The sequence below is a fragment of the Telopea speciosissima genome, chromosome 3 (genome assembly GCF_018873765.1).
Source record: "Telopea speciosissima isolate NSW1024214 ecotype Mountain lineage chromosome 3, Tspe_v1, whole genome shotgun sequence".
Classification (NCBI taxonomy): domain Eukaryota; kingdom Viridiplantae; phylum Streptophyta; class Magnoliopsida; order Proteales; family Proteaceae; genus Telopea; species Telopea speciosissima.
Window position 1 is genome coordinate 70,972,589 of NC_057918.1, and position 72,089 is coordinate 71,044,677.

General features: G+C 39.3%; 3 protein-coding genes and 2 long non-coding RNA genes across 5 annotated transcripts; all 5 read right to left on the minus strand.

Moving 5' to 3' along the window:
* Positions 1–9,698: 9,698 nt before the first annotated feature.
* LOC122656346 lies at positions 9,699–10,741 on the minus strand. The gene is made up of 2 exons (XR_006332090.1): positions 10,455–10,741; positions 9,699–9,778 (listed from the first exon to the last, which is right to left on the minus strand). It is a non-coding gene; the product is annotated as an uncharacterized LOC122656346 (long non-coding RNA).
* A 2,584-nt stretch (positions 10,742–13,325) lies between these two features.
* Positions 13,326–13,949, minus strand: LOC122655993 (small EDRK-rich factor 2-like). Its single transcript, XM_043850405.1, has 3 exons — positions 13,853–13,949; positions 13,524–13,626; positions 13,326–13,430 (listed from the first exon to the last, which is right to left on the minus strand). Exons 1-3 carry the CDS (start codon positions 13,857–13,859, stop codon positions 13,328–13,330), a joined length of 213 nt encoding a protein of 70 aa, XP_043706340.1. The 5' UTR covers positions 13,860–13,949; the 3' UTR covers positions 13,326–13,327.
* A 3,972-nt stretch (positions 13,950–17,921) lies between these two features.
* On the minus strand, positions 17,922–42,994 carry LOC122656951 (rab escort protein 1-like). The gene is made up of 9 exons (XM_043851657.1): positions 42,187–42,994; positions 41,615–41,737; positions 38,812–38,911; positions 36,250–36,288; positions 32,318–32,567; positions 32,163–32,238; positions 29,864–30,062; positions 29,342–29,422; positions 17,922–18,329 (listed from the first exon to the last, which is right to left on the minus strand). Exons 1-9 carry the CDS (start codon positions 42,918–42,920, stop codon positions 18,231–18,233), a joined length of 1,701 nt encoding a protein of 566 aa, XP_043707592.1. The 5' UTR covers positions 42,921–42,994; the 3' UTR covers positions 17,922–18,230.
* Positions 42,995–54,158: 11,164 nt separating this feature from the next.
* LOC122656398 lies at positions 54,159–59,201 on the minus strand. Its single transcript, XR_006332098.1, has 2 exons — positions 59,097–59,201; positions 54,159–54,218 (listed from the first exon to the last, which is right to left on the minus strand). It is a non-coding gene; the product is annotated as an uncharacterized LOC122656398 (long non-coding RNA).
* Positions 59,202–63,477: 4,276 nt separating this feature from the next.
* On the minus strand, positions 63,478–64,423 carry LOC122656397 (gibberellin-regulated protein 12-like). The gene is made up of 3 exons (XM_043850888.1): positions 64,338–64,423; positions 63,999–64,020; positions 63,478–63,678 (listed from the first exon to the last, which is right to left on the minus strand). Exons 1-3 carry the CDS (start codon positions 64,413–64,415, stop codon positions 63,497–63,499), a joined length of 282 nt encoding a protein of 93 aa, XP_043706823.1. The 5' UTR covers positions 64,416–64,423; the 3' UTR covers positions 63,478–63,496.
* Between the last annotated feature and the right edge of the window lie 7,666 nt (positions 64,424–72,089).

The following is a 72,089-nucleotide window of genomic DNA, read 5'->3' on the forward strand; positions in this document are numbered from 1 at the left end:
TAGTTTGGACCAAAACCCAACATATGTCGAAATACATATTGATTCGAAGGTCTCAACAAGCTCTACAAGGGTCAATAGCCTATGACACTGATGTATGTACTTTTAGACCATTCTGACGCATTTCGAAGGTGAAACAACCTATCGAAGAATCACCAGAACACTTTCTAGACTGAGATTAGGCTTCGCCAATAACAGGGGTCTTGTGCACTGATTACGCCCTTTTAGTTTTACACCACATATTCTTCCTATGGTTTTTTCTAAGTATCTCAAAATATAACCACCCATTTCTCAAGCTCATCAGTGTAAGACAAAAAGACCCATTTGAAGATTAAATAGAAAAGCTTATCATCCTCAACTAGTCCTCATGAGCACCATTATCATGATCACCCCCACCAATAATATTTATTTATATATACATATATATAATATTCGAAGATGCACTTTACAGATATATTAATAAAACACGACGATTAATTATTATAAGTCTTGTTAATTAAGATAGTAATACTATTTCGTTCAATTAATTAGTTTATTAGTGACTGGTAAATTAGACAAACTTGATTGGATCAATTATAGACAACGTGGATGAGGAGTCAAATGCGCGCGGCGACAATTGTTAGGTGAATGAAATAAAATATAAATAAATAAAACGGCCGGCGAATGAAAAGTCTCCATGTGTTAAAAGGATTCTGTCTCATGATCAAAGAAATTAAGACCACTTATATTATCCTAAATATATATATTGACGATGTGGAGTTGAAACCCAAGAGTGGAATATGAAGAAGGTTCAAGGTATAGCCTAGAGATATAAATTTGACCAATAAATAAATTAAGCCCCTTAATTAATTAGCAGTGAAGCTTAATTTATTTGTACCTTAGCTAGCATTCATTCATTTTCTCTCCTTGAGTTGTGCATTCCAAGGATAAGTTTATTTAGCTCAACCATGCATGTCTGCTAAAAAAAAAATATATTATATATATATTTTTTTTTATGGGAGAAAGTTCTCTATATGAGAGTGTGGCCTATGCCTGCAATCCCATGAGTCGATCTCTTTTCTCTCCATTTGAAAAGACACTTCTGCCCCCTTATTTTGACGAGAGAGATAGACACATGGGGGTGGAGTTCAATTCCTCTGCACGTACCAACAAGTGAACGTACATGTGAGAGCCAACCACTTGTCCTATTTTTGCCATTATTACAAGCGGAGGAGGGGTTTTTATGGAAACAAAATTAAAATGTGATTGGCTCTGAGATGTACGTTCACCTGTTGGTACGTGCAGATGATCCATTCTCATGGGGGTGCTGGCATAGGACACACTCTCAGACAGAAAACTACTTATATATTATATGAGAGAATGTTCTCTGTGCCGCAGCGTAGGTTGCGCCCAAACACATGGGCCTACCACCCAGGGGGCAAGGTGGTCATTGCACCCACCCACATGTGCCTGGGTGTAGCCTGCACACAAGCACAGAGAACAGTGCCCCATATTATATATATGGAAGAATGTTTTTTGCTTGGGACGCAGGGGCCACACCCATGCACAATAGGGGTCGAAATGACTGCCATGCCTCCCATGTATGGCAGAAATTCCGCCTCCTTTATCATCTTGTATGCTCTCATTGGTTGGCGCACGGCGTGGCCCCTGCATCTTACCCAAAAAACAGCACCCCATGTTATATATATATAATAGAGGCTGAACAGAAAGTTTTTTTTTTTATTTTTTTATTTTTTATAATTTTATATATTTCATTGAGTACGTAGAAAGGTTGTTTTGAATCAGAGAGGAGTAATAGTTAATGGTTGTTAATATTATAATTAACAAGGCATGAAGAAAGGAGAAGAAGGTGAGAAGTGGTAGTAATAGCCTAATAGGGATGCTTAACTACAAAAGTGCATAAAGAAATAGCAAGATGAGTCACTAGAGAGAAGAGAAGAGAAGAGAGCGCATGTGGTTTTTTATTGAACCATATAACATGGATGATGATGAGTTGCGTGGATGGCAAGTTAAAGACAAAAGTTCAACATAGGACCACTACACTACACAAGGGAGATGCTTGCTTTCTTCACAAACTCTCCCTGTAGAGAGAGAGAGAGAGAGGTACCCACAAAAGGATTCGGTGCCCAAGCTAGAGTAGTTATGATCATCTTATGAAGCTAGCTAGGTGTAGGTTCCCTCGAGGCTGCTTCACTACTGTGAGAGATAAGTTGCCTTTATCTTCTTAAGGCACATATCCTGATATGCCAGTGAAGGGCAAGAAATTAATGGACATAGTTCATAGAAAGAAAAAAAAAAAGGTCATCGATATGGTGAGCATGTTGGTTGCTTTTCAGACCACATTTGCTACAACTTGAAAATCTATTTATGCCTTCCTCAGTAATCATCAGGATGTGAAATTGACAAATGTGATGCATTCCACAAACACATGTAGAAAAGCTAGCTAGCTAGCTTGTGTTAAGCCAACAAATTTATTACATAAGATGAGGTGAAAGCTCTCTTTCTTAAACCCTAAGAGAAGAGGTAAGCAAGTGTTTCTCATCAAAATTATTTATACTGAGCTTATCACACTGAGGTCTTCTGTTAGGTACTTGATGGATATGTAAAAGTTTTAGAGCAAATGGAACGTGTTAAATCAAGCTTTTTAACCTATCCCATATTAGTTAGGTTGGCTCAATCTAACGCCCATACTCTAGAATGGGTCCCATTAGGCATATAATAGACCACCATGCTTCCATTATTGAACGATTCAACTACTATTCGTTGCGTTCTCTCCATAGCTATCTTGCATGGATGGTTCGTCCGCCAATTAGATATCTGTAATGCCTTTTTTCATGGCCAGTTGGAAGAGGAGGTTTTCATGTTTCAGCCGCCTGGGTTCACTGACTCTAACCATCCGAACTATGTTTGTCACCTTCATCGCTCCATTTATGGTCTTAAACAGGCACCCCTGACTTGGTTTCGTCGATTATCTGATTTTCTTCTTCTTCTTGGATTTCATGGTACCAAGATTGATACTTCACTTTTTATACGCACTCGGGGTTCCCATGTGTGCTATATTCTGATATAGGTTGACGACATTTTAGTTACTGGCAGCGATCCATCCATGATATCTTCTCTTTTGCAACAACTTTTTGGTGAATTTTCCCTCAAGGATCTTGGGAATTTACACTTTTTCCTTGGTGTCCAGGCTACCACTCAATCCAAGGGACTGCACTTGTCTCAATCTCAGTATATCTTTGACTTATTGCTCTGGACTATCATGATTGACTGCAAACCAATGCGCACTCCCATGGCTGGTACCCAAAAGGCATCGGATGCAGGGGGTGCTCCCCTATCCAACCCTACTGAGTATCGTTCGATTGTGGGTGCTCTGTAGTATGTCACCCTCACTCATCCTGATGTTGCATTTGCTGTCAATCGGGCCTGCCAGTTTATGCATTCACCCATTTCTGAGCACTGGCAGATGGTAAAGCGTATTCTCAGATATCTCAAGCACACCTGCTCTCATGGTCTGCTCATTGAACGCTCTGCTTTTCGCTCTTTGCAAGCCTATTCTGATGCTGATTGGGCAGGTGACAACCTTGATCGAAAATCTACAAGTGGTTTCGCCATTTTTTTTGGCACTAATCTTGTATCTTGGATATCTCGTAAGCAGGAAACGGTGGCACGCTCTTCAACCGAGGCTGAATACAAGGCCTTGGTTGATGCCTTGGCTGAATTAATCTGGCTTGAGTCCTTACTTGGTGAACTTGGCTATCCTCTTTCTGGCACACCAATTCTTTGGTGTGATAACATTGGGGCGACTTACTTATCTGCCAATCTAGTTTTTCACGCCCGCACAAAACATGTCGAAATAGATTTTCACTTTATTCGAGATCGTGTGGCCAAGAAGCAACTTCAAGTCCAGTTTATTTCAACTCAAGACCAACTCGCAGATATTCTTACAAAGGCACTTGGCACAACCCGCTTTCAATTTCTCAAGGACAAGCTGAAGATTCGGGTTCCCGAATCCCCACCTTGAGGGGGTGTTAGGGGTGTTAATAGAGCCCGGCTGGCCCGAACCCACCCTGAGCTCGGCCTGGAGCCGACCCTGATTTTTCAACCCTGAGGGCTGGTTTGGGTTTAGTTATAGTCTGGCCTTGGCAGGGTCGGGTCGGGTCAGGGTTTAGATCCCCGGCTTAGCCCGGCCCGGCCCAACCTGACCCTGTATTTATATATATGGCCTAATAAAAAAATTAAAAAGCAAAAGACAAAAAAAGCCCTAAAGACACATGGGATTACAGACAAAATCAGGGTCAGGGTCAGGGTCAAGACAGGGTCAATTAGGGCCAACTCGACCCTGCTCAACCCTATCAGGGTCAATCAGGGCCGGGTCGGGTCAGGAAAAACCCTGGCAGGGTCGGGACTGGGTTGAGGGTTTCTTGGCCCTGGCAGGGTAGGGTCGGGTCAGGGTTTAGGTTAAGGCCTCTAGGGTTGGGTTAGGGTTTAGGGCAGGCCCGACCCAACCCGACCCATTGACACCCCTAGGGGGTGTATTGAACGATACACACACTCTCTCTCTCATATTCCCCATTTTTCACATGTGATATTGATTTATCATCACATGTGAATTCATTCCTTGGATTGCAAGTTTTGAATCTTTGTATTTTTTGAAATCTAATATTGCACCAAGATTGCATGTAAGCTTACCTTGTATAAGTCCAGTGAGCTGGTCTTCTCATGTAAACTCTATATATTCTCTAATTTGGAGAATCCATTTTAGTGTGAAATAATATCAATATCTTTCAGACTTAATATCCATTGTTGTTGTCCTCGAGGGCTCTCGCTCTCACTTTAGCGGTAGGTAGTTCTTTCCAGGCGGCTCTATTCTGCTTTAGGATTTTTTCCTAGCAACATGTAGTCTTTTCTTGACAGGGCTTTCATTCTACTCCAGATAGTCCTTCTCCTAGGTAGCCCTTTCCGTGACTCGAACTCGTGATGTGGTAACTGGTTTTGATACCAAATGTTAGGTACTTGACTGATACACCAAAAATTCCAGAGCTAATGAAACACATTAAATCAAGCCTTTTAACTTATTTCATACTAGATTGGCCCAATCTAGCGCCCATACACTAGAATGGGCCCCATTAGACAGATAACACCTTTTATGTAGAACTGAGAATGAAACATATATAGTGTAACAAGGACTACTCAATGGTTAAGGGCCTGAACTAACAATGGAACCAGTGATATGAAACGCTTAGAACTAACATTAATAACCAGTCATTGACATTCTCATCCTTTAGATATAAAGTCCCTAAATTCTAGTATGCATTTCTTTCTCATTACTCATACCCGTCTCAATAATCCACATTGTCTCTCGCCATACTTTAATTGGACCATTAATAATTTTGATTAAATAATTTTTTTATAACTAAAATCTTCCTCTCTTATATACTATACTCCCTTTTGCACACCTGCACATGATTAATAAAAAAGATGGGACAAAGAAGCATCTTAATTAGGGAGTATCTACTGATGGTAATGCCGAAGGTGGGGTTTTAGCCATAGAGTGATTTCATTGTTTTTTGAATCTGGAACAATCTAGACTATAATCCTGTACATCTTTTTATTTTAATCTTATATTTTTATTGATTTTTAGCACAAAAAACAAGTAATTAATATATATAGTTTATATCCATGACACTAATTAAATTCAATTGTCTTTACAAATCTGTGAAAGAAAACTAACACAAAAACGTTCATGGAGATTAAGAGCATATAGATAAAATTACAGAAGTGTGACTAGCGTATCTGAATCCACGATTGTGGAAGAACAATCAAGTCCTCTTTCAAATCCGTTCTGAATGATCTCCGTTGCACACGAACTGTGTCAGTTTGGTCTACCCTTTTCCCACAACACTTTAGATTTTCATACGTCGCTCATTTAATGGGCCAGTGATAGCTATTTATAGGAGTGAGAGTAGGAACCAACCCTTCAAGAAATTTAAGGTTTCCTTCTCATTAATGAAACAATAACTTAGGTCTACACATGAAAACTAGACTCATACTATTAAAGTAACCCTTATCAATACCAATAAACCAATTTTATTAAAACTAAAAATAGTACTATGCTAGCCCACCTTATGTCAATCTTACAATCTGTCCTCGCAATTTGCAAATGCTCCATAATTTTCTTCCTTTGAAGACATCCATAGGTGTCAAAAGAGGATCAGAGGGCATATTTAATAATCCAAATGTTATTTTTCGTTTATGTTTTTCGAGGATTTGCAAAAAAGAGGAAGAATGTTATGTACGTGAGTAAGAGAGCTAGGGATAAAAACTTTTACATATGGAGAATGAATTATCAAGCCTATTTACCACAAGAAGGCAAAAACAGCTTACCAATCAAGAAGATTTTAGGTGTTTGTGTAGATTATATCTTCAATTGCTTCTTCTAGAGAAAATAGCTTATGATTTTGGAAAAACTATGGATCATCCAATTGGGTAATTTTTCAAATCAAATTTGACACCAAATGCCCCTACTTCTTCGAAGATACCATTTTAATGGTTTGTTTTGTCATTTGACCAATTTTAATTGGGCTGAAGCTTCACATATGAGGTAGAGGGACCTTGAAGTAACCCTATTCACACATTAATTTGGATGTTATCAAAGCTGCCATATGCTTGATATTTAATGTCTAGAGATCATCTTATTGTTTATGTTAACTTGTTGAAGAGACTTTTTGGCTTTAAATGAAATAATTTTACAATGTGAGTAAATCGGTTAGATGCCTTTTACATTCCTGACACACTTTTTCCTCTTTGAACATATGAGTTTTTCTATTGATAAAATCAATTCCCTGATACCGTCAGAAACACTCAATGGTGTGATCGATGTATACTTTTTTTTTAATGTGTTTATCTATTGGGGGTTGGTCCAATCTCAAAGAGGACATGGTTTGATACATTGTACCAAAAGAATTCCATCTCTATAAAAGATTATATAGATATATGCAATATTAATTTACAATTCTCATTGCGCCATTGTCTAAGAACCCTACACCCGAACAATTGACATTTCTTACATAAAAATAAAAAAAATAAAAAAAATACATAACTTGTACATATTAACAAGATCGATCAAGTTAGTTTTCATGTAAAAAATTCAAAACTATAGAGTGAGCTGCAAGAACCTCATAAATTGTCGAAATTTTATTAATAATTAACCTATATATTTAGGTCTATATATAATATATATCACGCTTTATAAGGTTGAAAAAGGTGTCTATTATTATTTCACTACTTTTTTTTTTCGTAAGTATATTTCACTACTTCATTTAGCATGGAAGTCAAGATCCAACAGTAAAACAAAAATAACTGAATTCACAATCTCTCTCTCTCTCTCTCTCTCTCTCTCACACACACACTAAGCCTAAACCTTTCTGATGGTAAGGGTGATATCATGTGGAGCATGAAAGCCAAGCCTGCTTGACATCATAGCCCACATGCAAGCAATTTGTAATCAAAACCTTCTTTTGATTTGTTTTCTGTATTATTTTAAAAAATTCTTCAAGTAGGAGTATTCAAAAAAATTTCTTAAATATTAAGAGTAAGAAAGGGTTTTCAAAATAGGGAAGACAATGACAAGAAAGAATCCGATCCAAGAAGAAAATGTCTAATTTTATTAAAGGAGAAGAATTTTGTGTCAAAAAACATGACGCCCGTGCTAACACGAAGGTCAATAAGAGCATGCAAAAAAACATCAACAGGGGTGCAATTTCTGTTTTTCTAAGTGGTCATTTTGCATCATAATATGTTTGGGAGTAGGAATTACACTATTTTTTTCTTTTTACTAAATTTGGAAACAAAGTCAACTTAATATATCATGACAAGCAAAGAAGGAATATCATTATGGGACGTCTCTATATAATTAATTCTCAGTTGGAGTCAGTAGAGAACTTTTAGTTCTGCACTTGAAAGCACCTTTGTTCTCGGAAAAGATAAATGTATTATTTATAAAAGACCAAGAAGGGTTTTCTGGTTTCATGGTCTACATAAACAAGTTTTAGTTGTTTGCCTACCTACTTCTATAACGTGGAGATCAGATTGGGTTAAATTTTTGTATAAATTATTATAGACCTAAAAATCCCTTACTCACATGACAAGGTTGAATTCAAAGTGTTGAAAATTAAGAAATGACCCAGGAGTGGTTGGAGTACAAAAAATGTGCATGCACACACCCAAGGCCAAGAGTGCTTGTCATTTATTTGATATGTGGTTTGCCTAACCTAAACTATATCGTGTCCGATAGTCCTATTTTCCATTTGATCAAAAATTTTGACGTGTGTCCTGATTATGGATGCCTCTTAATTAGTTTCCTTTTGGTTAGATTTCAATTTTGATTTCTGAGGATGATTTCAATTTATAAAAATGTTTGATATGATTTATGCACTCTACTTATGGGATATAGGATAAACAATAGAAAGTCGAAATTCTGATCTAGCTGGGGAGCTGTTTCGGGATTTCAATTTCATCTCTCCCTCACTCCCTTCTCTGCAACCCCTACTAGGCCCCCACCTTGCTTGCAACCCCCCCTTCCCACCCTACCCTCTCCACTGCCCTCACCATACTTCCTGCAAACCCACCCCAACCTGTCGCAACCACCTCCTGCCTTGCCTTCACCATACTCTCTACCAACCCCCAACCCCCAACCCCCAACCCGTCATAAACCCCCTTTCCCACCCTTGCTCCCACCCCACCATTGTCACAACCCCTTTGCTCACACCCTGCTCCCTACAAACCCACCCCACTCCTATTGCAACCTCCCTCCCTACCCTCGCCCCACCCCCACCATTGTCACAACTCACAATCACCCTACTGCTGCCCCCACCCTGCTCCCTACAAAACCCACGCGACCCATTGCAAAACCCACCTTCCACCCATCATGTCCGACTCTACTGTAGATTGCAATTCAATTATTCACATCAACCCTAACATGGTGATTGATTAAACTTTCATCCTCCCTTGTAAATGCATGTTAGGTTCAAAGAGCACCGGTCACTTAAAAAGTCCAGAATTAAGATGATATTAAAGTGTTTCTCCACTTCAAACTTGAGAGTTCCTACGAGAACTGAGAAATGCCGAACCTTATGCACAAGATCTATGACTTCCTCGTCTCTGCAATAAGAAGAGTTGTGTGCTTGCTCTGTTGAAGTAACAGAGACGAAAAGACATTGTGAAGTAAGGTTTCTTTTTCCCCTCTCGGATTTGCTGTTTCTCGTTGCAAATATTGAATTTTTTTCCCCTTGTCTGATTTTTTGAACAATATATTTCATTTTCTTCCTCCATTTATGGGAGTAGATAATTTTCACCCAAAAAATAAAATTTATGGGAGTCATAATCTCCCCTTTTTGGCAAGAGTTATATTTTTAAAACTGTAATTTTCTTTTCATTCCGGACTCAAACAATGGTCTGGGTATTGCAGCCTACAAGGGGGAAGCTTGATATGCATTTGTACAATCATTTCGTTATACAACGTTCAATGTCCACCCTCCACCCTGTTCTTTCCACACTATCTGATTAGAAGTTACCATCAGATAGGCTATCTGATTTTGCAAATCTTGTCTTCAATAAATAATGATGAATGGTGATGGATGATGTTTCTGCCTGGTGTATGCATTCTCATCTCTAGTTGTTCGGCGTAAGCTCTGCTACTGTTGTTAGTATCCTCACCCTTCCCTAAGAATGAACAATGCTGAATCTCTGATTTTCTTAATAAAGGTGAAGTAATGAACTCCTTGGGCCATGTATACATCAAATGCCATTCAGAAATTTCAGACATGATCAACTCCCTTGTTTACAAATGCAAATCACTTCTGAGAAACTTGTCACCCAAAATAACCAGGGCCATGACTACACTCAACAAAGCTCCTTGTTCCTCCCTCGCATCTGATTTATTTTTAAACAAAGTTATGTATTAATGAACCAAGTGCTCCTGTTTACCCAAAAAATATAAAAACAAGTGCCCTGCAAAGCAGCAGAGATCATAAATATAAGATAGCAAGCAACATTTACAGCACCTACTCAGCATAAACAGGCCTTCAAAAAGTACTTCAACAGGCCATAGGGTTGTACTGATATTGGCTCCATTAGGGATATTTGATGAGATTGTCTAAATCTCAGACGTGGCAAGGTAAGCATTACTTTATGGTTCACCTGCTTCAGACAGTAACCATAGCATTGTAAATGCTGTAGCCTCCATCTACCAACATCAGCTGGTAGCCAAATGACTGAAAGCTCATGATGATGGGTTTGAGCTCCATCATGGTTAAATATGGAATATTCCATCGTGCCAAAACTGTTCTTTACTGAAGAACCGCCTGCACCCACCCAGTGAAATCTACAAAGCCTAACCCTATGAAAAATTGTGTCCAACAAAGGCATATTGTAATTGATTGAAGAGATATAGGTACCAACGCTTAGGAAACAATAAAGACATCTTGCACCAGATTGAGTATGACCTATCAGCATCTTTTAAGGCATATGGATCACTGAACATCAAAATTGTCCTGAAAAACGAAGAGCAAAAATTAGGAATTCCAACAATAGTTTTGTCTAGTCAAGCCTAATACAGCACTTTGGAAGCAATAATGCCCCAAAGTAATAAAGTTATGTCCCCCCTTCAAGACTTGAATAACTGCAATTCACATGTGATGTCAGCTAGGAGAGTGAAAGAAACTTAAACTTCAGGCAAGTTGAATTCCTAGAAGAGTTGAAGCAACTTCTTCTACATAGCTCATCTTCCTCTCTAATACCACAATTGGCCAAGTTGAATTCCTATTTCTCACTTGCTGACCAAAAATTTATACCTGAGAATCCCTTATCTTGCATCCTCGGAACCCCATCAATCACTCCATCACAAGTCCAAACATGTTTCTTCCCATGTGTGAAGTGTGAACTGACCCACTTAGCTAAACTTGCAATATAGCACTCAGGACCAATTTATCTAGATTAAGATGACCTTCTAATCATCAGTAAGGGGTAAAAAAGGGAGACAATTTCCAAATTCCTAGGGTTGTAGTGAAGAAGTTGAGAGTCACACATTTGCCAAGCTTTTAAGGCATCTGGATCACTTGAACATCAAAATTGTCCTGAAAAACAAAGAGCAAAAATTAGGAGTTTCAACAATAATATAGTCTGGTCGAGCCTAATACAGCACTTTGGGAGCAATAACGACCCAAAGTTACAAATTTATATACCCCCTTCAAGACTAGAACAACTACAATTCACATGCGATGTCAGCTAGGAGAGTGAAAGAAACTTAAACTACAGGCAAGTTGAATTCCTGGAAGAGTGGAAGCAACTTATATTACATAGCTCATCTTCGTCTCTAATACCTCAATTGCCCAAGTTAAATTCCTATCATCTTCGTCTCTAATACCTCAATTGCCCAAGTTAAATTCCTATTTCTCACTTGCTGGGAAAAAATGTAGGCCCTGATGATTCTTCTCTTCATCCCTGCTGAGAACACCCTTTATAACATGTTTAAGACACTGAAACGTGTAAAGGATGATGAGATCTCCAGTCCCCACACTACCAAATCCCTTATCTTACATCCTCTGAATCGCATCAATTGCTCCATCACAAATCCAAACATATTTCTTCCCATTTGTGAACTGACCCACTTAGCTAAACTTGCAAAATATCACTTGGGCTCTAAATTATCTAGATCAATGACTTCGTATTCATCAGTAAGGGCTCAAAAAGGGAAAAAATTTAAAAAATTCCAAGGGTTGTAATGAAGAAGTTGGGAGTCCACAATTTCCAAATATACCATATAACCGCAAGAACAAATAACAACTGACGGCCTGCAATTAAATCGAATATTATAGGAGTAATGCAGGATCGGTAAAAAAATTGGTTCTATTTTAATATCTATGAGGTATGAAATTTTAATTCTTTGGGTTTTATTTGTAATGGGAAAAGTGAGGGTCTAAAGAAATGCACAAAAATAAATATTTTACATAGTGGTTGGGCTCATTAGAGATTAGCTTAGTATTTATCTATAATAGTTGTAATAGGAATCTTTATTCGTTAGCTGTTAAGAGTAGACTCCAGTTTAGATTTAATTAATGTTTTGGGGTGTTACTAAGATAAGAATCCTAGAAGTAGTATCTTAGTTTACTTATTTTGGGAAACTAGATATTAGGAGGCTTTTACTATTTTTTTATTTTATTTTTGGATCTTTAAATAGATATAATCACCCCTCCCTTATGTATGGAGTATAATACAGAATTGGTTTTGAGTTGGAAACCAATAGAAGTATTACTCTTTCTCTCTATTAGAGTATGATATGATTTGTATTTCTTAGTATTTGATTTGTACAATGTAGAGTATAAATAGTTACATGAGAGAGGCAGCCCTAGTTGGCTTACCAAGATTAGGAGATAGAGTTTACAAGAATATAGAGATATGATTGAGATAGGATCCTTAAGTACAAGGTAACTGAATATTGAGTGCTAATAGATATGGACACTCAATATCGATCAATACTCTCCAATATCCCGTCTTCTCCTTTTTTCTTTTTTTTTTCTCTTTCTTCATGTTATTGCTCATGGTACTAGTCACAATCTCAAAACAGCCCTCCTCACTGGCTTCTAAAATCAACAAACCAGCAAGCCTTTTCAATCCTGATTTATTAGGAAAATATTTCAGATCTGGGCCTGTGTTGCAACCAATCAATTTATTGATTTCTAATCTAGGAATAGAGTTTGCTGGCTGCAACAAGGAGAATAGACACAACAACTAGTTCACATTATTGATAATACTCAGCTGTTTGAAATGCACCATCCATCCAGACTGTTAATGAATACACATACAGTGAGTTTATGTTAGAAATTTCAAATTGAGTCTGTCTACAAATCAGCAGTTTGACAGATTCAGTAGGTTGATAATTTCTTTCTTCCAAGGGAAACAAGATCTACAAGCTTCTAGGAATTAAAATCGGATCAGCCAAATCAGCCAATTTGGATAGGAATACGCTGATCCCAATTCCAGCGAATTCAGGCCGATTTTAACAACTGGAAAAAAAAGAAGCTAGATTGACAGATGTTAAGAAGAATTTTAGATCAGATATAAACTAAAATCCAATAGCCAGCAAAGTTGCAGGAAGCAGACATGAACTATTTCATCGACATGACGACACCAATGGGTATAGACCCTAAAGATATCACAATACAGATAGAAACAGAAACTGTAATCTGGATACCCACATACAACACTATGATTTCAGCAATATAGCCATGGACTTAGAGAGTCCATCCCCATCAACCCAACCCGACTGCTGTTATTTCTTGTTGTTTTTGTTATTACTTTTACCTCCCGCGTCCCCTCCCGATGCAGCTTGTGCGGCTTTCCTCGCTGCCTTCTCTTGAAGAGCTTTTGCATCCCTGCACATCAAATTTTCAATCAAATATCAAGACGAGTCCCAAAAGAAAATCTTGGCAAGGAGAAAAAACAAAAAAAAAAGGGGAGCTAATGACCTTTCTCGGCGTTGTTCAGGGGTCAAGCCATCGTCTTTGGATTTCGTCTTAGAACCATTCCTAGCCATAGCTCTCTCCCGGTCACGATCTCTCTGGTTTCCGCGTAAGTTGGAATTAAGGCCAAACAAAAACCAACAATAGAGACCAAGTTCTGCGATTTTATCGACTTTTTCACTAAAACTACAAATTAACACCAATACCCAGAATTCTTGAACATGAACTAAGAGATTCAAATATTCAACAATGGAGATTGAACCAAAAATCAAGAGGAATCATCAAATTAAAAATAAGGAAAGAAAAAGAAGAAGAAGAAGAAGTTCAAAGGATATGAGTCATTCTCTAAGAGTACAAAGAAGATCCCTCACAAAGAAACCCTGCAAAAAGTGTCAATTAATGTTAGAAACAATAACACAGAAAAAGAAAATCGGTAAAAGGGCTTTTATTTTCTTTTTCTTTACTGAAAGTGGTTGAGAAACAAAAGAAGGAAACATAGTGAGAAGAGTATAACAAACCTTATTAGCGACAGGGGAGGAGAGGAGAGATAGATGGATCTAAGGTTTGTCTCGCACACGTACACTCCTAACTCGAACCAGAGAAGAAGGTTTACTATAATAATGAGAAAGGCAAAGGACGAAAGAAGAAAAAAAAGGAAGAAGAAGAAGGACCTCAGATTCCTTTTTGCCGATAATTCACAGAAGTATCTGGAAGCCTTAGTGCGTGCGTTTCCCACTTTTCCTCATTTAAGTATGGGTGACAACATGTGGACAGTTGGCCTCCATTGACTGGAACCAGAGTCCACCTTTATGGACCGCTCGGATTGGAATATTTTTATAATCAAAAGGATTGATGAGATGGCGACCGGGCATCCTGAGCCATTGGTTGTAGTTCCACGCGCAAGCGATGAGGACTGTAATTCAGGTACAGTCCGCCATTTGCGGGTGTTTGGTTCGCTAAATCTAGGGATATAAATGGATAACTAAAAGTTTGAATTCGATTCACATCCATATTTATTTAGGCCCGTTTGTTTAGAGAGTTGTCGCCTTGTCGAATTACTAACGGGTGGGTTCTATGAATTTGGAAAAGTAAAGAATTGATGAATTACTATAGCATTCCATGGAAAAGTTGTAAAATCCCACATATTTCTTGGGACTTTGTAATACCAAGGGGTGGGAAAAAATTATGGGATTTGCAATGCCATGTCAGTAGACAATGGTATGATTTTGTTTTTTCCATTATCTCAACATTTCCACTCCTTGTAAACAAACAGCCTGGGTGAGATTGTTGCAATGTCATGTTAGCATTTTACCACAACTTTTCCACCCTTGCAAATTATTCCACTAAACAAACGGGACCTAAGGGACATCCGTTTCATTTAGAGATGTTCGAAAAAAAATCCAAATACTCTTAAAAAATCCGTTTGAAAAAAAATATGAATACTTAATGATAAAAAAATTAAGTAAATAATGATCTTGAAGGATTTTTAAGATTCAACAGGCTCTAGAATATGAGGATAAGAATAAATTGTATCCGCTGAGGGGAGGAAGGTCCGGGTTACACAAGCCAGAGATGTATACGGATGGCCAAAAAAGCCAATTCCATCTGCATCCGAATCCATTTGAATCCATTTAGAAGTATCCGTATTCGGCTAAGGAATATCCATATCCGATAACATCTGATCCCTAGCCGAGCTGCATCCGATCCGTTTACATCCCTAGTTAAATCTACGAAAAGTCACTTTATAGAAACCTGATTCTAATTTAAATAAGGCGTTTGGTTTATGTTGAGTTGAATCGAGCCAGATTGATGTGAATCCATCGATTTACATATTTCTAGTAACAAGTAAGCCGGTTTAGAGATCACCTTAATAGTTTTTTTCTAAATCGATTTACATAAATCAATGGTGAGATAAAAACCCATGAATCTGATTGGAATCATCTTTATCGGGGTTACAAAGAAGAGTCGTTTTTCTGCTCGTCCCAAAGCCCGACGATAGTAACAGGTTCTTCTTCTCTCGTCTTTCTCCACTATCAACTTAAAATAAGACTTGATTCTAGCTTAAAATGTTGATATTGAGATCGTTCACATGTGTTGTTATTATTTTTAAATTTCTTGTCTGCTGAGGCATTTAATCATGTTTATTTAGTCTTGGTGTTTTTACTTATGATATTCTGTAAGTTATAATTTTTTATGATTTACTAACTCGTATATGCATATATATGGAAAAAGTTCTCTGTGTGGGATGCAGGGGTCATGCCCACACACTGTGGGTGATGGAATTACTGCCATGGCCCCATGTATGACGGGAATTCCGTAAATTAGCACTCTATGTATCTATCTCTCTCATCCCTTCCTTTGAAATGATTCCCTTACCCTTCAAAGGAGGAAGAGAGATATAGACACATATATAGGGTGCTAGCTTACGATATACCGCTAGCATACCCAGTCTTTTCTCTATATATGTATGTTCTAAATTGTGAAATAAAATCTTACACGCTTAAGTTTGTTATCGTTTTGATCTTCTTCTTGTTATATGTAAGGCTTTGTCATGCTTACATTTCTAGTATATCTCCCATCCATAGAGCACCTGAGTTTTTTCCTAGACTATGAGGGTTCAAGTCCATCAAAACTCATACAAAAATATGAAAAGATTCATCCTCCATTGCTTCTCACCTGATCTATTCCTTTACTTTTCGTATTAATTATCATCTATGAAAGCATATTTATAGAGTAATTGAATCTGAGTTTGGAACAAAGTAATTGAATATGCTGTGTCTCTCTCTTGGACCTTACTTGTGCAATAATTGATGGTTTTCTCAGAGGATATTTATTGGTTTCTTTTAAGAGGATTTGAAATACTTGAGTTCCAATATTTTCTAACAAGGATGTTTGTTTTTTTGTCCTTCTTTGCACTTTTTAATGGTTAATATGGCATTTTCAATTTTTCTTTCTTTTGTCTGTACCTTCATCAACTCATTTTTAAGGTCTCTGAAAGTTTGTTTCCTCATGGACACTCATTTCTTCACTGTTTATTTATTTATTTGTTAGTATCTCTTATCCGTTGCCTAAGGTTTATCAAATGTGTTTTTCTTCTTAATCTGTTGTCTTGGTTTCTTAAGCCATTTTTGTACAATTATCTGCAAGATTTTAAGATGTATCCAACTAATAGACTTAGGATAATCAAACAGTTTTTCAAAAAGATTCAAGTTACAAAATCAAAGTAATCAAACAATTAATTTGGCATGAGAACGAATCCATAAAAAGTCACTCTATGGAATTGTGGCCAAAATCAATCCAAACACCTACAACATTAGCGAACCAAGCACGCCCTAAAGGGTGTCAAAATGGAAATGGATCCAACCATTTATGATCAAACTGGACGGTTTAGATTTGAATAGGAATCAGTAAAACCTGATTGAAGAGAAACCAGTAAAAACAATAAAACCGGATTGAATAAATTCAATTTTCTATATTACTTTATGTTCAAGAAAAGGATGGTTCTGTGTTTTCAAGGAACTGTATTTCTAAGGTGGAAAATGTTAGAATGTAAAATACGAGAATCTGCAGTATATATTTTGATGGTAAGCTTTAGTTATTCTAAACTTATCTGTTCATATTCTCAAATTAGGTGTAAAAAGAATAGAAGTACAGGGGTACAAAAGTGAAGCGGAATTAAACACATTAAAAATCTAAATTGTAAACCGTTTTCCAAAATCAGCCGAACAAACCGTATGTAAAGCAGATTTGAATCGGTTAATGAAAATCAAATAGAAATTGGTAAAACCACACCGAATGAAAAGACAATTTCAATTTTGGTTGATTCAGTCTGGCTTAATTTTGATTTGCACCTTGCTAAAATGTAAACCGAACCAAAACAAACCAATTGACACCCTTAATACCGACTATATCCATGTATGAACCAGTTTACAAGCAACTAAGGGTGAGCGGTTCAATTTCAGTTAAAAGATTCACTTCCAGTTCAGGATAGGATAGACAAAATTGAAATCGAATCACCGATTGCGGTACAATAGAGTTGTAATTCACTAGTTATTCTAGATGCTCGCCAAATCTAAAAAGACCTACAGGTTATTGTATTCTTCAGAAACCTCCACCCACATCACCATTCATTAGTTCTTGGTAAATCGGTTTTTTTTTTATCGGTTCCGATTATACAGATACTATTAAACGGTTTATAAATGGTATTTGTATAATCGGAACCGATAAAAAAAAAACAACTTGGTAAGGAATAAATTACCCCATAATTCTGAGCCCAATGGTGGAACCTATGTCCAAATTAACCCCGCCCTCCCTTCTTGTGAGGCTGTTTCTGGAGTCAAACCCACGACTACTAAGTCACAATGGAGCAACCTTTCTCGTGCAGATTCTTTGCTGGCAACATGAAAATATTCTATTGTCTATCTCTAACTACTGGGACTTGCTTCTCCAATCCCACACGGTTCAGGCTAGCAAACATTTTCAGTGAAAACTTTTCATCTATGAAGACATTAAATTTTCTCTGTAATAGTCAGAATTTGTACACTAAAAAACTTGGTTCGACAAGCTTCATTGGAGACCTTAGAGTACAGTACGTGACGAATCCATGTGCAGCTTAAACAAGGATCTCCATAATCAATTTTGACAAAACCAGAGTTCCAATTTGTGCTATATCCCTGATGATTTTCAAATTTTCTTGTGTTTAAGTAAACTATCTCATTCTGGAATGTCGCCAGGGAAGTCACCATCATCCTCAGTAGTCTCAGTCACTGTATGCGGGAATAATTCTTGTTGCGGATATATCTTCTCAAAAAGCTGCCACAAAGATCAGAAGCACTAGATTAACAATCAACATTAGGAATACAAGTAGCACTGCTGGTGCTTTTGTTGTTTTTATCAGCAACAGAAGAAAATGCTAAAAATTGATATGCTCAAATCTATTATATATATATAAGCTAGATTGCAATCACAAGTAACACCCACCACTTATGCATCCCATTTAAAAGAAATTAAAGTTACCATCAAGTAAATGACTCAAGCTTAATGTCATCTACTTGGACATTCAAACAGCTGAGCCACCTTATTTGCAGATTGTTCGAGTCCCAGAATCACCAAACTGAAGCCCTAAGTTGTCAAGATATTACCTCTATAGAGGTATCATATGAGAAAACTTCTAAATTAAAGGTTGCTAGAAAATTTTTATTGAGTTTAACAGTATAACCCTAATGTAGCTCTAGGGTAGCCACAAGAATAGTAATTCAAGGGAAGCATAAAATAAGGGTAAATTAGAATTTTGGTAACTAACATTTAGAGAAACTATGCCTAGGGTACCTCACATTACAAAAAGTATGTTTGGGTACCCTTTTGTGTATTTCCAATCTTGCCCATACCACCACCTCAGAAAACACTTCGACTGTTGCTGCCCCTCCTGCCAATGCTCTGATGTCTGCCACTGCCCCTGCAACCTATGCACCAACCGTTGTGTGGTGCTCTGCTTTCTGCCTCTGAGTGCTGCTGCACCTCAGTGATCCCCAGCTCAATCTCTCTCTCCTCCATGACTCCTGCACCCCTGCCCTCTCTCTCTCTCTCCCCCCCCCCCCTAATGCAGTGATAACCTCAAACTACGAGAATCCAGTGGGAGATCAGCTTGCGACAGGATTGCAAGGAAAAAGGACAAACCCTAATTTGAAAAGAAAACCAATTACAGAATAATACGAGGTCCGATTGGGCCAATAATCAAGTCAAAGTGTCTTTTTTAGTGTAGAAGAGTTTGGCAAACTGTGATCAAAATCTGATGGTCAGATTCACACTTATGGAGTAATCCTACTTGGGGAAGTATAGCTCAACAACTTCACAATCATTGGAAATGAATTGGGGGGGGGGGGTTTCAAACTAGTGATCAATTAAGGCTCTAACATTTGAATAACCGTAATAGAAAGTAGGAACAGAACAGCCAAAACAGATTCAGAAATCTGAAGATTTAACAAATCCGAGTTGCAACAGGATTTCTAGTATTAATTGGGAAGTTCAGATCTTGAAACTGTCACAAGATTCAGAGCTAATAGCAGAACAGATAACTGAAATCAGAATTCAGAGATCAATTTTAAAACAAGAGATTTGGAGAAATCCAAGTTTGAAGTAGGAAACTAGAATACGATGGGAAAGAGAGGAGTTTAAAAATAGTTTCTAAAACCAGGATTTAATAGGGATGAACACAATTGAAACTGATATAGAAAACAAATTCATTAGAACAGTTTATGGAATCACCACCAGGGGAGCCTACTAAATCACCACAGAACCAGAGGCAACAAGCCAAACTCATTACTCATTCATGTAGAAGGCTGTAGCCCCTTACAAAATTAAATAGAAGACTCAAAACCCAAAAAAGAAAAGGCCTAAACCAATCCTGAAGTGAATACGTAACTTAAACCTAGCTAGGAAAATAAAATAATAAGGGAAAAAGACTGAACAAAGGCTTGACTCTTAGAGATCTGTTCCAGCCTAATTAAAACACTTAATAATAAATAAAATAAAGAAATAGGACTCTAAAAAGACTAACTAATAAAGTAAATCCCATGTTCATTCCTTCTACCCATATTTAAGGCCATTAAAGTGAGCCTACAAGGCTTGCAATAATAGCAACACGTTGGACCAAAGACCAAAGATATACAAAACCTAACCCAAGGCTTATTTACACTAAAATAAGCCCACTTCTACATCATCTCCATTCTGCTGCGACTCCCACACCCCTGCCTTTTGCTCCCTCCCGCACCCCTCCCAACATCTCTCTCTCCATTCCTCCGTGACTCCCACACCCCCGCCCTTTGTTCCCTCCCACATATCCCGCTACCTCCCGCACCCCTGCCCTAAACGCCCTCTGTGCTCCCTCTCTCCCCTCCTCCATAACTCTCGTAGCACCCTTACCCTGTTTCTCTCTCTCTCTCTCTCTCTCACCGCTCTGTTTCTCTCACTCCCTCCCCTGCTGTCTCCCCACTATCTCTCTCCTCCCAGTTCAACCTCACATCTCTCTCATCTTCTCTCTTTCCCATGGCTGGGGGAGGGTGTCATGGCAGTCGGCAGATCAGCCAGAGAAAAGAAGCTGAGAACAGAGGAAAAAACAAGGTTTAAAGTATCCTTCTGTATCTGCTGCCACTAACAGATACATATCTTATTTTTAAGGTACCAATATGGTACGATACCTACAAAATTTGTATTAGTACATGTAAGAAACTATACCTTTTATATATAATCAATTGATTGCATTTGTCTAGTCGTATTTGATTCTCCTTTTTATACATTATATATTTTACATATTACTTATTTATAGTGTTTTATGCTTCAAAGCTGTATTTTGCAAACATCCCAAGCATTTCCATATGTTACTTGACCATTTCATACATATCTAGCGCATAGTTGTCAAGGCAGCAAAGCGACCTAAGGCGGTGGAAGGATGCCTAACCGCTTAGGCGACAAGGCGCCCGCCTAGGCGTTGCCTAAGCACCCAAGTGTTTTTTTTTTATTTCCCATCTTTTCTAACATTATTTAGTATGCTACAATATATACCTTATATCTTAAAAAATCAACATTAAGCCACAAGCCATAAAAAATCAATATTAAGCAACATCAAGTCATCAAAAATCAACATTAAGTCACATTAAGTAATCAAAAATCAATATTAAGCCACATAAAGTCATCAAAAATCAACATAGAACTAGAAGACAGCAGAACTGAAAAAGCTAGCTATTGGAAGTTTGAAACAATCAAAACATACATTTGGTTTATACTGTTCTTAGAAAATATGATCCGATCAATAAGTAATTAAACTGCTCTCAATTTTAAAAAAATGTTCTTGTTCTCTAAAAAATTTGATTGATCAAATGATTTTATTTTTACATGAGACTTTGTGTATTGGGTAGAACACAAAACCAGTTTTCCAACAAATCGAAGATTGCTTAAAGCTGATTTATATTGAAGGAGTTACGTTCCGGTTAAACCTTATTTAGTGTGTGTGAATGCTATCAAAATCGCTTTGAATGAAAATATTTTTTTAAATATAAAACAAATGAATATTTTACCGTACTTTGGCTTTTTAGCAATGTTTTACCATATTAAGATTTATGGAATTTTTAGATTTGAGAAAAAACTCAACATTAGAAAGTCGAAAATTTCACCTACCGCCAAAAATCCAGTAATGTAGCCCTAGGTAGGACAAGTCCCACTAGGAACCAAGGTACTAGAGTTATGTAATAGGGCTGGCCGAATGGGACAGATTTGGTTAATTAGGGCAAAATTAGGGTTAGGAATTAGGGTTTGAGCTAGGGTTTTATTTAGTAATGATGTGCAGGTTTTTAGGAGTCTATTGGTGTAGGTTTTAATTAGGTTTGAACAAGAAATAAAATTCAGAAATACTAGGGTTAGGGTTTTGGGTTTTGGGAATGAAAGGAATGAAGGGATTTAGGGTTTCTAGGGGGAATCAGGTCAAAGGCTTCTGGCCGAGTGTCACAGGTGTAAGGGAGGTGGCTCGGTTGGAGTTTGGAGAGGTTTGGCTGGCTGGTTAGGGCTGGGCAGACTTTAGGAGCTTTAGGGTTTAAGGGAGAACTAGGGTTTATAGAAGGATGGCTGCAGATTAGGGCTAAACAAAGGAATTAAACAGAACAGATGTAACTTACTGTATTGCAGATGTAATTTGCAGACTTAGAGGTAGTAGCTTGAAGATTTGATAGAACCTCCTGACCTTCACAGTGCAAGGAGTCGCAGGAGTCCACCCACCCTTCACCACCTTGAGTCCACAAGGATGCAAGCTCGCAGAAGAGCAGAGGCAGCAGCACGCAGGCAGCAATCTCAGATTGAAACAAGAGTTTTTTATGCAGAAATTAGTGGGGGAGCCTGCCCACGATAGATGTATTATAATAAAAAGAGGGGCCAAAGGGCCTTACAAATAGTCAGATTTGAACTAGGAATCCCAGTTCCAAATCCTAGACATAATCCTAGTCAGATTAGGACTAGTGATGCCTCATCTGATTCCTAATTACAATCAGCATACTTGTACTCAAAATAGGAGTGCAAGTTTGAACAAAACAAACAAATAAAACAACCTATCCCTCTAAAATCGTGGAGGGAATAACTAAGCCACACTTAAGTAATTAAAGGGATAAAAAGACTGTTTTACCCCTAATAACTAAAACACACAAAAAAAAAAAAACCAAGTATGGGAAATAAAGGCTCCAACGAAATTAAAGAACAGCCAAGTCATGGCTTCGGCTTCTTCTTCCTAGTGCTTGGATCTGCATCATCCAGTTTTTGTTCTTGAACTAAGGGGTTGATATTTTATCCTTTTGGAATTTTATTTTTTAACTATTTATATTGGATTCAATTAGGGGGATATTTGCTTATTTATGAATAATATCTTAAGTAAATGAAATATATGTATTTGGCTTACTTAAATGATATTTGGCTTAAATGAGTGCTAGAACCTGGTCCGATACCAATTAAACCAGTGCAAAGCGCCCTACACTATGGCGGCAGTCGCCTAGGCCCCTACAGATCCGCCTAGGCATCGCTTGACAACTACGATCTAGCGTATCTTGCATCCCTCCGGTATGATACGATAGGTCTCATAAAATCACCCTTCCAACACGATACCTGATACCGATACTTTAAACCTTGGGAAAAAGAGTGTCAAACATAATATTTATAGGCAAACTTGGAAATATAAAAAGAGAAGGTTCCCCAAACATAACATTTATGAAACGTGGGATAACCCAAACATAATTTTTGAAATGTGAGATACCTAAGATCGTAGTTTCTCTAAACGTTAGGTACCCCATCTGTAATTTACCATAAAAATAAAAAAGGGAGCAGCTTTTGTAGATGGTGGTCCAAAAAAAAGGAACCTTCGGAAGGACACCTAGTTCTGCCACGTGGCAGGTTGGATGCAGCTGAATTTTGTGGATTAGAAGATCCCAAGGTCCCTACTCACATGTTAAGATCTAAACCAAACAGAGTTGGCCAAGTGGCAGAATAGAGCTCTGAAAATCCAGGACCAAGGGAGGGTGCATGCCAATACATGCATGGGTGAAACATACAAGCGAAGATGCTGATAAATGGAAGCGTATACAATTGAATTTGATTCTAAATATTTGACATGTGGCCAATCCATATCATTCCCTAGATACCAAACTGTCACAAGTACGAGCCATGTGGCAAAACTTGGTGGACTAACCAAAGATTAGACCATCGTGCACCTTTTGCCTATAAAAGAACTAAGAAGGCATCCATTTGGGTAAATTAGGAAAGAGAATAGTTGTTATTTATGTCTAGAAAGGGTAAGACAATGAAGATTGGGGTTCCTCTTGAAATATGGGTTAGGGTTGTTACATTTGATGGATTGATGATAGATGATAAAGATAAGCTACGGTTATGGCCTTGTAGGAAGGTAGCATTTTAGCTGAAACAGGTCCCCTTATAAGCCAACAGGAAGTGCGAAGTATGGGAAAACAGTTCAGTTGACTAGGTGGAGATGCCACTGCTTAGTGTTTAAGAAAGGTGGACTAGCATTGGAAGGGGCATCTTCAGTTCAGGTGCTAATGGATGATGGCCGTATGGTTGAAATATGTGGGAAGAAATGCTGGTCATAAGGCAAGAGTGGGTGCTCCAAACACCCCCCCCCCAGACAAAAAAGAAAGAAAGAGAAACAAGTAAATCGCTATGTTGCAAATCGCTATGATGCAACAGCAAGGCTGTTTTAGGGATGAGGGAGCAGACAATGGATGTGAGTTGGCAAGGTTTACAAAATAGGAAGCTGAAGAAGAGAGATAAAAGATAAACCTGAGATTTCACCTCAAATTTTCTTTAAATCTACAAGCAGCTCACCAGTTTTGAGGGAATAAGGGACACCTCTTCTTATAGCTCAAATTCATGTTTGGGATTCAACCTTTCTACAGTTACTTGTCATGATCAAATTTGTCAAAGCATTAGGCGATTCAAGGCGTTCGAGGGCCAGCTTCGTGCTTAGGCGAAAAGGCGCCTACCTAGGCACCCTAGGTGCTTTGGTATTTATTAATGTTTTCTCGTAAGATTTATCATCATCTCAATCTTAAAATGTCCAAAAAAACTTTGAAAACCTTACTAATACATTAATTTTTTACTCCTGTTGCTTTTGGTTATAATAAAATAGAATATTATTTACCAAAAAAAATAAAATAGAATATTAATATATAATAAGATACACAAATATCTTATTAAAGAAGGGGGAGTTTAGGGCATTCTCAACGTCGATGCATTCTAGAAGCGGGAACCGGAGGGCCAGGGGGAATAGCAGAGCAAAACACCACTCGTCCTCTTAGAAAACTGTCCTACGCACAATGTTGAAAGAATCGTGACACTGTGGCTGCCCATTCTAGATGAGGCTGCAACAGCGTTGAAGGGAGTAGCAGTGGTACTAGAACTCAAATAGGTATGCTCTCTCCTCTTTATTTTTCTTCTCTTTTTTCTTTTATGGTAGCGATGATGGCGTGGCCGCTGCAACTGCTACTGCTTCTTCAATCTTCTTTTTCTTCCTCCTCCCCTCCTTCCACCTTCATCTTCTTTTACTTATTACGCTGTTGCTATTGCTGCTCTGGCGCTGGTAGCGGCAATGTTTCTATTGTTGTTTCCTCCTCATCAGGGGTGGGGGGAGTCGAGTTGCAGGGGTGAGCATGTGCTGCCGACACCAAAGCACCTTGGACAATAAGGCGACAGCTTGCCTTGGCCCAGATTTTCCGCTTGGATGCCTAAGTGGCGCCTAGGCGACGCTTTGACAACTATGGTCATGATGGTTCCAAATTTTGACTAAAAAGTCCATATTTTGGAAAAATAATTCGGTTTCAACAAGAGTCGAACAAAATCCTAAACAAAACATAGGGAAATTTTGGCTCATTTCTGTGAAATATCGAACATGGACGGAATTTCGACGCATCTCAAGCTCCCCCCCCCCCCCTTTTGCCGGAGAGCCCCAAAACTGCTAGAAAACCTCATTTTTTTTGGGCGAAATCCTTCATTTTTCTGTTGAATCAAAGGCTTGGGGGTCAATTGAGGAGCATCCACTTCTCCACTTCAACAATTGAGCAAATTAAAAAATTCATTTGGTCAAATTTCCCAATTATAGGGCTGCTATGATGGACTTTAAGAGATTTTTTTTTTGGGTGAATAAGAATTTCATTACGGCCCCGAGGGGAAGAAGGAAAAATAAAAAGCCAGAGGCCAGCAGAAGCAACAAAAGAAACATTTGATAGCCCCCAGAAATCAACAATGAGCCTGTTCCTTGGGGTGTCAGAACAACAAGAAGAAGGAGCTAGTGATAACTTTGCTTTAATTTCAAAAGAAATGGAATCCCAAATCTTCTGATATGAGCGAGAGTTGGAGGTCCATTTCCTGATATTGCGCTCCATCCAAATGGTTGAGAGTTGCACAAAAAGCTAATTTGCCGACTGAGTCGCAAATAGAGTGGCCAACAAAGGTCATGTCAATCCAGATCCATTCCCTTAAGAAAGGGAGGATTCTTCTGCGGGAAGGCCAGCACTTGGACAAGACTCCTTTCCAGATGGCAGTAGCAGTAGGGCATTCAAAGTAAAGATCCAAGTCTTCAATATTGTTCCAGCAGAGGCAGCAAGCAGGAGAGACTAAGATCTATCTAGAGCGAAGGAAAGCCTGAGTTTGGAGGCAATTGTTGAAGATTGTCCAGGCAGTGAAGCAGTGACGAGGGATGTGATGCTTGAACCAGAGAAGCTTGCGCCACGGGGCCAAAGGGCCATTCAGACGGATGAGATTCCAGGCAGCCTTGGATGAGAAGGAGCAAGAATTGTTGGTCTTCCAAGTAACACAGTCACCTCTAGATGTAGGCCTTCTGGTAATAGTATGGAGCTCATTCCAGATGAGACCGAGGGAGGTGGAGGAGGAGGGGGGAGGAGCCCAGCCAGCTTGATCAATGATGTCAGTCACTAAGGAAAGTCTGTTGAGACCCGAAGCATAAATGGTTCTCGGAGTGACCAAGTGGAGAAGAATTCCTATGGGGTGCCAGTGGTCCAACCACAAGTAGGAGGAAAGCCCATCGCCAATACTGGAGCGAATGACTTGGAGAACCAGATGACGGTTAGCAAGGCTCTTACGCTAGACCCAAGAGGCATCGGATAAGGTTGAAGCAGTCCAGATAGAGTCCTGGAGAAGAAGACCTGAATATAACCAGTCAACCCAGATACTTTTCTGCTTTGAGGCTATCTTCCACATGAGCTTGATGATACCCGCATAATTCACTTCTTTTATCCTACGAATGCCTAGACCCCTTCTTTTATGGGGAGACACACAGCTGCCCAACTGATAGGATGAACGAATCTAGCTGATTCATCGCCCTTCCAAAGAAAAGAGACCATGAGGGACTCCAGAGATTTAATAACAGATTGAGGGAGCCCAAAGATGCCTGACCAATATATATAAGACGATTCCAGAACTGATTTGATGAGAACCAATCTGCCAGCATAGGATAGAAGCTTGCCCTTCCAAAGCTGGAGCCTCTTCCAAATAAGATCAAGCATATGGGTGCAATGGTGAGCTGAGAGTCTTGCCGGGATCAAAGGGAGGCACAGGTATCTGACTGGAAGGTGTCCTTCGAGAAAGCCAGATTTCTCCAGGAAGGCTGATTTGTCTAACTCTAAAACCCCCGCAAAGAATAACAGGGACTTGGTGGGATTGATGCGCAAACCTGAGAGCTTATGGAAGTGCTGGAGACAGAGCATGATGGACTCAAACGAGGTAATCGATGCCTTAGAGAAAAACATCAAGTCATCAGCAAAGGCCAAGTGAGTAAGCTTGAGAGCTTTACATTTGGCCATCGGAGAGATAAGCATCTGATCAGTACTAATCTAGATATCTCTGGAAAGAACTTCCATTGCCAAAGCAAATAAGTAAGGGGAGAGAGGACAGCCTTGACGAATGCCCACTGAAGCACCAAAGTAGCCTGCCGGACTGCCATTCACCAGAACCGAGAACATTGGGGAGGAGATGCAAGAGGTAATCCAGTTGACAAAGACCATAGGAAACCCCATCTTGATCATGACCTGAGCAATAAAATCCCACCTGAGCGAGTCAAAGGCCTTATGAATATCAATCTTCATAAGGATAAAAGGAGCATGGTTTTTCCTGTCAAAGCCTCCCACAATGTCATTGCATAAAAGGGTGTTGTCCGCAATATTTCTGCCAGGAATAGAGGAAGATTGGTTGTCACTGACTAGCGGGTCCACAACACCTTTTAGTCTTCTAGCAAGAATCTTGGTTATAAACTTGTAGAGCAGGTTGCAGAGGGCTATGGGCCTGAAGTCATTCATGACATTTGCCCCTTCCTTTTTAGGGATGAGACAAAGGAAAGTGTGGTTGATGCTCTTGATCTGACTGGGATTGAAGAAGAAACTGTCAATGGCGGCAATGAGGTCAGTTTTGCTGATATCCCAGCAAGCTAAAAAGAATCCCATGCTAAAACCATCAGGGCCCGGAGCACCATTCACCTTGAGGGAGTGGATAGCTACTACAATTTCCTCTTCATTAGGAATGGCACACAAAGAAGCATGCAGCTCTGGGGCAACAAACTTGTTGAGCAAGTGATCAGGGATGGGGGAATGATTCACCTGATGGCTAGTGAATAAGTCTTTAAGATGCTGAACAGCCAAGTCTTTGATGCCATCAACTGAAGTGACTTTAAGAGATTTTTTAGGCAGAAGATGATATAGCCATCATATGTCATGAGGTCCGAAGCCAAACTACCACTTTGGGTGTTTTTTTCCATTCTTATGATTCAAACAAGAGTAAACATTTTAAATAGGCAATCCATGAAGTTTCAAGGAAAAATTCCAGGTTTTGGTCATTGAAATTGATGAAATTTCAATGGGGTTTCAACCATTGTTGCTGAAACATTTCGGTTTCTATGGGGTCGAAATCCAACTGAAAATCGAAATTTAGAACCTTGATTATGACACAAAATAGGAAGTACTTGCCACAACTAGCGCAACTCTTACTAACACTATAAGCACTTCTAGTAGCTCTAGAAACAGCGAAAGATAGCCATTGAAAGCCCCTATAAAACAACAAAACCCTGGACCCACAATTCGACTAAATCCAAGGCCCAAAAAAGACAGAAAAAACCCTATAACCTCCAAGGACTTACACTCTTCCCAAATCCTTGATCCCAATTACTTCACACATTTTAACTTAAACAACCCAGATCTTGCATGTGCCCCACAGACCAAAAATCCTTAGAAAAGCCTGCTACCAATCACCTGGAAGCCTGCAACAGTATTATTCTCCACAACAAAATCCTCAAACTGGGTTAGATAGAGCCCAACCTCAACAGGAATCTAATAGGGTTTACTATCTTCAACATATAACTGCTGCCAAGATGCCAGACAAAACTCACTCCCAGCTCTCCCATTTAACCTATGCCATAGGCATCAACCCTAGCAGATTTCTACTAGTAGATAAATGCGAACACTTATTAACTCATATATAAGACAGTAATAGGAAAACCTTTATGAACAATGATGAATTATTTTCAAGGAAGGAAGAGAACAAAAACAAATAGTGCTTTATCACAAATAGTCAAGGAGACATCCTCACTTCCATAAAAATGTAGTGCTTTGTCAATCTGTCAGATAAAGATAATAAATAAAAACTAACTTGATTGGTGTCAAGACTCATTCACAAGCTATACATGGGACACCATCCAATAGAATATCATTCAATTAGGAAACATGTAAAAAATAAATGAAAAAGGAAGTACTTATCAAGAACCAGTGATAAGATACCTTCACCGTTGATTCTAAGAGGTCACTATAGTCCAGTTTTCCATCTGGCATAGGGCACAAGTTGATTGCCTCCGATGAACCCTGCAATCACCCAAGGTTTGGACAATAAGTACATGTAATCAAACTAATTGAGTCTCTCATAACATGAGCATAGTCAGGAAATTTGCATTTAACACATACTGCTCAAAAGTTTCCCATATTTTCTCAAAATCACTGGAAACAAGGAACAATTAAAAAGTATGGATTCAGAGCACCTAAACCTAGGTCCAGGAAATTTTGTTATTTTAGGTCTCTTTAATGAAAAATCAGTTAAGGTTACCCTGGCCATTCCTCACTGGAACATGCCGGCTGCATTAATGTCCCATTGAAACAGGAAGCACATAAAGATCTTCAGATCATGAAGGATACATGGATATAAGCTACTACAATTCCACAAGAATAGAATTTTCTTAACAAGTTGGAATATAAAAGCCTTGAAATTAAAAAAATATGAGTCTCAAAGGCAGTTGGTGAGAAACAAACCGTTTCCAACTCCTGAATATAAATTGCATTCCACATCAAAGTGGGCTTGGTTTCTCCTGCTGTACCCTCAGTTTCCACAGAGGCACTACCTTCACAGTTTTTGGAAAGGAAACGTGGAAAAAGAACATTCATGGCTGCTTCTAACAGCTCCTTTCCTTGAGCAGCAGCATCGCAAAGAGACGAAAGATACAAAACAGACCTGAGTGGAAAGAAAGTTAAGTAAATGATATTAAATTCATGGAAGCTTAAGTAAAATGGCATGATCGAAACAAACAAGATAAACCATTACCTAACATTCCATGCTAAATAAGGCCCAACCATCAATCGGTGGCTTGACCAATCCTACATTGGCTTGAAAAGGACTTTCTAAACAATGAGTTGAGCTAGGTTTCTACATGAGAAGGTGACAAGTGAAAGCATAGTTCAAAGACAGTTTAGTTTTTCTCTGAAGCTTCAGGCATCTGAATCAATCAAGATATGACTATGTATATGAAAGTGCCTTATCTGTCAGCAAACATGACACAACAGGACTATCATGGATTCAGATTGGATTTGAGACAAAGTACGTCATACTATATTCTGGAGAGCTTATCAAAGGTTTTGTTTGTTTCGACGGAAAAATATTTTCCACAAATTTGATTTTCATTTATGGAAGTTCTTTGTATTTCTGTTCCATTTCCTCTTTTTTTATTTATTATTGTACATGACAAGGAAGCACATTTAAGAGTGGTTCAATGAGGAAAAGAATTTCATCATATGACGGGGTTGGTGTCCACCATAGGTTATACGTATATCATGGATCAGTTAGAACTTGAAGATGGATCAATTCTAGTAAGAGAGAATAGGTTCACAGCAGGAGGAAGAAGAAGGAGAGAGAAAGAAGAAGAGAGGTTGAGAGAATCTATTATGTGTGTTGAGTGATTCTCAACACACATGTTAGCTTCATTAGTTAACTTCTATAAATTACACAGACCTCCCTAGGGAGGTAAATGGAAATAAGAAAAAAGAAAGAAGAAATACAACTTAGTCATGTCTCATAACAAGACAGTGACAGAACTACCCTTATACAAAATACTCTAACAACTCTAACAGGATCAAGATGCCAGCACAATTTTTGGAAAACAACTTCAAAAAATTTAAAATGGAAGTCATTTTCCAGAATATTTTGTTGTGTTTCAGTGAAATAATATTTTTTAGACCAGAATTTTCTTTTCCATTTAAGCAATTCCAGGAGAATATTTTCCATCGAAAAACAGAGCCAAAAGCAATTCTCTGGTTGGAATTTGGATTCAGTTCGAGTGATGGTCCAGTTCTTACTTCTTAGGGTAACCAACCGCAAGATGATCCTCTCTCTCCCAAGTTCTGTGGGTGATCAATCACTTGGAAAGCCATAAGCAGCAAGAGGCATTCCAGTGAAACAGAGGTCAATTTGATAACCATTTTATAGTCATAATCCAAACATCATAGATCAGACAAGTTTAAGCAACTAATCATTTTATCTTACGATGTTAATACATCATCTCAAAATCATGATACACCACCAAATGGAACTGCTGGCTCAAACACCTCTTTTTTAATGTCAGGGAAATTTCACTAAAAAAGTGAAAAAGAAAAGGGGATTGGGCTCCTCTACGACGCAGGGGTGCGCCGCACATTTTGTGGCGCTGCACCACAGCTCGCCACGTGGATGAGCTCCCCTTTGGATGGCCTGGACCGAGTTAGGAAAGCTGAGCATGGTGCACATGCGATGTACAAAGGATTTCTGGATTTTGAAATCTGGATTTCCAGCTCGATCCAGGCCGTCCAGAGGGGAGCTCATCCACGTGGCGAGCTGTGGTTCCGCGCCACAAGATGTCCGGCGCACCCCTGCGCCGTAGAGGAGCCTGACCCAAGAAAAGGTCCACTATGCTTTACATGCCCTTTAATCATATCCACACATCCACGATGCCTTTAATCATGAAATGAACTGCTAACCCCAAAGGGGTTGCTCAGTTGGCAAGGACCAATACCTCACAAATAAGAGGTCATGAGTTCAACTCTCCTTGGGGCCTAACTATCCAAAAAAAACGAAAAATGAAACAAACTGCTAAAACAATAGTGCTCCAATAGTGTTATCTTGTGGCTCCGACATTCAAGTTTTGCCTATACATGGACATAGTGGTCACATGCGTGGGATCAGAGATGCATGGTCCATATTATCTGTGTCAATCATATAGAAAATAACTTTCCATTCTCCAGCAAAATTGCAGCAATAATTTAATAGTTAAAAAAAAAGAAGAAGATAATGTTGTTGACTTACAAGCCTGAGGGACAAACAGCCATGTTGCTACCTAATTGGAGGGCTCGAACCGATGTCACCTGCTCAGGGAACAATGCTGGCAGGACAGAAACTCCAATAAATACTTAACCTTGTCTTTGGAAGAAAAATAAAAAATCTAAGGCACACAATCTTACATCTAGGAGGAAATACCACCAGCAAATTTGATAAATCTGGCTTTATGGAACCTCTTATTATACAAACTCCCCTGGCCACTTTCCCATCAATGCCTTTCAGACTAGAAACTAAAGCATATTCATGCTGTAGATTTGAGGAAGGGGACAACAATGCCGGTAACCGAACTGTAAAGGATGGATCCATAACTAGTTCATGGCTAAATAAGTCCTGGCCAGATGCCAATCTAACACCTTTATAATGCTTATTTTCCTGCAAAAGTTTCAACAGAAGACAATCCAGAGTTTAGAACCAAAGTGCAGATTCTTAGTAGAATTTACTGATAAGCTTCTCAAAGAAAGAGTTAGAACATATGAGAAAAAACCTGGCATCAGTTGCAACAACGAAGAGATCATAGAAACAGTTTGCTAAAATATTTGGACAGAGGGAAGAGAAGTGGCACCAAATTTTAAGTTTAGGAGTGGATATTAGGGATCCAACGGAATTTGTCCTCAGCATTAAACAAGTAGACTAAGTATTGTGAAAATTAGGACACCTCAGATACAACAATTTTTTTACAATTGCATCCCAGCCCAACCTTGCTAAGCAAATACCAAGCTTTCAAGGCAAAACCAAACCTTTTCTTATTTTGATTAAATAAAAGCAAAACATCTATTTTCCTTCACCAAGAAAGAGAAGGAATATAGTGAAGGAATAATAACTTCACTCAGAAAGAGAAGGAATATAGAGTCCAACAAACCCACCAAAGGGAGAAAGGTCAATAACCTCCCGAAATATAAAAAAGAACCTTAACACCTCATAATAGGAAATCATAGTAGACATTACTGATAAGCTTCTCAAAGAAAGAGTTAGAACATATGGGAAAAAACCTAGCATCAGTTGCAAAAACGAAGAGATCATAGAAACAGTTTGCTAAAATATTTGGATGGAGAGAAGAGAAGTGGCACCAAATTTAATTTTAGGAGGGGAAATTAGGGATCCAACGGAATTTGACCTCAGCATTAAACAAGGAGACTAAGTATTGTGAAAATTAGGACACCTCAGATACATCAATTTTTTTACAATTGCATCCCAGCTTAGCAAAATACCAAGCTTTCAACAAAACTGAGTTTAATTCAGGAACTTGGTGCTATGACTTCACGGACTGTGGACTACTACTCTTGGTTGAATGCTATCTTTGATCCCTATTCTACCAGTTTGTACGATGGCTGAGTCTAAGGCTCCTTTGGACAATGTCCACATAGAAATAACCAACATCTGGTATCTCAAATTACACGTTGTAGTCTCAGGTAGTTCTGGTTTACATCCATGCTAAGGGGAAGTTGAAATATCTTACTGATGATCCCCCTTCTATTGATTTTAAAGATGGTACTTCTCTCACAACATATGAAGACTGGATGTGTGAGAATTCCACACTCAAGATATGGTTGCGGAATAGTATTGATCCTACTATCGTGGCCAATGTTATGTTTCATACTACTGGAAAGGGTGTCTGGAATGATCTGAAGGAAAGTTTCTCTCAGGAGAAACATATTTCTCGAACTTTATGAGTTGTATGAGATGTTATTCAATTGTAAGCACGTTGACAAGTCCTTGAATGAATATTTTTAGCTTTTACAAGGGCATTATTGAAGAACTTTAGGTAACTCCACTCTATTTACTACCACCACTCCTTGGATCATTGATTCCGGCACTTCCTCTCACATGACTGGTAAGGCTAATTTATTCTCATCTGTTACTGAACTTCGACAGTCTTCTCCACTCATCCTTCCTGATGACTCCTCTACACAGATGACAGGTCATGGTACCGAGAGAGAAACGCGATAGAAGAAGGGGGGGGGAGAAGAAGAAGATTCAGAATCCTTTTTGTTTTCTCTATTCCATCATTCATCCCCCTCAAAGAGGCTGCAGTAGCCCTTTTAAAGAAAATAAGTGTCTACATACTTGCTGTCGGGTGGTTATAACTTCCCACCACACTACCACTAAAAATGAAAACTCAAATACATGCAAAACAAAAAAAAGAAAGAAACTGCTCCTGTAAAATAAACTGAAAAAGCTAACTACTCTACAATAACTGAAATAAAAACTAAATGAAGGGCTGGTAGGGCTTGGGCTTGGGCCTGAGATGGTATCCCTTGGAGTATCGAATTGGGCCTGGGCTACGGCTAGTAGGAGCAGCCCCCAAATGTCCTGCAGCACAGAATCTGTCCAATGATTGGAGAACATGTAGATCTCCTAGTGGGGAAGGCATTTGGACCCCAAATTTGGTGTGCACTTGGATGACTCTACCAATTTTGAGCTCCATCCAACTTCATTTGGTATGCCTACTAAATGCAAACTTGGGTCTAGTCTGCTGTCAGGATAAAATTGGACCCTGAAGTTGGGGAAGATTGAAACCCAACTTAAAACATAGATTTTGGACATGAAATTTGGTGTGTCAGACTATTGTTGAGTGTAGTTTAATCCTGGAAAAATGGGGATTTGTTTGAATTTAGAAAGTAGTAGTTATTACATCATTCCATTACTGGGCACAGATTTTGACAGAATCTGTACACCAAATTTAAAAACATGAAATAATAATGAAAATTGAGATTTTGGATCTGGTTTTTGGAGGAGTTTATGACTGAAGTATTAGTTAATGAACTGTAAAATTTGGGGATTTCAGCAAATTCCTAAGACTGTTACCGATAAACCCTATCAAGGGGGGAAAACTGAAAATGTAACATAATATGGAAATTGGGGGTATAAGTGTAACTCATTAAATTACCATATTGAATAGAGTATCTGAGGATCATTACATATGTATATAGGTAACACTTGTCTGATTGGATGGTCGACGGAATCGTCGTCGAGGTAAGTGGAACTTAGCATGACTACATCTATGTACGCTTGTGTAATTTCAAATGTGGTGATATGTTTGTATCATGATTGTATTAAATGATGAGATTTTCATTCATGGTGTATTTGAGAATGTGTATTATGTGAAAGCTATGATATGTTGGACTGTGAACTATATATACATGGTATTGGATTTGACTACGACCCTATCCAATAGAGGGTTATGTGTTGGATTTCAGCCCCGTGTGCAGGGTGCCATAGTGAAGAATGATGTTAAGTGCCTCAGCTAGCGCCAAGATGCCCTGCTGGACCAAGATGATGCCCACCTAGGGTGGTTGCATGTAGCCTCGCCTAGCCCACGAGATGCTCTGCTATCCATGGGATGCTCCATCTGGAATGGAATGTATGTAGCTTCGCCTAGCTTACGAAATGCCCTGCTTAGCCATGGGATGCCCACCTGGGGTGGAAGTATGTTATGTGTCACCTAGCCCGCAGTAATGGCTAGCTGGTCAATGCGTTTTCTAAGGATGCCTCACTCATGTGTATGTGCGGTGGCTGTCAGTCAACCCAATAATTTGTTGGTACTTGATGGACGGAATATGCTTTTTGCATAATTTACAGAATGTTGTAAGTAATATAGATATGCTATGTTCTATCTTATTGGGCTTTGCAGCTCATTCTGTTGTTTTCTTTACAAATCAGCAAAGGAGGTTGGCATAGCTCGGATGGAGTCTCTGTTGAGCAGACATGATATTATTAGATGACTTTATTTTATCGTATTTCAATAGTTTATTGGAACATATGTAATAATTTAATTAGTTTGAATTTTTAATTGTCACCAGACATTTTGGTTGTGACCTTTATTTGTTAAGGGAATAAGGGGTCAATTGATAACCTTTGGGGTTACTTTATTTATTTATCAGAATTCTTTAATATTGGAGTTTTATTTTGAAAATTTGTTGTCCGAGTTATGCGAAGTGCATTGGGAAGATCAAAGTCTCAAGATCTTAACCCTAACGGGTTTGGGTCGTGACATGGGGGATAAATCTATGCGTACTCCAGAATTCACCAAAAAAAAATGGATGTGTGTTCATACCTTGTCGAGGAGCACAGATGTCACTGGCATGCGCATGACCTGGAAAATAGAATTTTGTCATTTTAGATAGTTAAGCTCAGATTTATTGTTAGCTACAATAGAAATATGTACTACAAAAGACAAGAAAGGAGTTCATCAATGAATAAATGCCCTGCAAATGAGTAAAAGCTACAAAACCTACAGCTCAATACAATAACAGACATAGCAACTGAAGTAGGAAGGACAAAAAATAACTCAAACCATCAACAATTACCATCAGCAAACTTGTTAGCAAACATTTTTTTATTTTGGACAATTTCAATCACTAGCTTATTTTCACCTTTGACCTTCCTCAAATTGGGACTAAGACTAAAAAGCAAGCACTACTGCTTTTATTGGGTCAGTGCCTTGTGAAAAAGCGGCTCACAAGAAAGATTTTTCATTTTTTAACTACAAGCAGAAAGAAGTTCTATAAAACTCTGCTAGATAAAACCTTCAGACTTCAGCTTCATGAACAACCTTGGGTCACAAGAAGGGAGAGAACAGAAAGAAAGAGTCATAAAAATGACTGCAACAGAGGGCACATGATGGAGTTGTTATGACAGGAAATGCGCAACAATAAATTCAGATATTGTATCCTTCCATTATAAGGAAGCGAAAGACACATTAGAACCTCTAGATCCATCAAGAGCACACCCATGTAACATATAGTGACTCCTCTGGTCCTTAACGACAATGTTTCAGTATCAATGTTAAGTAAAAGCATCAAATATTCCAGTCATATCAATTAATGCAGGTGTGCTACTCAGGTTGGCTGGCCAGGATTTTGAAAACACAGCCCAGCCCAAGTTAACTTAACCACAACCCAGCCCAGTCTGGCTGGAATAGCTCAACAAAAAAAATTATAAATATATTCGCTTGGAGAAAATGTTAGGCAAGATTCAAAACCAAAAATGTTCAGGAGGGCTCAGGCTTTTCGTGCCCAAGTTGCATCCTTAATTCAAAGCAGGCGCATAATAAAACATTGGTCTCTCAAGTGATTTAGTACAGAAAGCAAATGACTTTCTTAAAACATTCAAAGGCAAAATGCAGGAAAGTGTAATTCTCATGATGCATATCCTTATCCCAATCATTTGAGCAGTACAAGGCAAAGTATCTTCATTCTCTAGTCTACCAACAAAATCCCAATTAAGGTTACGGAAAAGTTGTGAGCAAATATGTGGAACATAATGCATAAGGGCCTATGCAATTTTCACTCTATAAACTTATGGACTTAACATGTAGTTCCTATTCTTAAAAAGGCTCATACCATTATCAAGATGCCACCAGTATCACTTATTACATACCCATGCACAAGACACTACCAAATCCAAAAATGTATTGCCTTGTATCATCACATTGCCCATCCCTCACCATCTTCGTCCTTCAAACACAGAGGCTCCCAGCCACCATCGAGAAACCAAAGATGGAAAAGGTACATATAGTTGTCACACGGCGTCTAGGCAACCCAAGGCAGTGGAGGGGGCCTAGACGCAAGGCGATACCAGCAAGGTGACCAAGGCGCCTGGACACCAAGACGGTCGCCTTGACAATATGATAAGGCATCTCATGAGTCAAATGTGATTCACTCCAATATTCAGTTCACTTCCAAGAAAAAAGAAAAGATGGCAGCCATCAATTTATAACCAACCACATACTTGTATAGAATCTCATTATTATGCAACCAACAGAAAATATGTTCATGCACAGTGTAATACAAAGAAAGATATGGAAAGAATTCAATTTATAACCCTCCAAATTGAGAATAAATAGCAATAATAATAATAATAATAAATGGAAGAAAAATATGGACAGCCCACCCACATTTCCTTTTGTGGACAGCACACCTAGTTGTGCCACATGAAAAGACGATGTGGCAATGTTCACTGTTGTATATCTAGGCAATGGTCTAGATTAGCCACATGTCAAATTTCAAGCTATAACCTTCATCCTCCCTTGTATGTCCATACATCCCCTCATGGTCCATCCACCCTCTTGGTAGGGTTCTGAATTTTTCAATGCTCTATTTGCAATATGCAAAACTCCATTTGTGCAAAAACTTGACATATCAGCTGGTGACGTTGGGGTCTACTTGTCCACAAAATTTCAGCCTCATCTGACTTGCCATATGGCACAACTATGTTCCGTCTCAATAAGGAAATGTGGGCAGGGCCGTCCACAGGTCCTCAGTCAACAATAAATTAATATTTCAACTTTAGCTATTAAAAATTATTCTGGTCAGTAGGTTATAAGAAACGTATATGACTTGCTCATGTGAAATACATAAATAACAATCTTACAACAGGAAAAAGTAAAGGACTTGTTATTTGACGGACGATACCACAATAAATAGTGTGTGATGGCAGAACTCACGTAAGAGACCTTATTGAGTATTATATAACATAACAGCAAGAAATAATTTTTTTAACATCTTTTAAGACTGAGAGACCAGGTACCATTATGAGTAGCAGGGACCTCTAAACCAAATTGACCAAAAGAAATTCTTCCACCTGAGGTAGTTTGAAATCCAGTAAAAAATCTTACATAGAGGGCACCTTTAACAGCAGCCCGCCGACAAAAAGCTTGGGGCAGCTCCCCTTGGCCATAAATAGGATATATCATTGCCCCCATTGCATTTTGAAACCTGAAACAAGGTACCAAATATTTAGTGATGCAGTTCAGAAGAACATGAAGGCCAGCAGCAAAACAGGCCATTAGACTGAACCAAGAATGAACAAATATGTTTAATTTTGAGTGTCCAATTGGTTATATAGGCCATGGGCTTAGTATTTTTGGGTTTACTTTTGTAATGGGACAATTCTATAAGCCCAAATATTAGGGATTTAAGGCCTATACGAGATTAGTGTTAGTTTCTATTTTAGTAAATTGTATTATTTATTTTAGCACTGTTTTTAGAAAGTTGGATAGGTGTCCTACATTCCAGCCCCTGCTTTCTATTTTGTTAATGTTCTAGAATAGTTTTATTTTGAAGAAGATCAGTTTTAAGGGATTCTCCCTACCATACAAAGTAATGAGATTCCAGGATTCGGAAACCCTATTTGGGTTCGCTATGGGCCCCCAAGATCTAAATGTACCAATAGAAAGAAAAAGTGATGCAATCTCGGGGTCCAAAACCCCTAAATCGGATAGTTATGGGCCCACAAATGACAAATAACTCAAACTGAGAAAGTGATGGCAGTTCCATAAATATTCAGGACAGTTGGGACCTCTTTTGGGAACGAAAGAGAATGAAGGATGTAAGTTGTTAAAGTATCGATGATTCCTGATTGTAATTGGAGTTTTAAATATAAATAAAGCTGGGGGACAGGAGAATGATCAATTCAATCACAGCTTTCTCACCTGTCCCTCTTCTCCATCTCCTCTCTTCACATCTCTCTTGGTTCTGGTACTTTAGGGCTCTGCCCTGCTACATAAGTAATGAACTCTGAGGGGTTTTAAGTAAGATTAATACGTGAGGGGCTTACTTGAAATTAAGAAAGAAGAATTCATCTTCCTCACCACAATAAACAGAAACCCAGCGGTAACCCAACCTCGTTTCTGGTGTAATAGCTTACTCATTCAGGTTTCGATAAGTCTGAAATTGCAGGTGAAGGCCAGAAACTCGATGCACTCTCAAATCCGACTGATAGGCACCTCAAAACAGCAATCAAAGAAGTGATATTGCTCCTACAATTCAGATCTGGTGATAGAACAGAACTCAAGGAGGGTTTCAGATTTGGTTCTCAATACAGAATGATTATTAGGGAACCAGGTTGTGGATGCTAGGCCGCCTATGCGATGGTGGCTTATACCCAAAATACCAAGTCGAACAGTTCTACTATGGAAGAGATCAACCAACCGCTTGGGGGGCTGCAACTACTGCTCAGAACAGGGGAAACAATAATTGAATATTTGAATAACAGGAAAGAAGAAAAGAAAGATGAAAGAATAACAGGGTGTATCGGAAGGGAAAAGATGGAGAGAATATCGATGGGGAAGGGAAGAGAAGCATGCATTGCACTCTTGGCTCCGATATACGGTAACAACCCACTACTTTCAATTCATTCCAATCCAACTGAGAGTCATTGATTGCATACTGTTATATAGAAGCAAATAAAGAAGTCCTAATCTATCGTAAAACTGAAATCTAAGCTTGACTCTTTAACTCTAAAACTGAATAAAGTTGGACTCAAACTCTACTTGTTATTAACAAATCTAAAAAGATAAAGACAAAAGGGGAGAAAAAACAAATTACATATATTAATCCGAATTAATCCAATGTCTATCTGCATCAAATCTCCCGGTCTTAAAAGAACTGAACTCCGTCGAGTTAGGTCGTGCTCCCAAGATACCTTGTAAACCGCTCATCAATGAGGTGGCACATATCTCAACGTAGATGATGGGAACATAACTACAAGAGGAGGGAGAGTAGGCTAACATATCACTGGAGGAGACTGTAGCCGACGAGACATATCTGATAAGGCATGTGGTGTCATCAAGTACATTCGGCCTCCCTGCTTTACCTTGATGGCTTCTGTGCACCATCATAGAGAATACCAGCATGTCGATGCCAAGGTCGCCCTAGAAGAATGTCGTAGTGCACCAACTGGGTGACTAAGCAAGGCACATAGTACTGTAGATGTGCTCGAGCTATTGCAGTGACCTCTTCTCGAGCTATAGGTCCAAAACGTTGCACATGAACCTTCTTGAAAAATTGCTAATATGGACACCATGCAATCCATGCAAAGAATAATTTCATGTGTTGATATGGTTGTAATGACATGTGTCATAGTATGATTATAGACTTATAGTAAGTTGTACATTGTGGGAAGGTCAATAGAGTGGTTATTGTAACTAAGTAATGTAAATGGGAGTGGTTAGACTAGACATGGGAAGGACTACTAGTATTCCAGTAGAAGTGGTAAGTTGAAATGGCCCATTTATAAGTAACCAGAATTAGAGAATATAAGTGGAGCTTCCTAAAACTTCTCTTTGAGAGGGCAGGCGACCTCCCGATTATGCTATATTGCACCAATAATTCCTTCCTTGTTTATCTCTTTGTCTTGTTCAAGATAGGTAGACGTGGACAAGGTGTGCATGTACCACAGTCTTTGGGTAATTAGATAGCCATCCAGATTGTAATAGCAAAAACTAGTAATCACATAGGCAACCACAACAGAAAAACAGCAACCAACCACTGTGCCAATTATATTTCTACGGGATATGGTCAAGCAGCCATGCAATATCTTGTACTAACAAATAGGAGATCATACAATTATCTGTGATTTTATGGATATATCACAGTTTAAACAAGCAACAGGATGATGAAATGAGCAGCAAGACTGACCTGCCAACTGATGAGTGGTAGAGAGCTAAACTCTGTACTACATCTTTTGTCTTGAGAAGATTCTTAGAGACATCAGGGCCATCTTGATCATAATCTGCCATGGCTATTGCATAAAGGATAATCCTATAGGGATTAAATTTGGCAAGTTAGTGACCAATAATATGAAAGGACATACATCAACAAGCACAACAACAAAGAATAAGACTCAAATACTTCCAGATAGATTGTTTTGTGATATTTTGAATTCAAGAATGGCTGCAAAGGTGTGTTCATTTTTATTTTACTAAGATGATACAAGGTCGTTATATTTAATCATATTTTCATTTTTCTTGTACATAGATTTCTTGTATTATAATTACATACGAAGTTCAAGCAATCGGCTCGACTCAGGAGGCTAATGAGCAAATTGAATTCAAAACAGTCTCTACTTCACTATATATCTATACGCAATGTATAAAAGCAATCTATTCAAACGTTGGTTCGCACAATAGAAACAGGAAATAGATGACTTTATTAAGTACAGAAACGAGAACTCTTACTAACAAAAGAAAGAAAGGCGAGGCGATTTGTACGATTTAATCTTCGGTGGCAACCGCTGCTTCTTCAAGAACACAACAAAGGGACTCTCCAAATCCTCCTCCGAAATCCTCCCACGCTCTTCTTTCCTGTCACCGTCAGCACTCACAGATCCAAAATGCTCCTGAACGAGCTTAAAAAACCTCATCAACTGGTTCTTCTCCGTCAATCCAAGACTCCGGTCTTTAAAAATCGCCGCACGAGAATCCGGCACAGTCAAGAACTTCCCATCACCGTCAAGTCCGTAGATGAAAGTCGCATCAATGCTCTTAAACTCCAAGCAATGGCTTGCCCCGGATTTCAGTATCAGATCGATAGCCGAATCGGCACATAACAGAACCCTAGGTCCCGCGAGATCCAAATTGAACTTTCGCGAAGGTCCGAGAGATTCTGGAGATACGTGAGAGGAGATCTCGATGTCGGAGTATAGACGACGGGGTTTGAGTTTGGCGATAACGTAATCGCCACCGTCGTTGACAGTGGAATCTTCCATTGAAGAGGATGATGGATTGTTGAGGTGGGAGTGAAGGAAAGAGGTGAAGTCGTCGAGGGTGAGAGAGCAGAAATGGCTGCCGTAGAAGGAGTTGGGATCGAGGTGGAGGACGGATTTACCGGCTCCGGAAGCCGCAGAGGCGATGACGGATTCCGGCAATCCAGTCCCGACGACGATAAGGTCGAAGGTGGAAGGATCTATGGAGGGGTACGACACGTCTGCGGAGTCATCAGCCATGGCGACGATGACGGAGACAATGAAAGTGAGAGAAGATTTCGCGGGATCGCTTAAACGACAAGTCCAAATTAGTCGTTACTGTTTACGCTTTACACACGATGCAATACTGGTCGAAACTCGAAACCCGAAAGCGGCTCGATCGTGGTTTGTTATGTGGCAAAAGCGTAGAGCAAGAGCCAGCGAAAACACAATATCACAACAGAGAGAGATTTTGAAGGCAGCGTGGCCCAACGCCAGCGCGGGCCAGTCGAGTGCGTGTATGGAAGCTTCAATAGGTGGAATTTCTTCCTTTCGGTGGTTGGGTGGTCATTTTGCACCCCTATGTTTAATACAGGAACCATGTAGCCGTTCAGGATTCTTTTCTCAATATGAAATTTATTACAATCTCTAGTAGGTTTTTTGTTTTTGGATGAATAAAAATTATGTTCAACGAAGCATGAAGTCTATGTTACGCTTACACACGATGCAATCGGTGAAACTCGAACCGAAGCGGCTCGATCGTGGTTTGTTATGTGGCAAGCGTAGAGCAAGAGCGAAAACACAATATCACAACAGAGAGATTTTGAAGGCGTGGCCCAGCGCCGGGGCGGTCAGTGCGTGTATGGAAGCTTCAATAGAGGTGGAATTTCTTCCTTTCGGGTGGTTGGGTGGTCATTTTGCACCCCCTATGTTTAATACAGGAACCATGTAGCCGTTCAGGATTCTTTTTCTCAATATGAAATTTATTACAATCTCTAGTAGGTTTTTTTTGTTTTTTGGATGAATAAAAAATTATGTTCAACGAAGCATGGAGAAGGCTCCACAAAAGAACACCGAACAAACCTACAATCAAATCAAGCAAAAAGGAGACTACCCAAAGCGGAACTAAAGGATAAAAGCCATCCCAAACAATTAATCACGCAATTACAAAGTTGACCTTCTTCCCATTAGGATTATAGGAAAGAATGGGAGGAACCACCCATCTTCCGCTATGGTTGATTGAAACAATAGGAGTAGTCGCCTTATCAATAATGCCTAAAATACTGCCATTCGATCTTGGATGTCCCTGAGTATTGTTGATTAGATCAGACCGAAGGTCCCCCACAAGAGAGATGAAGCCCGAAATAACATGATTAGAACCCACATCTTCTTCATTGTCAAAAGTACTCTGAGTCGAGCTAACAACAACCCTATCATCTACTATTGACAAAACAAAATCTGAGATCACAAAATTCTTTCGAATAGAAGAGTCATTAACTTTAGGAACTCCTAGCTCCCATCTCGGAGGGGGAGGTTTGCGCATCCTCGAGCTTCTCCTACAAACACTAGACCCATTTTTCTTACCATTCATCAACTTCTTCTTTTTCTTTGTCTTAACTTGGATAGAAGGAGGTGTTCCCAAAGGGGTGACATTAGGCTCACCTAAAGCCTGATCAGTTAATGGAGAGGGAGGGTCAGCTTCATCATGTATCCCACCTTTTTCAGGGAGAGGGTTGTCCTCTAAGGTGGGCTCAACTCTTAATTTCACTACCAATCCCATCCTATCAATAATATGCAAACAGGGAGCATCATTTTGCCCTGGCCCATCTGGAGTTACGGGATCCACCAAGTTAGAAACCAAGTAACTGTTAGGAGCAACCACATCGTCCAAGTCTAAGCCACGACTAAGGATTTCAATTTGATTTCTATTGGAGGCTGGATTGCAGGTAATAGAAGGGTTGTGACAGGGTTGCAGGGAGGGCACAAGCATGGATTGGGAAAGGTTTAGACCTGCAAGGGCTGCACCAGAAGATGGTTTAGACTTACCATGCGTAGATTGGACAAGGGCTTCAAGTAACGTGGAAGGGAGGCCAATAGAGGAGCACCGCATGTCACACCCCCATCCCGACAAGGGATAAAATATAATAAAAATGGTATGATTAGGATGCTTACCAACATCCTAAATCGCCTCCAGGATTATGGACGCAGTGACTTACCTCACAGTCACATAAATGAGAATCAGATCAATTATTAGAATAGCGGAAGACTTATAATAACTACTGTTGATCCTCATTTAGGGAATAACTACAATGGTAATAAATACATAAGGTGGATTATCCTTGAATTTAAAAGTTAATACAATTGAAATTGTTTGATAAATACGGAGAAAGGAATGAAACATACATCCAAAAATATAATATCGAAAGCAACAAGGAGTAAAGATAAGCATCAATGGTTGTAGACCAAATTTCGCATCAACATCTCTTACCGAATCCTTCATCATCCACCGGTACCGTACAACCTGCATCACAATCTAAAAAAAGGGTTCCCCGAGGGGTGAGCTTCCATTGGCCCAATGAGCAAAAAATTGAATCCACACACACACAACATATATAGGACTGCAAGCCGAACCTAATGAGCAAACATCCTTGACGTCCCATACCACCAATGATGATTTACACATCAGATCCGATTTACAGTCATGCGACAAACACAATAATATGATATGTAATATGAATAATGATGATGATTATAATGAGATGTAATGTATGCATGAATGCTATGCTGTGTAGAGTAATGAAATTGTATCCCTGGTACCGGAACACACCCTCGATCCCCAACGATACAACACTATTAATCTATGACATAGTAAGGCCATATCCCTGGTACCAAAACACACCCTCGATCCCCAACGATATACCCCTAACTACGTTAGTGGAAGCCTACTGGTCCCAGAACACACCATTGGTCTCCCAACAAGCCTCCGATAATCTCAACCACTGTACCAGAACTTACCCTTGATCCCCGGGCTGGATTATCAATAAGGTGATACGGCGTAGGAACTTACACATCTACCTTCCGTATCCCTTTAACACAATTATCAAGTTAAATATGCAATATGTTATATAAAACTATCGTATCGAGAGGTATTCCGGGTGCATCGACGTCTCATACCATCTAGTACCCGGGTACCAGCACGACACGGCATATGACAGGCCAAATATAATATATGAAGAAAGACATTAAACAAACCACAGTATCATCTCATACAATTCCAACCACATTTGTAACACATAGTCATCAATTATCACACACATGAACACATTCATAGATAAACAGTATAAACATGTATTTATGCATGAAGTGCATCGCATAACATGAATGCATCAAGCACAACATTTAATCATAAAAACACTCAAAATAAAACAAGATCCAATCCCCACTCATAATATAGTTCGTGTTCCGTTGATTGATTTATCATTCGATGTCCGCTAAGTGCGTCTCCTCACACAATTAATAAAGCCTAGGATAGTGTAGAAGAGTGTTAGAAAGGGTGGGGGAAAGTCCCTTAGGAAAAACCCCATAAATTACATAGCATGCAGGCCTTTAGGGTAGCACGGATGCAAGCACAGTTGTAGGCAAGGCCTTGCATCCGCCCTTGCATTTGATCAAGGTATGATACAGTTTTAAATGTGTTCTTTAACCCAATTTGTCCTACTTGGATCTTTAAGCCCCAAGGACAAGGGAAGGGTGTCCTAGGGTCCACTAGGGCCTGATTACATCATTAAATTTATTGGATGTAGAGAACTTAAGGGATTGAACTCCCAAAGGTCACATTCTAGGGTTTTAAGTAATGAAACCCAAACTAAGCAATAAGGTTGCAATGAGGGGTTTTAGGGTTGTACTTAGAGGCTAGGCCTTACTAATGAGGTCCAACATTGAACCAAGGTCACCCCTTAGGTTCCAAGTGGAACCTCAAGGTCCAACCTTAATTTCCAAAATTTTCCAATCCAAAACTAATGAGGGAAATGGGGTTTAAGGGCATTAAAGGTAGATCTTGGTACTATAATAAATCAATTAATTAGTATGATTAGGGGCACTTTAGGTTGTAATTAAACCCCCATTAAACCCTAATAAGTTCTACTTCAATAGCCACGAAGTAGGCAAGGTCATTGACATATAACTTAAATTCTAAAGTTATTGTCTAAACACATCAGTCAGGTTTGAATCCATTTTTTAGGATCACACACTCATATTGGGTCCAAGGTCTCTTCATAGTAATTGTAGCCCTTTGAGTCTAATTTATATTGCAAGTTGAATCATATCAATATCATATACGTAGATCAAGTTATGGTCAAAACTAGGGGTGTCAACGGGCCGGCTCGGGCCGGTTTTGATTTGGGCTTTTCGGTTTCGGTGTGACTTTTATAGAAACCGAAACCAAACCATTAAGAAATATTCGATTTCGGTGCGGTTTCGGTTTCGGTGCGGTTTGGTTTCGTGTCGATTTCGATTTATGATAACGGGTTGATATCGGTTTGGTACCGGTTTTATATAACTAGTAAGGTCCGGTTAGTGCTAATTTTTCTTCTCTTTCTCTTTTAAGTACATAAAATATTTCAAATACAATGCATCTTTGTATCCTATGTCCTATGGCCTATGGATACAATTGGTTGGGTAATCACTAACAAAGGACATGAGATAAAGTGAGAAACTATCACAACACATTTAGGGGGCAATGGGGCATTAGGCATTTAGTGATTTACTCATTTATCGGGTTAGGTTGGTTCGGTTTGGGTTCGGGCCTAACGGTTTGGGCTACCGGTGCACCGTCGGGCTAGCCCAAACCAAACCAAACGTTTGCCTTTATGGATCCACAAACCGAACCAAACCATTAAGAGTTCGGTCTGATGTGGTCCGGGCTCGTTTGGGCCGGTTTCATTGGTTTGGGTTGGGTATTGACACCCCTAGTCAAAACAGTGGGTCAAGGTCAAATATCAGCAGTTCTGGGAACGGGCGGTTTTATGGGTGGTTTTTCTCAGAACATGAAACCGCACGTAAATCCGACTTTAATAGGGGCTCAGGAAGGGTTCTTCTAGGTGCGATTTTACGTGTGGTTTTATCTCAGATGTGAAACCGCAGGTAAAACCGACTTCAATAGAGAGCTTCTTAAGAGATGGTCTCAGGGCGGTTGCAGGGGTGGTTTCTCGTAGGTCTTAAAACCACAAGTAAAACCACCTGCTTCCAAACTCCAAAATCAAAGGATTCTTCACTAAGGCTTTCATTTCCAAGTAGATTGGAGGAAAGGAAACACTAAGAAGGCTTTCTCCTTGGCACATTAGGGTCCTAAGACCCCATTAGGCCTATGCAACCCATTGATTCAATAAAGGAAAGCAAGGAGAACATCATTTAGGGCATAATAAGGTAGAAACCTTATGTCTATTGATGGGGATGGGATTAGGAGCTTTGAGGTTAGCCAATGGAGTCAAATAGCTCCACCATAATCATGACCATGAGGTCACATCGATCATTGGGTCTCAAGACAACCCTAGACCGATTTCTCTACCATCTCCCAACCTCAAAACCCAAAATGAAGAAGGAAGAGGGCCTTAAAGACTTACCTACCTCAAGGAAATAGCACCCACGTTGAGGCTCCAAGAAGCAAGATCCTCAAGCCTCCCTATCAAGCTGCTCCACCCTTCTTCCTCCCTTTTCTCCTTCCTCTTTCTCTCCTCCACGATTTAGGTTGGATGGGAGAAGTAATGAGGGATAAGTGCTCTCTCCCCCTTTAGACTTATTTGTAAAAATGGGTCTTGGATCTTTTAAGTCAAATGGGTCAAGAGGTAATGGGTCGACCCATGGTCTTATTTAGGGTAAAGGAATGGGTTAACCCATCTTTGGGTCAAATAGAGTCAAATGAGCCCTCAAGTTAAATGGGCCTCTTAACTAAATGGGCATGCCCACAAATTTCAAATAGAAAAGAACCCACTTGGGGATGGGTCCATCCACCATGGGATTATAAACCCATCACACGCTCCCTTAAATAAGTGGGACCCATGAATGGAATATTCCCTACACAATTACAATAGCTCGGACGGTTCAAACCTTGACCCGCACTTTGCGAACATCGAAGGAAAGGATAAATAAATAAAATTAAGGGCTAAAACTTACTTCTCAGCCGTCATGGTTTGTCCTCCCATGACCCCAATAGTCTCGCCACGGCAGTGTCAAGCTCATCACTGAACGAAGTGTCTAAGTGAGGCGACGCTCCGAGGTACACGCTCCAGTACTCTTCACTTGCTGGACTAGTACTTGGAGGAAAATCAACGAAGTCGCCGTCAACGAATTTCCCCCATCGACGGTTGAGGAACCTTCCCTCCACAGGCAAGCCCGTACTGTGGTCAATGATTTTGCAGCTGGGATTGACCACCAGTGAGAACAGCTCACCAGCATATATGGCAGCGGTAACCACACGTCACGGGAAGAAAATAATACTTAATTATACTCCCGGGGTGCGGGTATAACACCCCATTCTCGAGGCCTGCATCTCCTCTAGCTCCGGCCTAGGCAGAATCCCATCACCAAGGGGAACCTCACGATCAACTTGTTGAGAAGGGTTATCACAGTTTGCCCGTTGGGACTTGAGTTTGCAGTCACGCTCATAGTGCCCAAACACATTGCATGTAAGACATCTTGGTGGGATCTAGTCAAATTCCAGAGGTTGTTGAAACCCCAGTACTTTCTCAGGCTTAACATTAATGGTTGAACCAAAGGAATAAGTTGCATCCACATCGACAAGAATCCTCGCATAGGAGAGCCTATCCCTGAGCATAGTGTTTACATCAGATAAAATGGGCTTTCCGATATCACTACCAAGAATACTAAGAGCCTCTTTGGTCTAAAACTGAAGTGGGAGGTGAGGAAGAGAGATCCAGAGAGGGAGGGATTTAAAATTAGAAGGATGGAGGCTCCATTCGGTGTGCCGGAGAACCAAAGGTTTTTTTTAGAACAAATTAACCATGGACCTCGTTCAATAGTAGCAAGCATATCAGCTTCATCCTTGAATCTGAAGACCAAACAACTGTTGTCAATCATAGTAACTTTAACAGCCACACAATGGGTCCACAAGCGATCCAAAATCTTTTTAATCATTGGAAAGGGAGGTCTCTTGTCGATAAAATAGTCTATTGCAATAGCACTCTAGATTTTGGCACCCGTAGCCACCACACTTTCTGGGCAGAAGGCCACATGAGCACCATTAATCCAATCCAAGTTAATACTCTTCAGCTTGAAGCCCTCTTGAGGAGGAGAGCAAGAAGAGGCTCTATCAGCCTAGGTTCGAGAGAGAGGGGGGGGGGGGGCATGCACCACAGAGATGGAAGTGGGAGAGGGAGGTGAGGGAGGTGAGGGGTGGGATAGAAAGATGACTGGGCGGAGCAGATAGGGGGGGGGAAACCAGAAGAGAGGGCGGGAATGGTTATCGTGAGGGTATTTTGGAACATACCAAACCCTAGGAAGGGTTTGTGAACCCTTGGATGGTGGGTGAACTGTCCTCTATGGGTGGAGAAAAAATTTGTCCTTATTTCTATAAAGGCCCAGTTATTTTTTCACTTAGGCTGCTGACTCAAGTTGGACACAATACGTCTAGATACAATGCTTATTATTATTAATTTTCTTTTTTGTTTTTCTTTCTCCCCTATCTTCCTTTTTTGTTTAGTACAAACCTCCCTTAAAGGGGGGAAATTTCATTCATCTACATTAGGGTAAAAAAGAGGTCAGAATAGGCATGAGGTCCTCAGGAAAAGAATGACTTACATAACCTCTACATTCCAGAGTCTTTAACTAGTGGAAGTGGAAGACATCATATGACAGAGTGAAACACAACCAGGGTCACTTTGAGTAGTCATCCTTTTCCATGAGTTGTAGTGTTATCTTTAAGCAATTAGAGAAGATAAAAGCGCTCTTAATTTGTTGTCGCTTGGTAATCTGGCTTTCATACAAACTAATGTTGTTTATAGTATGCAAAGAATAGATTTTGGGTCTAGAATGTATTTTGAGGCGAAAAAAGAGAAGAATTGGGTTTCAAAATGCATTCTAAACCCAGGATCGAGAATGCATACCAAACACAACCTAAAATTCTGTTTGCACATGGAAAAAACATCAAAGCTGCCCAACCTGCTTTATCTACCACTTATTCAAATCTTACATCAGTAATAAAACTAATCTTATCATGCATGCATGATAGGGCTTTTAGATTATAAGCCTAAATGGATTTTAGTAATGTTTCAAGTGAAGTAATCTGGTTTAGAGTATGTGAACAAGGATTCTCATTGTTTTCTCTCCACAGATCTAAGTAAGCCTGAATAGGTTTTAATTAGAGGAAAGATGACAAGTTTTTGTAATGGCACAACTTAACAGGTCTTGAAGAGGATGCCTAGCCAAATTGATTTTGATACTATAATGGGTAATATCAGGAGGGAAAAGAGCTTGAAGAAATGGAATGTTCCAACATTGATCATTTGTTATAAGGTCTGCAACCATCTGAAACCCCCATTTGTTTTCTCACAGATTTGGGGGGAGAGAGGAGGGATTCTAAATGACTGGAGTAGGTGTGGGATCCAAGGATCATGCCAGATATTTACCTTTTGTACCTGACTCTATTATTCTATATAAATACAATTGGATACTATGGATCTGATATATTTTGAGAATTTTTCAATATCTGTGAGCTGCCTTCACATCATTGGTTAGTACTCGGAAAGACTTTTTCTGGTGAAATAAGGATCGTCGAAATCCGACGGTCAGATCTTCGGCTATCACCCCCAGAAGTTCTTCAAAAAATTGACAGAATATGCTAAAATCTGGCGGCAAAGCAGTGCTTCAATATGTCAAACACAGAAATTCATTGACGAAATTCGCAAGGATTCACAGAAGATAACCACAAAAATTTGCTGGTGAATTATTATGGTTTTCATTGGCAAAACAAGCTTAAACTCATCAGAGAAATTCCAGGGGGGGGGGGGGGCTGTAAATAGCCCCTCCCAAAATAAAAAAGGGGAGGAAGAAAATACAGAAAAAGAGAGGTAAAAAAAGGAGGCTTTCCTAATCAAGAAATCCAAAGAAAGAAAGAAATAGTGTTAGGGGAAATTACCAAAATATCCTCCGAATCTAAATTCTGTCAAATGGGTCAAAAGAACGCCATCCATAATTATATATAATTAATAGAAGGAGCAAGGCAAATAATTTCTTACATTTCCCTTTAGCTCAATTATTAAAAAATGTCCTTATGCATCGTTATAATGACAAAATTTTCAAAATAGTTTTATAGAATACCCCTTTTTAAGTCGTTGCGCTATCAAAATTGGGATTGCCCAAAAGAAACAAATATCTCTTTTTCATTCGTTGGGCTGCCAAAATTGAGATTTCGAAATAGACGAATATCCCTTTCTCGACTATTACAATGCCAAAATTGGGATTCTTAAATATGCTTAGTATCTCACTTTATGTCGTTATACTGCTAAAAGCCTAAAATGAAATTTTGACCAAGATATAAATATTTTCCATTCAAGGATCCTTTATAAGGGTACATAGATGGCTTGATGCTATTATGTTCGTGTTCAGTCCCTCCTGTATATATTTTATTTTCCCTCATTCATGCAATATTTATTTACTCCCTGTGAAACATGCCATATCAATTTTGTAGATTATCTTTCAATAAAAATGCTAAAGTTGCAGTTTTACATACTATGCATGTTGATATACTATTTAAGAATGGTCAAAATAGAAATAGACCGGTCTTCGGCCAAGCAGGGTTGGTTGCGTAAAGCTTTCTCAACACGTAATCTTGACACATACCTAGAGATCTGGGAAGACTTGTGCCTTATCCATTCCGAGTCGATTCACTTCCTCGAAAGGGGGAAACTATTTCAGTTTCTAGACCCTTATCTAAGTGGCAGCTCCTAAAGAGAACCTTTATCATCACCTCTCCATGGATGCCTGAAAGTCATGTGAGGGGTGACGGGGGTGCGTTTTTCATTACTTATACCTACAATGGGCTTTGGTAGTTTTTAGGTTTTAACTTAAAACTGTTCATGACTAGGGATAAGACTGAACATCCCGTGTATATGGTCGCCACACTATGTACCTAGTAATGTTGATTTCAAGGCACAAGTACGAGTGTACATACAGTGTGTACAGTTAGTCAGATCATACTCGTATTTCTATCATTGAATTAGAACAAAATTCTCGTCTGTAGTGTATAGTTAGTCCCTTGACTTGAGGGATCCTTATCAATGCGGTTTTGCATTGCGAGTTTTAGTGCACTAATGGTTGATGTCTCCTCAACTATATATCAGTGGGATGAATTTGTAGTGTTGGCCGTATTTGAAAGAGATGCCCAACATGGAATCCATTATCCCAATTGAGAGAATATTAAGGAGAGAGAATGTCCGTAATTAATTGGACATAAATTCGATACCAATGGCATTTTGATAAATTGCTTGTAAAATTTTTAAAATTAATATTATTTATTTTCAAAAATAATTTTGAAAAATAATTTTACGGATCCAATTGGTATTATAGAATCTTTGAAATATAATTTACTATATAGACTGGGGTTATGACAGTACTCTATAATGCAACATTGCATTGTGGGGGACTAATGCGTAATTATCTACTTAAATTAAGAGTTATTGATTATACCGACTTGGTAGTGTACATATTAGTAAATATTGTATTGGGAATATGGCGTTTGAATGACACATGGCATGCTGGGTGGAATACCAATGGGATCTGACCCCTTTTTTTATTAATCCAACCCATTTATGTAGCACATCTTGATTGATCATAGACTTTTGTTTACACCCAATTTGATGGGGATCTTATTTAACCAAAAAAAAAAAAATTTTTGACGGGGATCCTGATGAGAGATGAGATCTCACATGAAGATAGGGTGATGATCTAGAAAGGAAAAACATGAAGATAGGGTGATGATCTAGAAAGGAAAAAGGAAAAAAAAAAAAAGGCCGTACCCAATGCACAAGGCTTCCGTTTTTAGCAGGATTTGGGGAAGGTCAAATGTGCGTAGTCTTATCCTTGTTTCCAGAGAAGTTATTTCCAAGACTTGAACCCATGACCAAGCATTCAACAAGTGAACACTTGACCAACGCACCAAGCGAGATTTACATATAAAAGAAGAGGATCTCTTAATTCTCTAATCCTAACATACGAGTCTCTCCCTCCCTCACTCATTCGGCAATCATATCTCTCCTCTTCCTCTCCCTCTCCCCCCATTGATCTATTACTTCCTCTCTCCTGTGAAGTACGTGTGAGTGTTGAGATTAGGGTTTTGAGAAAACTCTAACATGCATGCTAGTGCTTCATCCAAATTGCTTCACCAAAGTTTAAAGATTATTTTTTTTATTAGACAATCAAATCTGGTTCAACAATAAGCACCCAGAGAAAGAGAAGGTTGGTGAAACATGTCTAAATTACTATGCATCAAGGGCACTTGGGCTTGCCTTCCTTAGTCTTCCAATCGTTGTAGCATGGGCATTCCTCCTTGTGCCCATATGTGCCTGATGGGACGCACAAGCATTTGTCGCAGCACTTGTTACAGTAGAGCAAGCAAGGCTTCCTGTGATGGGTCTTTGAGCATCGATAATCACATGCCTTGGGACAATCTGTACCCAAATTCAAGTTCTTCATAAATAGCTTCTTACAACACAAACAGAAACAAAAACAATCCAGTCTAACGTTGGAATTTGGGTCTGGTTCAACCTACCAACCAATCTGACCCAACATGATATTGGACCAAGATTGTGGTCCGATCAAACCAGGTTAGGCATTGGAAGAACTTTATATGATAAATGTGAATCCCTTACCTTCTAAGCGAACACTAGCTGCCTGTCAAATAGGGAAAATGGAAGAGAAATAAACAAAAAAAGAAAAAAATTAGTAAAGGTTGGAAGTTACTTTAGACAAAAATTAAAGCTTAACATCCACACAAGTGTTGGCCTCAACCTTATTTAATATTCTCATGTGGAATCATCAAACAAATTACCAAATTAAGTTGAGAAAGGAATCAGTTGGGGATGAGTTTCTAGCTCAGTGGCAGGTAGCTAGGCAGTTGGTCTACCGTAAATCCAGGGAAAGTTCGGCGGAGTTCGACCTTTTTTACCCCCACGTACCTTCTTGAAATAGTAGTAGTACTATTATACTAGTGTAGTAATAAGTGTGACCCAGTGAACCACTTTCCTATCCCCTTGTGGGTCCTTGTCTAGTCCCTGTTTGGTCCCCAATGGTTCCCTGCCCATGCCCCAGTGTAAGGCCGAGGACTACAAAAGAAAAAAAAATAAAATTTTGAAGTAAATTTTGGCATTCATTATTGCAACTTGGGGAAACCCCTCGGATGTGGGTAACCACCCCACTCCATCTCACACCGTCCATGGGGTATAGGAAAACCCTAATTCGAGAAGTTCAGTTTCAAATGTAAATTACATTAGTGCTGGCTTTTGGGTTCAGTCCCATTGTAAACTGGATCGTGATCATCTACGGCACATTGCCCGTAGCAACCATAGCAGCCCAGACACACTGCCTTACACAATGTCCACCTTACCCCTGCCCGAGCACCTTGCCCAAGCAGGGGTAAGGCGAACATTGCATGCAGCGGTGTGTCTGGGCCGCTATGGCTGCTATGGACAGCACGCCGTAGAAGATCTGAATTGTTGTAAACTATATTAAGGCTTAGGAGCTAAAAAAAATGATAATAATAAGGGCATTCCCTTTTGGCTTTTGGGTTCATCAATGATGGAAGAAACAAGCAGGAAGCATGTCATTTTTGATCGAGGATATAAGCATTTCATAAAACCATAGATCTAGGTAAAACCACCAAAGTTCCTAAAAATTGGAATCGGGAATCGGTTATTGCTGATTCTGATCCGAATCAAAGGGCATCAGTTAGATTTGGCCACAGTCGATTCTGATCCAAACCGACCAATTCATCAATCCGATTCATGGTTCTTAAAACCATGCAAACTACACACAATTCTAATCCTGAAACCATCCATTCCACAACAGGATCACTATGGTTCCCCCTATCACCAAATGATCATCAATTCAGTAAAGATATCAAAACAAACACACGAAATGAAGAAGAAGAGAGAGAGAGAGAAAGAGAGAGACTCACATTTGCAACTGCCACAAGGAAGGAAATGGTGAGGATGAGGAGAAAGGCAGAAGAAAGCCATGAAGAACGAGGCATGTTTGCAGTTTTCAAGCAGAGTACAAACACAAAGAGGCCAACGTTAGGAACGATAGAGTGCCCACCGGCCCTTCTACACTATATACAGTTGGAGAGTTGGAGTAGCCATATATGTCTCATGCATGAACCAAGGTTTATTATCAAAAAAAAAAAAAAAAAAAAAAAGAAAAAAAAAGAAAAGAAACAAGGTTTCAAAATTCTTTAAATGTTATAGTATTTATGGAAAATAAATCCACGACTTCCTTAAATTCGGCCATCAAAAGAATTCGGACGGTTTGTTTTCCATAATATTTCTTCCAAATCTGCTTCAAATCTCGAAAGTAAGTCAAGAAAATTTCGGATTCTGAGGAGGAGATTGGATCCCCTTCCTTGCCTTTTGGAGGTTGTACGTTCCTAGCCCCGCTAGTGTCAGGCCTGCCCATGGTTTGAGGTATTGGATCGGATCGTCCGATTTTGGTTGAATCAGATCGGTATCGATCAAGACCCATCCCAATACCAATCCGATCCAACCTTACTGACAGGGGTAAATGTAAAAAATTAGTTTTTTTTATTTATAAAAAAACAGGAACAAAAGTGTCATATTTGTCCGAGTTTGAACGATACTGAGATCACGAACCATGGTCCTGCCACTTCCTTTGCTTCATCTTATCCCAGTTCGGTCCCTGTTATTTCTTCTTCTTCTTCTCATCATTTTTCTAATCTTTTATTCATGTCTGACCCTCAGTTAAGAAAGTATTCAAATTGTTTAGAATAGGATGATTATCTTATTTTATTGAGGTATATTTATACAAATCACATGAATGAAATCAAGAAAACCAATAAGGCAATCCTTATCTACAGGAAAGAATCAAAGGATTATAAGAAAGGAAGCATATCTATAGCTACTATAATCTTATCTATACAACCAAGCAAATCAAATTCAAAAGAATTCAAAATCATAAAATCTCGATTGAGAATTTATCTCCAATACCCTCCTCAAAATGTTTCCCATTGCTTCTTGTAATATTGATGTATTTATTCTTCCTTCTGGATTAGGCCGACAATGACGCTTTAGCGTGGCAATCGCCACAATCAGTGGACCAGTTACCCTGGAGAGCTTGTCCAACAGAAAAGCCAAGGTCCATATCCAAAGTGTCAGTGCCACAGAGTGGCCAAGCAAGAGGACGAATACAAACCAGATCATCTCTTTTATTGATGACGATCTTGAAGGTATATGCCACATGTTCCCCATGATGATCCTATATATTGTAGTAAAACTGGTTATTGTTAATTTTGAGGTGCAGAGAGTCCTTATGGACAACTGTAGCTTGACCGACCTCCTATTCTACTATGTTTTTGAGAAGATGAATTTAGGAGCAGAAAAGTTGACGCCAGTCCACTCCCTAATTTATGGTTTCTAGGGGGGCATCAGTTCATGTTGGGGGGTCTATAGTACTACCAATGACCATGGGAACCAAACCAAATCAGGTTACAGTGATGACCAACTTCATGGTAGTCAAGATTATCAGTGCATATAACGCCATATTAGGAAGGACTGGTGTGGGTACCGTGACCTCCAAAGAAGTGTTTCTCCACCTTGCGGCGGACGGTAGTCCGAAGCTTTTGAGGTCCCTTGGCGACGGGGAGTTTGGGATCATGATATGAACATTATAATAAATGAGTCACCACCTAAGATTCGGACCTAGAACCCAATGGAGATAGCCCCATCCATGGTGGGTTGGAAAGGGCTACATGATTTCATATAGCCTGGTTAGAGAGTCTAGATAAATGGTCAAGTTATGAGAGTGGGAAGGTATTAGCACCCCATCTCGTCCGGTTAAACCGGTCTTTCCACTAGATGCTTGATTTTGAACATTCTCTTGTAATGATGTGTCTTATATAAATATGCAAGGCTGACTTGTAATGCATCAAATATATAAAAAAAAATTACACAAGATATTTTAACAAGTAAAAATTACTATTTACACTAAAACATATTATTTTAATGGTCTAAATTATGCCAGAAATGAAGGACAAAGTAGAAATGCATATCTAAAAACAAATCCAATCAAAGAAAAAATGTGGGAGAAAGCATTATCAATGCAAATGCAAAGTATATTAGATGTCCCACCTCAAGTGGAGATGGATAAACGGCTTGCCTCAATTTCGTTGGACAGAGTAACAACTATGTGAAATGAGTTTGGATTACTAAGACTTCGGACATAGTAACGGTTGTAAAAGGACTTTTGTTACTCAGATTTCGGACAGAGTAATGACGTCTTGGAGGGTTTTCGGAGCTTGATACTCATACCTCAAACAAAGTAATGACGTCAGAAGGGGATAATAGGGGTTACCTGAAAGGGGATGTTGGAAAAAGTGAGAAAAATAGGGTTTTGAAGGGTAAAAGAATGGATTCGGGCCACACGGGGTGCGGACAGAGTAATAGGGGTGCAAATCTTGAGGCAGAGGTTCGGCGGAATACCGAGGCAGCTGAAAGATGGAACTCCCTCACTCAAAATATGAAAAATGGGGCAAAACTTATGCTTCCCGAAGTTTAGGGGCCTCCTCACAAAGGCTCTGCAGTGTCACAAAAGCCCTTAAAATGACCATTTTCAGGTTTTTTTGCCCCACTTTTTTGGTCTTTTTTATTTTTTTTTTTTGAGTTTTTTAAGACCAGTCCATCTTCAAGTGAAGCATCGATGCTCGTCCTTTATGCCTCACATAAAAAACAAAATCTGTCGGGGTTCTACCCCTCTATACCTACTGACATGGTTGGGGAAGGCGGGTATACTCCTTTAGCATTTGGTAAAAAAGATCTTTAGAATTATTTTTAGGGATGTGAAGGTGATACAACTCAAGTGTAGATATAAGAGTCCTTTTTGAGAGATACCGATATCTGTTCGTATCTTTTATCGTCATTGTCAAGGGGTGACACAAAATTCAACGTCTATAACTTGCCTAACATGTCTAAGTACGCTTATAGAGGGATTTGTATAACATGCAAACTGGTGGTTAGTGGTTCATCAAAATTGCTCAAAAAAATTAAATTAAAGATAATTTTTTATTAGAGAATCCAATCTGGTTGAACAATAAGCACCCAGAGAAGAGACGGTTGATGGAACATGTCTAAATTACTTTTTCATAACTTCCACATAGGCTATTTCAAAGGGACGTGCATCATGGGCACTTGGGTGTACCTTCCTTAGTCTTCCAGTCGTTGTAGCATGGGCATTCCTCCTTGTTACCATATGTGCCTGAGGGGACACACAAACATTTCTTGCAACACATGTTGCAGTAGAACAAGCAAGGCTTTTGGTGATGGGTCTTTGAGCATCGATAGTCGCATGCCTTGGGGCAATCTGTAGCCAAATTATAATTTGTCATCAGTAGCTTCTTACAACAGAAAACAAAACAATCCAATCTAAGGTTTCAACTTGGGTTTGGCTCAATTTGAACCAACCAACCCAAAATTGCAACCTCTGTGCTGATCTCCAATCTACAAGACATAATTGAACAAATATATACGATAAACGTGAACCCCTTACCTTCCAAACTAACATTGCCCGCCTGTCAATTAGGGGAATCAAAGAGAAAAAAATAATTATTAGTAAAAGCTTGAATTTAATTTAAACACTAATTAAAGGTTAACATAAAACTATGATCTATATAGGACAAACCACCAAGTTTTCAAAAGAAAAATGGAATCAGAAATCAGATCAGTCAATGCCAATTCTGATCCGAATCAGTCAATCGGACACGACGATTCTGATCCAAATCGGCCAATTCATCAATCGGACTCAAGATTCTTAAAATCGTGCAAACCACACATACACACAGAATGAAAGAGAAAAAGAGAGAGACTCACATTTGCAACTACCATGAGGAAGGACATGGCAAGAAGGATGAGGAGAAAGGTAGCAGGGAGCCATGAGAAACGAGGCATGTTTGCAGTTTTCGCGCAGAGAACAAACACAAAGAGGCCACAAGCACTGAAACACGTTAGCAATGATCAAGAATCCAGCCCCTTCTACAATTTATATAGTTGGAGAGTAGGAATAGCCATATATGTCTCATGAACCAAGGTTCTTAAATGCTTTTTACTAACAAAAAACATTCTTAACTGCTTTTTACCAAAAAATAAAAAATCTTAAATGTTTCTTCCCTTTTTGATGTTTCTATAAATGCTATATTATTTATGGAAAAAAAATCCACGCGTTCCTTATTTTTGGTAAAAATAATCAAGGCCTTCCTTCCTTATTCATAAAGAAGTACCAAAAATAAATGAATGAAGTATTCACATTGTGCAGTCAACCATGGAGTCTATAGATTACATATGAAAAATGCACTAGATTTCTTGGCACCTTTATAAATTTATAAAAGGGAGGGGAATCGTTGTCAGCCTATGTGGCCCCCGAACCAATGCGGGGAGGCCAACGAGAGCATGTGGGGGTATCCAGCTCTGGTTGGATTTTTTATTTCATGGGGACGGTGCAATCATATTTCCCTTCCTATGTCTGCGTGTCGACGCCATGCAACCTTGAATAGGGGTGTCAATTTGAGTCTACAATATGGAATCATCCCAAAATCATCCCACTAAATTAAACTCGTAACCGATCCGTCCATTACTAAATGAGATGGTTTTGAGAACTGGTTTTGAGACCGATTATTAAATGGGACAGGACGGTTTTGGGACGGATTTCCCAATGGATTTAGAACCGAAAGCTCAATAAGGAATTGGTTAGAATCGGAACTGCTAGGACCTGTTCAATATTCCTAAATTACTTATTTAGGATTGGTTCATACTTAATAGATATTAATTTATATTAGAGTTATATTATAATTACAAAGAAAATCTAAGGGTTATCAATTATTTTGGGTTTAGTTGAGTGTTTGTATTCTTAAGAATTGATTGATGTTTGATTCTTATATGCTTGGGAATATATTCAATTATTTCAATGCTTGATAAATTTATACGTATACGTAGGAATTTTGTACATATTTGACTATTCAAGACTTTGAGTGCTTAGAACCCTTAAGGAACTGGAATCGGACCGTCCCATTATTAAATTGGACTAAATCTGAGTTTTGGGACCGTTTGGTAAACAGGATGGGATGGTTCTGGGATTGATCCCCTTGGGACCAAAACTGATAAGGAATCATCCAATTACTTAGAACCATCCAGTTTGACACCCTTAGCCTCATAACCTTCTTTTTCTCTTCAATCAAATACCTTCCATGTATCTCTATTTATACCCATTCACATATACATTATTTCGATCGACCACTGATATGACTCTCTCATGGTCTTGAATTTTTCCCAGTTCTAATTTATCACTTACCAAACTCCATCTGAGAAGTTTGACATTTGAATAGCAGACCTTGGACCCCACTTTTTTACAAAATTTATGCCCTATCCAAACTGCCACATCCCACATGGCAGCTGTTTGGATCATAGGGAAATCCTTTCAGGAAGGCTAAGACAAACCCACAATCTACAGCTAAGGGGAGGGGGGGGAGAGAAGGGTGTCTTTTTGGCACAATATGCAATCCAGGAGATTCGATCCCTTGACTTCCTAGTGGGGCATGCAATCAACTTGCAATGCCTCCAGCCAACCGAGGATCATAGGGAAATCCTTTCTAGGTGAGTTGTGCAAGATACCGATAGTTTTTTGAATTTTTAATGGTTCTTGTCATCCAATAGGAAGTGATTTTAAATGTATGTATGGTAATGATGCACATGAGCTGAGCAATAAGCCTAACCCGGGAAAATTCAAATTCATAAACTTACTTAACGGGCCTACCTCACAAACATCTTTGCCAGATTGCAAGAAATTGTGACAAAATTAGGCAATACATGATAATCCAAGCAAATCATTAAATTTATTGTTAGGAGGCAATTTTTCTTCACCCATGGTCAAGGGAGAATCCCTTGATTGAGGGGTTCAAATGGTGTGCACAAGGCATCAAGGAATAGTGGAGGGTCATATCAACTTTGCACAATAGGGGGCAGAGCATTTATTACCCTAGATGTTTTTTTTCCTTCACCCACGATGCAGGAAAACTTTTTCCTTATTGTTTTATGCGAAAAGGTTCTTTGATCTGTCAGGGAAACATATACTAGCATCTCTCTCTCTCTTCCATGAAATGACCATATTGCCCTTCTATATATGAAACTGTTCCAGGACCTTCAGACCCCACTTTCATGGTCCTACCCATGCGTCGTTGGGGTGTGACATCCTTAGCCTTTGAATTACGTGGATGACTCAATTTCACTCTAGAATTATTGATATTGGGTGAGGATTGGGCTATTTGAGATCAATGACCCAAAATTGCATAATTAAACCCCTTAGCCAATAAAAATCTTGGTGAAAACGTGATAAATCACATCAAAGAGTAGTTTTGGGGGTCAAGGAATGAACCTAGGTAGGTTCTAGGTTCCCAAAGGTTGCCTATAACTTGTCATGATAACGGAATCCGCAAAAACATAGGAGTCTAAGAAAGAAAAAGAAGAATAAGAAAAAAGAACAGGAAGAAGAAGACGTGGTCAGGTTGGGCCGGGCCAGGGTTCCAGGTTCCCAAAGGTTGCCTATAACTTGTCATGATAACGGAATCCGCAAAAACATAGGAGTCCAATTAAGAAAGAAAAAAGAACAGGAAGAAGAAGACATGGTCAGGTTGGGCCTGGCCGGGGCGGGGCTCAGCCCGATGCCTCAACCCTGGCCTGACCCGATCCTGACTTAGGGCCAGAAATTCCCAACCCTAACCCACCCTCAGGGCTAGAGTATCTAAATCCATGCCCTATTCGGGTTCAGGGCACGCAGGTCAAGGCAAGCTCTAGCCTTCAGGGCCAAACTTTCACACCTAGGGACGATGAGTGGCAAGAATGGAGGGATTTAGTAAACAACATGATCCAGTTGTATCTTGTGGTTAACAATCTTTGTGAGGTCACTGGATTGGTGGATCGAAAGAAAGTTTGGGTAAAGCTAGAGAGCAGGTACAAATCCAGGTCGTTGACAAATTGGTTATTTTTTAAGAAACAATTATATGGCCTTCGATTGTTAGAGGAGCGAAGTTTGAGGTGCACTTGATGAGTTTAATAAGATATTAACTGAGTTGTAGGCTTTTGATGTGAAGATCGAAGAGAAAGACAAAACACTTCTCCTGTTAGCGTCACTACCTCTTTCATTTGATCACATTGTGACTACACTACTGTTTGATAAGGATTCTCTTAAACTTGACGAGAATATTGCTGCTTTGCTGATGAATGAGACATGGTGGGAAAATAACGGTGATGAAACTTCAAAGGAGAATAGTGACTTGGTTGTAGGTAGTGGTCAAAGTAGAAGCAGATAATTTATACGAGGGTTAACTAATATTTATGATTTGAGTTATTTTGTTGTTAAGTATGTTGCAAGTGAGACTTGTAGAATATGCCAGCCGATGCTTTATCCAAATTGTTCACCAACATTAAAGATAATTTTTCTTAGACAATCAAATCCGGTTGCACAATAAGCACCCAGAGAAGAGAAGGTTGATGAAACATGTCTAAAATAACTTTTTCATAACTTCCAAATAGGCCATTTCAAGGGGGCATGCATCAAGGGCACTTGGGTGTGCCTTCCTTAGTCTTCCAGTTGTTGTAGCATGGGCATTCCTCCTTGTGACCATATGTGCCTGAGGGGACACACAAGCATTTCTGGCAGCACATGTTGCAGAAGAACAAGCAAGGCTTCTTGTATTGGGTCGCTGAGCATCGATAATCGCATGCCTTGGGACAATCTGTAGCCATATTCAAGTTCTTCATTAGTAGCTTCTTACAATAGAAACAAAATAGTCCAGTCTAAGGTTTCAACTTGGGTCTGGTTAAACCTTATCGACCCAACTGGCCGAAGATGATATTGGGCCAAGGTTGTGGTTTGATGAAAACTAGGTTAGGCATTGGATTATTACATTGGGCAACACCTGCCAAACATCACCATATTGATCATCCAATTGCCCTAACCAGTAACCAACCAACTCAAAGTTGAAACCTCTGTGGTAGTCTACAATCAACAAAACATAATTGAAGAAATATATATGATAAATGTGAACCCTTGTACCTTGTAAGCTAACACTGGCCGCCTGTCAATTAGGGGAAATGGAAGAGAGAAAAAAATAATTAGTAAAAGCTTGAAGTTAATTTAAACAATAATTAAAGATTAACATAAAACTATGATCTCTATAAGACAAACCACCAAGGTTTCAAAATGGAATCATGAATAGAATCAATCAATGCTGATTTTGATTTGAATCACCTGGAATCAATCAAAAACAGAGCAGAATCCATAGGAATCAGGTCAATCGGTCACGGCCAATTCATCAATTGGACTCACGATTCTTAAAACCGTGCAAACCATACATACACACACGGAATGAAAGAGAAGAAGAGAGAGACTCACATTTGCAACTGCCATGAGGAAGGACATGGCAAGAAGGATGAGGAGAAAGGCAGAAGGAAGACATGAGAAACGAGGCATGTTTGCAGTTTTTGTGCAGAGAAGAAACACAAAGAGGCCGCAAGCACTGAATCACCTTTGAAATGATAGGGTTTCCGACCCCCTTCTACACTTGATATAGTTGGAGAGTAGCTAGCCATAAATGTCTCATGAAAGCAAGATATCAAAAGTCTTAAATGCTTATTTACCAAAAAAAAAAAATTCTTAAATGCTTCTTCCATTTTTAGTCTAATTTAATGCTATAAATGTTGTACTATTTATGGAAAAAAATCCACACTTTACTTCACTTTTTTTTTGGTAAAAAAAATCCACTTCTTCCTTATTCATGAAGAGGTACCAAAAATAAATGAAATAGTTTATGAATTTTGTGTTGTCCACCATGGAATCTATAGATTGTATATTGGTACATTCACAGTTTTAAAAGATGAGTTGGAAGGATTGAGAGAGAGATGGAGATAATTTAGGAAAGATAATGGTTTTATCTAGGAAAGATATTGGTACATTCACAATTTGGGATTCTTTTAGGATTTTGTAAATATTCTTCACTTCATTATCTCACAATAAATTGGTTAATACAAAAAACTACAGAAATTTTAGGGAAAGATAATATTTTTTTGGGAAACAGTTTTCTGTACTGGAGTGCACTCCCATGTGTCTATCTCTCTCCTCGTTAAAACAAGGGGGCAGAGGTGTGTTTTCCCATGAAGAGGAGAGAGATAGACTCATGGGAGTGCTGGCATAGGCCACACTCTCGGACAGAAAATTTTTTCCCTATTTTTTTTTAGGTCCCCCCTTACCTTCCTTATTCATAAGAGGCCGGAACCAAAGATAAATGGAAAAGTTTCTGGATTGTGTAGTCCACTGTGGAATCTATAGATTGTACATTGAGACATTCAGAGAGAGAGACAGAGAGATTTTAGGGACGACAATGGTTTTATCTAGAAAACCTTGCAATTGTCTCTATAGAGATAATTTTGGGAATTTTTTAGGATTTTGAGTGTATCCTTTTCATCATTACCTCACAATAAATAAGATAATACAAATAACTAGAGAGATTTTAGGGAAAGATAATGGTTTTATCTAGGAAACCTTGCCTACATCTCCATAGAGATAATTTTGGGATTCTTTTATGATTTTGAACATATACTTTCCTTCATTATCTCGCAATAAATAGGATAATACAAATGAATAGACAGATTTTAGGGAAAGATAATGGTTTTATCTAGGAAACCTTGCCTACATCTCCATAGAGATAATTTAGGGATTCTTATAGGATTTTGAACATTTTATTTTCAAAACCTAGAAAAAAAGCCTAGTATGTCCAAATTGGCCTAGAAAAGTCTAAAAATGTCTGGTGATGTCAAGCCCAGAGCACGGCGCCGTGGTAACCCACCACGGCACTGTGGAAAAGGACAAACGTCACCAAAGTGACGACATCCATGGCATCGTGGAAAACCCTTTCACGGCATCATGGAGGACCATCATGGCACCGTGATCAGTGGGTCACCCCCTATAAATAGGGAGGCCCCCCTCCTTCATTTTCAAGCAAGAGGAGAGTGGGGAGACGGTCCTAGTCCATTTTTTTGGCCTTTTTGCCTCCATTCAAGTCCATTTGAGTGATTTTTGTGAGGTTTCTCTCAAGTCACAGGTAGATCATTTGATTACCTTATTTGAAGAGGGAGTGCTCTCATCTCAAGTTAAGCTGTTATTCTGTCTGCATATGGATAATGAAAACCCTTTATGCAACCGTTGCTCTGTCCGAAGTCTGAGTAACGCAACTCATCTCATATAGCTCTTACTCTGTCCGACAAGAGAGAGGCAAGCCAATCATCCGTCTCCACCTGAGCCGTGGGACATCGCTTATTTTTCATTTGGTATATTTTTCTGTATTCTTTTTATTTCTTGACAGGTATTTGTCTCTTTCTTTTTTATTTTGGATAATGTAGACCATTAAAGTAACTCGCTTTAATGTACATTGTATATGATTTTTCCTTTTCTTTGTCATGTTTAGTGCATTATAATCTAGTCTTGCATGTTGCTACAAGACATATTATTAAGGGAGAATTTTTAAAACCTTACATCTAGCAGAAAGACCGGTTTAACCAGGCGAGATGGGGTGCCAATACCTTCCCACGCTTGTAACTTGACCACTTACCCATAATCTCTGACCAGACCATATGGAATCACATAGCCTTTTCCGCTAACCCCGGATGGGGCTACATCCATTGGGTCCTAGGTGGCGACTCCATTTCTATGAAGCATGATCCAATTCCCCCATAATGATGTATCAAAATGATACGCGATAATCCATGAAAGGTAAACCCTATCGCCATAAAGCCTAGAAAACCCCACTCATGAGGACCACGGTACTTACAACAAGCAAGGCTTCTTGTGATGGGTCTCTGAGCATCGATAGTCGCATGCCCATGCCTTGGGACAATCTATAGCCAAATTCTTTTTTTTTTTTTTTCATTAGTAGCTTCTTGCAACAAAAACAAAACATTCCAGTCTAAGGTTTCAACTTGGGTCTGGTTCAACCTTATCGACTCAACTGACCCAAGATGATATTGAGCCGAGGTTGTCGTTCAATAAAAACCAAGTTAGGCATTGGATTATTACATTGGGCAACACTTGCCAAACATCACTATATTGATCATCCAATTACCCTAACCAGTAACCAACCAACTCAAAGTTGAAACCTCTGTTCTGGTCTATAATCTACAAAACATAATTGAAGAAAAATATACGATAAATATGAACCCTTTTACCTTGTAAGCTAACACTGGTTGCCTGTCAATTAGGGGAAATAGAAGAGAGAAAAAAATAATAATTAGTAAGAGCCTGAAGTTAATTTAAACAATAATTAAATGTTAACATAAAACTATGATCTCTATAGGACAAACCACCAAAGTTTCAAAAAATAGAATCAGAAATCGAATCAGTCAGTGCCGATTTCGATCTGAATCAGCCGAAATCAATTAGAAACAGAGCAGAATCCATAGGAATCAAGTTGATCGATCACGACCAATTCATCAATCAAACTCACGATTCTTAAAACCATGCAAACCACACATACACACACGGAATGAAAGAGAAGAAGAGAGAGACTCAAATTTGCAACTGCCATGAGGAAGGATACGGCAAGAAGGATGAGGAGAAAGGCAGAAGGAAGACATGAGAAAAAAGGCAATTTGCAGTTTTCGCACAGAGAACAAACACAAAGAGGCTGCAAGCACTGAATCACTTTAGAAACGATAGAGTGTCTGACATCCTTCTACACTTTATATAGTTGGAGAGTAGCTAGCTATATATGTCTCATGAAACCAAGGTGCCAAAATTATTAAATTCTTCTTCCATTCTTAGTGTATTTTAATGCTATAAATGTTGTATTATATTATGGGAAAAGAATCGACACTTTCCTTTTCTTTCTTTTTTTTTTGTCAAAAAATATCCACTCCTTCCTTATTCATAAAGAGGTACTAAAAATAAATGAAATAGTTTCTGGATTGTGGTCCACCATGGAATCTACAGATTGCATACTGATACATTCATGGATCTAAAAGATGAATTGGAAGGATTGATTGAGAGAGAGAGAGAGAGAGAGAGAGAGAGAGAGATTTTAGGGAATTATAAGATAGTGGTTTTGTCTAGGAAACCTTGCAATTATCTCCATGGAGAGATAATTTTGGGATTCTTTTAGGATTTTGAACACATCCTTTCCTTTGTTATCTCACAATAAATAGGATAATACAAATAACTAGAGAGATTTTAGGGAAAGATAATAGTTTTATCCAGGAAACCTTGCCTACGTCTCCATAGAGATAATTCTGGGATTCTTTTAGGAATTTGAACATATCCTTTCCTTCATTATCTCACAATAAATAGGATAATACAAATAACTAGAGAGATTTGAGGGAAAGATAATGGTTTTATCTAGAAAACCTTGCATGCATCTCCATAGAGATAATTTTGGGATTCTTTTTGGATTTTGAAAATATTCTTTCCTTCGTTATCTCACAATGAATAAGATAATACAAATAACTAGAGAGATTTTAAGGAAAGATAATGATTTTATCTAGGAAACCTTGCCTACATCTCCATAGAGATAATTTTGGGATTCTTTTAGGATTTTGAACTTATCCTGTCCTTCGTTATCTTGCAATAAATAGGATAATACAAGTAACTAGAAAGGTTTTAGGGAAAGATAATGGTTTTTTCTTGGAAACCTTGCCTACATCTCCATAAAGATAATTTTGGGATTCTTTTAGGATTTTGAACACATCTTTTTCTTCATTATCTCATAATAAATAGGATAATACAAATAACTATAGAGATTTTAGGGAAAAATAAAGGTTTTATCTAGGAAACCTTGCCTACATCTCCATAGAGATAATTTTGGGATTCTTTTTGGATTTTGAAAACATCCTTTCCTTCATTCTCTCACAATAAATAGGATAATATAAATAACTACATCTAACCCATATAAGACACTTATATAAACGTTAAAATAACCCACAACTACTTCTAACTACAACAACACTCTCCTAATGCCATGCAACATGTTTTTGCATCCCTCTTGGAAATCGTCCTTGTCCTCAAGGATTAAGAAATTATGAAAAAAAAGGTCCACCAGAGTCCCATATCTTCATAGAGCCAATCCCAATAAAAGAAGGAAGAAGAACATGGCTGTCTAGCCTGTCTTTGGCAATGGTCATCTCACGACGTGCGGACCCAGCCATAGGGCATGACATCACTTTATTTTCTAATACCTTCTTCATAGACGTTCCACGACCCTGTAAGGTTCAACTCGAGCGATGGACAATTTCCGGGCGTCGAGAGCGCCTTGTCTTCGACTTGATCCCTCTTTAGCGATTCAAATATGAAACAACATGATGTGGTGCGGGGGATGCACAATGTAAAAATAAAAGGAGTCGCTACCTAGGTTTTTATTGGCCTAGAATCATGTATAGGTAACCCAAATCCCAGTTAAAGTAGAGGGCTACGATTGATTCCATATGGTCCAGCCAGAGTAAAGGTAAGAGGTCAGGTTATAGAGCTGGGAAGGTTTTATACACCCCACTCTGCCCGGGTGAGCCGATCTTTCTATTAGGTGCTAGGATTCGAAGATTCTCTCAAATTAAATATCATATACCAACATGTGAGGCTAACAGTTATTCACGCAATCACGATACAAGTTCTACATTAATTTGATGCAAGAAATACTAATATTTACACTACAACAAGTCACTTTAAAGACCTACATCATGCCAAGCTTAAAATATAATGAAGGGTGAACATACTTGAGTACAAACCTTGAAGAGGATCGAAAATGAAAGATTCCCTTGCTTCTCAAGTGAACTTCCGTACAAAAATTTTGGCAGAGCTTCGGCTCTATCAGGCAAACTTTGTTGAAAAAATTTGGACAGAACCTCAACTTATCAAATAAACTTTTATTGATGAAATTCGGGCAAAACCCCAACTTATTGGGTGAGCTTTGTTGAGATTCTGGTAGAACTCCAACTTATCAGGCACACTTTGTTAACGGAATTCGGAGAGAACCCCGACTTAGGTGGAGGGGAGATCGTGTTATACCCGTACCCCGGGATATAATTAAATATCATTTCTTCTCGTGACGTGTAGATACCGCTGCCATGTATGCTGGTGACCTGTTCTCCATGATGGTCAAACCTAGCTACAAAATCGTTGACCACAAGACGGGTTTGCCTGTGGAGGAAAGATTCCTCAACCGCTAGTGGGGAAAGTTCGTTGTGGCGACTTCGTCGATTACCCTCCAAGTACCAGCCGGGAAGCGAGGAGTTCGAGGAGAGAGCATCCTGGACCGTCACCTCGATTGGATATTTCGTTCGGTGATGAGCTTAGCATTGCCGTGCGAAATGTTCGGGTCATGAGTAATAAACCATGACAGGGGGAAAGGTAAGTTCTAGCCTCAAGACTTATTAATTATTCTTCCCATGGTAACCTCGAAGTGCGGGTCCGGGCTTGAACCGCTCGAGCTATTTCATGAGAGAAGGGAATAATTTAAGTTCGGGTCCCGCGTACCTTTAGGAAGTATATTGGGGACTTATACCCATCTCATATGAACCCATCTAAGAATGGGCTTTTCCCTAATTGAGGTTGAGGGCAGGCCCATTTAATGGGTTATTCCATCCACTTACCCACATAGGGTTAATGGGTTGACCCATTAAGCCTCATGACCCATTTGACTAGAGGTACCCAAATACCCATTTATTATAAATGAGTCCATGAGGGAGAGAGAGAGAACATTACTTCTCCTTTACTATTCTCTTCTACCCTAAATCGTGGAGGAGAGAAAGAGGAGAGAAAGAGGAGAGGAAGAGAAAGAGGAAGGAGAGAGAGGCTTGGAGGAAGGTGGAGACCCCATTTCTTGGGCCAGAAATCGTGGAGCTCTCATCTTGGGGGTAGGTAAGCTTCTTCCTTCTTCTATTTTGGGTTTTAAAAGGGGTTGGGTAATGGGAGAGATTGACCTAGATCTCTCTTGGAACCTAGGGAGTAGATGGAGCTTTAAAGCCAAGCTATGGTGGAGTTAGTTCACTCCATTATGAGCTCTAATGTGAGGGTTCTCATTGCCATTTGAGAGATTTAAGGTTGGCCCCTAATGAGCTTAGGATGGAGTTTTCTAGAAGTCCTTGTGCTTTAAAACCACTTGAAATGGGGTCCTTGGAGGGAATCCTTGAATTTTGGACCGAAGGTGTGAGGGTTTACATGTGGTTTCGGACTGCAAGAAACCACCAAATTACCTCCCGAGAAGGATTACGTGAAGGTCGGATTTACACTCGGATTCAGTTTTACGAAACCACATACGCATCCGACCTTGACAAAAATTGTCCTGAGCCCTGTGAAGCTCGGATTTACACTCGGTTTTAGTTTTCGAAACCACATCGCATCCGACCTTGACTAAAAGCGTCCCGAACCCCGGTTTCCTAGGATTTACATGTGGTTGCGGAATTTGGGCATGAAACCACTCCTGCAACCACTTCGTCTCGAAACCTTATACTTAAGTGTTTATGGGAGACCTTTTGGGGATCCGTTCCTTTCGCTCGTGTAACCTTATTCCACTCTTTGTATAGGTTAAAATATTCACTTTTGTGGCTTATTGCTTGATCGAGGCGACAAGCGATAAGCCCGGGTGCTTGGCGTATACGTGGTGAGTGGGTGTGGTTGTTTGGGCTTGTTATTATTATTGCATTATATATTATATAATCATTATAATTAATAAGCATGTTTGCGCATATTGCATAATTTTATATCTGTTTGCTATAATGTTGATTGGTAATGTTGTACCTTGATGGGTCCCGGTCTGGAACCCGAACACTATATACATTTATGAAGAAATTTTGTTGAATGTCATGTTGAATCAGTATGCGCCGTGCCGTCTTGTAACGGGCACTAAACCAGATGAAAAGTTGATGCGCCGGATTACCTCTCGGGACGATAGGACTTGCATGTAGTATATTGTGGCTAGGATTTCACACCCTTATGCTACGACCCTTACCAACGGGGTTTAGGTGTTGGGTAATCAATACACGGATTACGTGGAGGTGGGAGAGGCCGATCATGGTAGTATTGGTTATCAAGGTGCCACCGAGTGGTCTTGGAGGCTTCGATCGGCGTAGGTCCCACGTGACAATTGAGGTTTCATTGTGGCGATAAGTT

What these genes read in the sequence shown, in the direction of transcription:
- LOC122655993 (XM_043850405.1), bottom strand. An exon ending in CCTGAACAACGCCGAGAAAG is followed by an intron (nt 13,431 to 13,523) that starts GTCATTAGCTCC and finishes TTTGATGTGCAG; the next exon opens with GGATGCAAAAGCTCTTCAAG.
- LOC122656951 (XM_043851657.1), bottom strand. Translation starts at nt 42,920, where the DNA reads ATGGCTGATGACTCCGCAGACGTGTCGTACCCCTCCATAGATCCTTCC. An exon ending in GGTGGTATTTCCTCCTAGAT is followed by an intron (nt 32,239 to 32,317) that starts GTAAGATTGTGT and finishes CTGTCCTGCCAG; the next exon opens with CATTGTTCCCTGAGCAGGTG. An exon ending in ATATTCAGGAGTTGGAAACG is followed by an intron (nt 29,423 to 29,863) that starts GTTTGTTTCTCA and finishes GGGTGATTGCAG; the next exon opens with GGTTCATCGGAGGCAATCAA.
- LOC122656397 (XM_043850888.1), bottom strand. Translation starts at nt 64,415, where the DNA reads ATGCCTCGTTTCTCATGTCTTCCTTCTGCCTTTCTCCTCATCCTTCTT. An exon ending in TCCTCATGGCAGTTGCAAAT is followed by an intron (nt 64,021 to 64,337) that starts GTGAGTCTCTCT and finishes CCTAATTGACAG; the next exon opens with GCGGCCAGTGTTAGCTTACA. An exon ending in GGCCAGTGTTAGCTTACAAG is followed by an intron (nt 63,679 to 63,998) that starts GTACAAGGGTTC and finishes ATATGGCTACAG; the next exon opens with ATTGTCCCAAGGCATGCGAT.